Source organism: Nuphar pumila, chromosome 13 (assembly GCF_984573655.1).
Source record: "Nuphar pumila chromosome 13, dmNupPumi1.hap1.1, whole genome shotgun sequence".
Classification (NCBI taxonomy): Eukaryota; Viridiplantae; Streptophyta; class Magnoliopsida; order Nymphaeales; family Nymphaeaceae; genus Nuphar; species Nuphar pumila.
This window is the reverse complement of record NC_143261.1, coordinates 98,082,692-98,154,780: the sequence shown is the minus strand read 5'-3', so window position 1 is coordinate 98,154,780 and position 72,089 is coordinate 98,082,692. Positions and strand designations below refer to the sequence as shown.

Here is a 72,089-nt window from a genome sequence, read left to right as displayed (position 1 = left end):
AGTTCTCATAAGTTCATAGTTGTAACATAGCTTATGAATGAGGCCCAAGAGGTTTGGCTTAGTGAGAGGGTGCCTTAGCTGCTTGGGGGGTGGTTAGGATTTCATTCTCATAGATGCCAACTCTTGTATTATTAAGGGTATCAAGCCCTTTGCTTATGCCAAAGCAAGGCGACTCCCTTGGGGGTAAGGGGTGTTTCACCAATGGGTTTACACTGTTGGGACAACTATCGTAAGTATAGCAGGCATAGCCAGCACAACTAGGTTCCTGATCCGGAGAGTGGTTTCTTCATTCTTCATTGAAAAAAAAACATAGCTTATAGATGAACTTATTTAGGATGGTACATAGGGCCCGAGTTCCTTGCCAGCTAGGTGCTTGACCTCATGATCATGCCTCGGATTAACCAATGGCTCACTTGAGTCCCATCTTGGTTGTGTTGTTGGTCTTGACTTCCGAGTCAGCATGCACCTTGATCGAGCTGAGCTAGTCTCACAAACCCTTGCAATCTTAGATAACTGGCATCACCTTCAGGGTTAGTTGGAATTTAGAATTCCAACTAGAATATAATACCAGCCCCCTCCCCCCCTTTTCCAAGGCTGACCCTGAAAAATCCAACTACTGCTTCAGGTTTGTTAGGTTGGGGGCAGCCTGATGATGATGGAAGAGGCCTGCTGAATAATATTCATCATGGTACCATCAAAGAGAAAGATATCTTTCAAGATTCGACACAAAGGCGCACACCTGTTTCTTCTTACCAGATGTCAAAGATAATTCATGAAATAATATTTGAATAATACATATAATCTTTTTTGAATAACTGAATAATACATATAATCATCACACTAAAATATTTACTTCCTTTATGCTTATGTTTGGGGTTTTCCTCTGGTGGTCATGAAGACACAGATGGAAGAACGTTGTAGTAGCTGCATATCGTTGGACTAATTTCTCTCGCTTTATACACCTCTCAAGATGAGTGGTGTGAATTGAAAATGAATATTTGGTTGTCACGTTGTTGAAAGTATCAACCTACACGCATGCCATTTGAATTCAATATAAATTTCATGTTGAGAGATAGAGTATTCAGAATATAGAAAAGGAGAAAGTGATGCCAATGTTATCTGTTTTCGTGGTTCTGTACAGTTTTTTTATGAAAAAAATATTAAGTTTTTTGTCCGAGTGGGCGTGGTCAGTGTGGTGGAGGTTTAACTGAGGGAGCTCTTGAGATGGGGACTAAAGAGTTGACTTGACTTGCTCAATATTGTATGCACTCTGACGATTCCCAAGGGGGCTTTTAAAAAATTTGCTTGACGTGTGGGCGGCCCATTTTGTCCAGTTTTTTCTGTTCAATTGGAAATGACACCAGCAACCTGCAACTTCTGAAAATTTGGCATCAACCGACCACTTTCACAAGTTTTTCAAACATGACTTCTTCTAACATTAATAGTAAATTTAAACTACTCGTTTGTGCAGTTGCAGTAGAAGATGTCATCCAGGCATACATGAATTTTCTTTTCGTCATGCTTAGATGAGTGGAGTGTAGTGATATGGCTTGATGTTCTCGTAGTCAGTGATCATCTTTTCCCTACATTTTCACACCGCTGTGTGTGTATGAGAGGTAAGCAGTTATATTTCATTTACTATTTGAACGATATATATATATATATATATATATATATATATATATATATATATATATATATATGGCAGTGTTAAATGAATAGTTTTATTGGTTTTTCAGTGTTTTGAAATTTTGATCGTACAGATGTGTTCAACATTATCGGTTTACTAAAATTCGACATTTGAATCATGCACTTTGGATGAAAAAATGATATGAGCATAAAAAAATTATGAAAATTGTAGGTCATTGATTTTTAAAACCTTATAAAAACTTATTCATGCATTGGAATCAAACTTTTCAAGATCTGATTCCTATAAAAACAAGCATATAGATCACATCTGTACACTCAAAAATTTGAAAAAACCTCAAAATCTAATAGCACGTTTCATTTAGCATCATGCTCATTTACAATATATATATATATATATATATATATATAAGTTTTGAACTCCTTATTACTAACGGTGTTCCTGCAGGCTGATGTACGGTGGTATACGGCTCCCCAGTACACCCCACCCACGCAGCGCTCTGGGACCCGGAACACGCACTGTAGCTACAGTGCGTGTTCGGAGGTGCACACGCAACACCCTCTCGTGTATGGTTGTATAACTGGTAGGGGTCTGCCTAAACCCAGCTCTCTGTCAAACAAAAAAAAAGTTTTTTTTGCGCTCCTTATTGCACGTAAGAGTTGACATGACCTGCGACCAGCCCTAGTACTGCTTCCATGAGGTTGTGACTCGAGTAACAGCTCTTTCTTAACAAACAATCCATGACAAGTTGAGGGTATCTTGGTCTCATCTCATACATCATGAATAGTGTTATTTTTTTCACAATTGAAGGCCAGATCACGTTCCCAGTCTTAGGTGCATGAGGCAGACATCATGCTTAGTACACTCTTGACGCATTATAAAATCACAAATACCATAAGTATTGCAATAAAAAATGATGCAATAATTTGTCAACGGTTGGATTATATATATATATATATATATATATATATATATATATATATATATATATATATATATATATATATATATATATATATATATATATATATATATATATATATATATTAAAGAAAACCGACCCTCTCTCTCTTGCGTGACGTTTGCGGCTTCTTCTTCACCACCCCACGTCCATTATAGAGCCGGCAACTCTCAATCAGAAGTAAACGCCATGTCCTCTTCTTCAACCTCTTACACTGCTCATCAAAACTACCCCCAACTAAACCCCATAGAGAGAGAGAGAGAGGCATAAATTAGACTTTGCTTGATGTTGAAGAGTTCGAGGGGGGGAACTCTAGATCGACCCTTTTTGCCATGATTCCCAGTGCGCCCACAGGCTTTCACATGTATGGAGTGGTGGAGGATGAAGAGATGTGCTCTTCTCCAGGCCAACATCCCCTAGATGACATGTCCCTCCTCTCTTCCTCTCCTCATTCCCCTCCTCCTCACACCCTCCCTCCTCAGCCCCAATCTCACTCCTCCCTCCTCTATAACTTTTCCAACTTAAAGGACAAAGTCAGCCAACTCCAGTCATTCATCACCCTCATTCTCTCTCAAAACACCCAACACCCACATATTGAAGCAGCCTCTGTTGCAGTATCAGGCATGGCCACCCTCATTCAGGAAGTGATAACTACAGCCTCCTCCATGATGTTATCATGTCAGCAGATGGCCTTGAGTTCGTCCACTTCAAATAGTCTCCTCAATCACCACCACCACCAGCAGAAGCGGCAAGAGTCACAGCATCAGAATATTAGGGTTTCTGGTGAAACCCAAGGTGGTTCCACTCATCATGCTGGAAATGGGTATGCCCACAAAACCAATGCTTATAACAATGGTAATAGTAACATCACTGACAACTATTGCATAAATATTGCTACTAACAATACAAGTAATGCTAGTCATAATAAAGACTTTAGACTTGATGATGATGGTGTAATTCTAGATGCTGCCTATAGTAAAGAAGAAAATGGAGATTCTTCTTATTATGATATTGTTGAGATGGATGCTGCTGATTTATTAGCAGAATACACACACTACTGTCATATATGTGGCAAGGGGTTCAAGAGGGACGCAAATTTGAGGATGCATATGAGGGCACATGGGGATGAGTACAAGACTAATGCTGCTCTATCAAAATCTTCAATGAATGGCAGCCCTTCTTCTGGTTATAACAAGGACTATGCCTCAATAATGAATATGTTGCCTAGGAAATACTCATGCCCTCATGAAGGATGTAGATGGAACAAGAAGCATGCCAAATTTACGCCGCTGAAATCGATGATCTGCGTCAAGAATCACTACAAGAGAAGCCATTGCCCAAAGATGTATGTGTGCAACAGATGCAATCGGAAGAAATTCTCTGTGCTTTCGGATTTGAAGACTCATGAGAAGCACTGTGGGGATATGAGATGGCAGTGTTCATGTGGGACTACCTTCTCTAGGAAGGATAAGCTTCTGGGTCATGTTGCTTTGTTTGTTGGCCATACTCCTGCAATGAATTGTGCCAACAAGATTGAAAGACCTGAGCACCAACCCATCAAGGTTCAAGCGGATGAAAGATGAATGATATTCAATTAATGATAAGAATTTCTGTTGATCAACTAAGAAGGAAACACTTTGAGTTGTACTGCATCTTTGTGTTTCTAACTTGTAATAATGAACACTATCTTGTATTACTGTCTACCATTAACTGTTACCAATCTAAACTTATATGACATGCAAAAGGAAATTTCCTCCTGCATTCTCTTGATCACCTGAGGAAACACTTGTCTCACGTGAAAAAGGAAATTCCATCCTGCGTTCACTTGTGGTGTGATGACAACAGCCCCTTGAGAGACCCATTGAGATGTGATGACTCTCTCTCTCTCTCTCTCTCTCTCTCTCTCTCTCTCTCTCTCTCTCTCTCTCTCTCTTATTTACAGAATACAGAATACCTGTTGCGTCTGTCCGATATCAACCGACAACCATGAATATGTACAACGTTATAGATGAAGAAATCTGGTGAAATTTTGGTCGTAAAGGCAGTTGATGAATTGCAGGGAAATGTTCAGTTTCTTTTATCTGCAAAGATCGACCCGGTGCAAATGAGGCAGTTTTTGCCTGTTCTTTCAACTTTCACAAAGTTTTTTTCAAAAAATTAGTCCTAGATCTTCTGCAATTTTCCAAGTTCTCATGGTCACTCATTAGATTCTTGTAGATCCTAGGTACGTGAGCTTCTTCACGTGGTATGTTTTCCCGTTATGGTACTCGTTGAAGCTCTTTCATATTTTCCTTATATCCAGCCACCAAGAATAAGCAATGGTACACCCGCTCGGATCGCCTCAAGTGGCAGCGGACTTGGGAGAAGGTGCTAACCCCTTTGTCTCAGATTCGACTCTCATAGGATATGCGGATGCCTTTAATTGGTAGGCTGCGGAAGAGATTGGGTGTCATTAGCCCTAAGGATTTGGCATAGTGAGAGGGGGGCCTTGTCTGCTATCTCTGTAACAAATATCGTGAGATTTATAAAAAATCTCGCTATAATATCGTGAGAAATTGCCTGAAAGTTTGAAATGGCAATTTCTCACGAGATTTTCAAACCGAGTGTTTTATCCGATATTTATCTTTGAAACCCCTGAGATTTTTATTTTTCAATCAGCTTTATTTATATATATTTTATTTTTTATTTACTTTTTATTGCCAAGATTTTGTCAAAAAAACTATGAGATTTATGGCTGCTATATGAGTCGTCAGAGTTTCTTTTTCACAGGCATCAGCCTCTTGCACACATAAATAAAGTGACCTGGTTCTCCATGAGGGTTGCTCATCATAAAAAAAAAAGCACACAGTTAACTTTTTGTGGCGTTTGTTTGCCATAGAAAAGGGTAAAGAGCCAAAAACAAACGGTTTTTGTTCAGGCCCCCATTGGAAAGACACAAACAAGGGGCTGCTTTCTGCAATTAGTTTTTTTCAGGGGAAGGTGGGGGTCTAGAATGTTACCGTCATATCGTACATGAGGTTTTATTCAATCACTACCGCACATCTCAAGCTTGGGTGGGTCCCACTCACACATTTTACTGTTCTCCAGCGTGATGAACGGTGGGGATTGAATATAATCGATTATATTAAAATATGACCATAACTGCTCTCGAAGGGTCGGAGACTTGTTCACCGAATAAGGACGCTCGCGTGTGCTGCTACACAAAATGCACCCTGAATATGGTCAAGAATTTTGACAATAGTGAACCTTCTTCGTAAAGAGTGTGATTGATGAAATCGGATCTGAGATCCTGCTTTGTCATGTGACCCATACCAAATCCATGGATTTTGCAGACGACGTAAGGTCTAATTAGATCTTCAGTGTTTGTTTGTTTTTTTGAGAGATCAAAAAATGCCCCCAGGTTAATAATGTTTAGTTTGAGCGTTTTATCCAAGGTGTGGTTTAGTAGTGATAAAGGTAAAGTCTCGTGCTCACCTGACTCGTGTGAAAAACAGGAAAATTAACAAAAATGTTGAGCACTTTTGGGGGGAAAGAAACTTTACACGTAGCCATATATGCTCGTCTGGCTTTTTTTTAGAATAAACAGAGTTGCTCTAACAAAAGAATGGAGGGTGAGGGTCACTAGCTAGGACTTTTCTCGTCGCTATTGCCCTATTTATCACCGTTGTAGGTCTACAACTACAATAAAAAATAGCCATCAATTTTTGACCTTAGTTGAATAATAACGACGATATTTATAAGTCGACATTAATGTACGATCCAACACCCGCGAAGAATCTCGTCAGAATTGGGTACACCAATAGCAGTGACCAACCCTATAACGGTGACCTACCCTATAATGGTGAAACATCCTATAACGATGACATTTTTGTGTCATTGATTATAGCGTGTAACGGAGATAATTAACTCATCGTTATAGTCTATAATGACGAGAAGTAAGTCGCTGGTATAGTCTATTAAAGCGACATTTAAGTCACCATTCTAGGTTCTAACAACGACATAAGGTTAAGGCCTATAACGGCGACACATGAATGTCACTGTTATAGGTTTCAAATATGTAAAAATAAAATTTTTATATTAGTTTCAAATTTTTTTTTTACATTACATTAAACAGGATTATATAATTCAAATATACATTTCAAACATTCTCAAACATAATATACATTTCTTCAACCTCCTCAAACATTCTTCCTCTTCAACCCCCTCAAACATACATTCAAATATAAACATACATCTTCTTCAACCCCCTCCCCTACATTCTCTTTAAACCTGCGATAAACACACTTCAAAAAATAAATATACATCCTCTCTAACCCCATTCGCTATATCTTTTTCAAACCTGCAACAAACACACTTTAAAAAATAAACGTGCATCATCTCTAAACCTGCAACAAACACACTTCAATAATGAGTACAATTTGATAATTCAAAAAAATTTATAAAAAGAAATAATTATGACAATATTAATGATGATGATAGCAGTATAAGAATTCAGTCTGATAACTTACAAATATTTTAATCACATTATGATTGAAGGCTCGATAATGCTTTTGTATTTTTCTGTACTTTTATGAGAATATAAAAAAATATAAAGATAACATTAACAAAATATCTTTTCACAATCAAGAGAATATCAACTTCAATTCAATAAATAAATATTTATATATAATCAGTTTTACACTAACTACAATATCTTATTATGATAAAAATTAATACAGATCAAACAGAAAAAGAAAATATAAACAAGCATGTGTCCTTTGAATATAACATGACATAAAAAACTATGACATATTCATCCAACAAATAGACATTTGGCGGTCTTATCTACAAAAAAATAAGAGAGATCTAGGATGGGGGTTTTGTCTCAAAGAATCTATGAAGGTCTGCATATGCTCTCTGAGCTTCTTAATTTCTTCTCTCTCTCGTTCCAGTTGCTGAAGGAGTCACTCATGTTTTTCTCTCTCGCTCTCATTCTTCTCTCTCTTGATCCCATTGAAATTAGTTCATCCTTTGTTCTTTTCTTAATTGTTGGAGCTTTGGCTGCATCACCTCCAACTGAGAAGATAGATCTGAAACACGGGTTTTGCCTTAAGATGAAATGACAAATGCACCAATCCCTCTAACATGTCCATATCACTCTCTGAGGACTTTGGCAAAGACGTTTGACTGTGATATCAATGGGCCTCCTTGTGAAGAACATGTTTCAGCACTTTCAATCTCCATATAGTGCAACTTGTTCTACATGATATTAATATTTGGTTATCAGTAACTAATGCTAATATACAAAATAGAATAAATGAATGTGGCTTTTGCTTCGTTGCTATAAAGTGTGAGTTACTTATAAATGTGTCTTCTACATCGCTGCAAATAAATATTGTGCGATCTGAATGGGTGTATGTCTTTTTGTAGAACACACTCGTCGATTCATGCCTTTCTATTTCAGTCTGTAAATAAAAAATTTAAAATTTATTAAACATATTTATCACTATACTACTATATAAAAAAAATAAACTTAGAGAATAAGAAACTTACCCTCGTATGAAACCTCTAGATGTACGAAGACGACACTGATATGTTGGACTGTCTGTTTTGCTCTATTCACGAAATTTTTCTTCGACGTCCATTGTTAACCAAAGTAAGATCAATTAGTTCTCAAAAATTTAAAAATTTGAACATTTATTTACTTATGAATATATATATCCAATATTTATCGTCCAATAGTATCTGGTGAAAAGTTGTAAATCCTTTTTCACACTTTAGAGTTGACTCTCTCATAAGGATGTTTTGTTGCTTCGTCATGGTTTTCAAACCGCTTGTAAAAACTTTCTCGCACCTTTGAGTATGATATCTGGAGCTACTTATTCATGGTAGTAAGTGGTTCAGTTAGATCCTTGTCTAAATCAAACTCAGCTTGTACCAAATTATCAAAATATAATTAGTAACACTTTTTTTATAGATTAATTTGTTTATCAAACTATAGTTAGATAATATACTTACATAAAGTGCTTCATGCAACACCATATTCTCGTCCTCTAGGATCTTTATCCATGACTTGTCAGTGATATTGGTCTACTCTCTGATGATGCATGAAAGCTTTCTAGAAAATACTAAGGCGCCCTTGCCCACAACTCCTTGCTAGAAAATAGGAAGGATAAGATATGTCAGGCTTAATAGTTACTGAAGTCTTTCATTGCTTGATTTGCTTCTGGTGGGTTATACATTTGTTCTTCCCACATTTGCACTAAGAAGATTCTGTAATTGCTAATTTGTTGTACGAAACAAATATTAATAAGAATGATAATAATAAAATTTTAATTATACTAAAGAAATACTGAATTAATATTTACCTGAGGTTGTCGTAGATGGCTCTAGAGCTATAGAGGCCCGTGGTGTGGGGGGGTCTCTTCTTCCTCTCTTGAAGTATCACCCACTTGTGTTCTGAAGTCAGTCTCATCTAAGTATTCACCTTGACTGACGGGTGGTGAACCGATTTACGAGAAGAAAGAATATACATGTCCTTATCGTGAACGACTATATTTCGACATCTGTTGATTTCATGCAAACAATATTAGATCAGACTACAATATACATAATTGAATTATATAAGAATATTCACTATTATATAAGAACAATATTAATTCAAATGAACGGCAATAACAAGATCATGGAGTTAAGATAACATACAATTATGAAATATAAACAATGGTCATATACATTTTTGAACTCATTTTCAAGAAGAAAAAAGAACACAAGGCACTTACATTACACTTTTTTTGTAACCCTAGATGATTTGTCAACTCTTCAATAGATAGATGTTCAACTGTACTTATATCAATTTTTGGGTCTAGCCATAAGTCCAACCAATTAGGACTTTTTGGCAACATTTGTACAATAAGAATTTAAAAATAAAATTAAAACAATTACAAATAGATTATTATGATTGACATGCCTATCTTGGTGGAAATTATGTTTGGATATGGCCCTATAAAATTTAAATTCACCAAGATATGAAAATTCATATGAAAAATGATGTTAATGCATAATCACATGGCCCAATTAAGTGAATTTATTAAATAGGTCTTCAATCAAGATTTGAAAATTCATCACTAGATTCTTAAGATGTCATCAATTTATATCAACAATATCAAGGAAAGTAGAGGCCATACCACCACAACAACTCAAACATAAATTAGCAATATCAAAGAACATATTGCTAAAGGGTGCCTACCTACCATATCACTAACATGGTGAACACTCAATGTTCTACATGATTATCTTCCAAAATGTTTCGTCAGTTGTTTTTATGACTCAAAGTGCTCATTGAGGATCATTTCTATAAGCAAATCTAGATTTTACCCATCTTTTTTTTTTCTATACCAAAAAGAAAAACAACTCAATCACAAGAAATTTCCTTGTGTTTTAGTAATACCAACTCTGCATTTTATGCAAAATCACATGCATATAGACATTATCTTGCAGCAATTTTAGTGACATTGGCACTACATTTCAATGATACACATACATATATGAACTCATCACATAGAGAAAATAACATAATATTTTACTTTTCAAGTAATCATGCTATTTTTTATACAATTTAGCATATTTTCTCTTTTCTCTATCTCTTTCACACATATACACACACATATTTACGACCACAAGCATCCACGTAAATAAATGATATTTTCTTGTCAACTAAATTGAAATTTTAACATTTTTTTAATCAAGTAAAACCAGATATTGTGACAAAACTCTTTTAAGCACCCGTAAAATGCGAGAACATGTACATACAATGAGAACATGATAAATGAAATTGAAATGCATATTTTTATCACATTCTTGCACTCATTTATCACATATTTTTAATTAGGTATTACTTTGTAAAAGTTGATGTGTCTTTGATTTATTTAATAGTTGCGCAACATTGCCATTTTACTAGTTTGATTATTCATAGTGCTTTTTTTTAAGCAATATATAAATTTTGCAGATAACGATAAAGTTTGTGGGGTAACAAGAAACAATGACAATGAAACTTTATACCTGCGCAACATATGCAAAACATGGACAAGTGCTGATGTTGGTTGTCTTCTTCTCTACATTTGTTTTTGAGACTTTACTGTCTGATTCATCTCTGTTGGGACACGTGTATGTGTCAAGCTCTAAGTCACACAGACTCGGCTAAAAGGTCGATGCACCCGCATCGATACACCCCAACACGAGTGCAGCTTCAGACACGGGACAAACACGATCAACTAAGTGTCAGACTGGGTCAATGCACCAGGGCTGAGCCTGTCCATATTTAAGACTTGGTCAACTTTGACTGAGTCTATTTTTGTCCATTTATCAAATTTAATTTAGACTTGGGTCGGGTCCAGATCCAGACCCGACTCGGATCCAAGATGGTATCGGGGTCGGATCTTATTATTGTTATATATATATATATAGAGAGAGAGAGAGAGATGTGTTCCTGTGTCCAAAAATTTTGAAATTGCTCCGCACCTGTATCCGTACCCACAGCTATACCCGCACCCATGTGACATAGGTCAAGCTATTTGTTTTCTTTTTAATTTTGTTCCACCTGCAGATGAGACACACTGCATTTTCTTCTGAACACATGATTTGCACTATTTGAAACTCTTTCTTTTTCTGCAGCTAATGAAAAAACCCAAGTCCTATGACATTGAGAACCTTGTGGATGCTCATTTGATTGGTGAGCTTGATAATAAGGGAAAAAACAAAGGCTATTCATTTTTGGAGTTCATCACTCATATGGATGAAGTGTCTGCATATACTAAATTACAGAAAAGAGGTTTTTTTTTTTTGAACTGATTCTCCTACCGAAGTTTCTTTTACAAAATCTGTTGTTCAGCCAAAAAAAGGGGCATTTTTATCTTATATGAGAACATGTACATACAATGAGAGAGAGACCAAAAAGAAACTGGCCGAAAAATGGGTCATTGTCGGCTCTTCTTCAACCCGGAGACAAATAAAGAGAGAGCAAAAGAGGGTACCTTCGTGGCTCATGGAAGTTCGCCAGTGCCGGAGGAAGCCGAAAGGTGCTAGAGTTAGGGAAAGAAGATGAGTGACGAGGAAGAGGGACGATGAGAAAGAGGCCCAAGGATGAGAGATCATAGAGAGAGAGGAGGGAGGTCGAGGATTCGACAGCGTCACTCGAGCCTAAGCAGAAGGAGGCTTCAAGAGAGAGAGAGAGAGAGAGAGAGAGAGAAATTTTAAAACCCTAATTATAGACTCTATAATGGCAACATTTATATTGCATTTATAGAGTACCTATAACAGTGACATATGTTGTTGTAGAGTTTACAAGTATACCATATAGCGGCAACATAAGCATGTCGTTGACCCTACGTATATCATTAATGGTGATATACAAGATTGTTGTTACAGAGTAAAACCCTATAATGATAACATTTATATATCACCATTATTGATTTTTAACAATAAGATTATCATCATTAAATATTGTCGTTAAAGTATTTTAACAACAATATTTGATGGCCAGATAATGTCGCCATTAAAGACATATCTTTAACGGTGATATATAAAGTTGTCGTTATAGATATGCCTTTAACGATGACATGTGTTCAGGGGCAAGGCATTCACGATGCTATCTATCTTGATGTTATTGATAAGCAATAACATTGAGATTCATGACCATAGTAGAGTAATAATAGTGTAAAATTTATGTCGTTGCTAGTACCTAGCAAGTAGCGGGCACAAAAAACATGTCTTTATTGCTTGATCAATAGTGATGACTTTTGTTGTCACTATTCACCGCTATTAACCCTCATCCTTGTAGTGTGTTGATGCCAAATGTGCTGCCAAATGAAGAGCTCGTCAGGTGATATTCCACATAACCAATTCATTCGCTATATTGAATCCCCATGGATGTCAACAGATCGGATTCGAGTTGAATTCAAATGAAAAAGAAAAGATAAAACCAAATTGTATCCAACCTAATTGGGTCCAAGTTCATATTCATAGTAAGATGAAAAAGGATAAAACTGAATCTAGATATGACTAGTCTAAAACTCGATATTTACACTTAATCAGATTCGGGTTGTAATCCGTTTCAGAATTGTATTTTAACACAAAATTAATAACGAACTCAAATCTGATTTCTAATCAGATCCGAATTTGGATACAAAATCGGACTAATCGGATTCAAATTTGGGTTAGATATCAAGTTGCATCCAACCATTGACATTCCTATAAATATCCCTCCTAACAGAGACGTGGGTTGGTCCTAGTCCCACATTTACCAACATGGTTCCTAAGTGAGATGTGAAAGCCACATTCGGTCCAATTTATCATAATTTGGTTGCATGCTACATTCAAGAAGGATAAATCACTTTCCTCAAAAAAATCTATTGATTTTCTTCTAATTGGTTTGATCGTAGGTTAAATCATGTATCTCCTTCACTTATAGTGATTTATCATTCACTGAATGTGTGAAAAACTGATTTAATCTAACAATGAAATCACTTTTGTTTTTTTTTTCTTTGGCTTAATTCACCAAAAACATGATATGGCCTTGATACATTACTCGTAACAATTAGATTTTTGTTAGGGGTTAATGTGGGCTTAAAAACGTAAAACAATGACTTGGGAGATGTGAGCTTGCTTCTGGACAAAAACTACTCACACCACACCTTATTGCAACCAAATATCAAGAAAGATCCCCTCAGTGAATTGCTAGAGACTTGTAAAAGCACATTAATATTGTGAATGCTTACCTCAATAAGGTTGTAAAAAAGATGAATAAATGATCCAACCAAAAGTGTCAACCCATAGAGTATCAAGCGAGAGATTTGGTACTCCTCAAGCTATATCCATAACGGATGATGGCTTTTCACGGCAAAAACAAGAGACTCATTCAAAAATATGATGAGCTCTTCCCCATATCAAGAAGGTGGAAAACACCATATTATCTCATTCATGAATTATTAGATAGATTAATTAAATAAAAAATAAAAGACATTGAGTGTTGTGAGGATTGAATATAACCAATGATCAATTATATACAATATGACCTGATATGTTCTTGCTCAAATATTAAAAAAAAAGATAGTACATGAATAATATGGTTTTGTAATACCTGTGAATTTTTTTGGTAATTATTAAGTGAATAAAGATGGATTTTATGTCTCAATTATGGATTTAATTTTAATTTTAATTTTATTTGAATTGAAATTTAATATGAATGTTAATTTGAATTTGAATTTTATTTGAAATTGAATTTGGATTTAATTAAATGTGAATTTGAATTAGGAATCAAATTTGGATTTGGATTTAATTAAATATGAATTTGGATTTGAATTGAATTTATAATTGAATATGGGTTTAACTTAAATAGAATTGGATTTAATTTGGATTTGGATTCAATGTAGGATTTTAAATTCAGAACTAATTAGAAATTCAATTTAGAATCTAAATGAGATTTTGAAACTTAGTAATTAATTTAAATAAAATAAGCAAGTAGGAATCCCAAGAGGTGGGACCCCTCTTGTGGGCTCTCCTACTTGGCTAAGGAATCTTTCCTACTTCCTAAATTTTAATTTGCATACGATCCTACATTAACTAAAGTCAAGAGGATCTAAATAGTTTTCTAAATTAGAATGTTGGCTAAATAAGTAAGATACTTAGGATATTTTATTTAAATATAGCATAAGTTGGGATGGCCCCCTACATGGGCCCCTCCTATATGATACGGAGTCCACATTAGGTGGACTCAACCCATTCAATAAGAACGGGGTGGGATGTCTCCACCTGTCTTTCATTAAAGGAAGTTAACCAATATATATATATATATATATATATATATATAGAGAGAGAGAGAGAGAGAGAGAGAGAGAGAGAAAGAGACTTACCTTGACAGAGTCACCAACTTTGGTAAGTTGGTGTACTTCTCATGTTTAAGTAGTTTCCACATGAGATTTGGAATCTCATATGGAGAGGCTATATAAGGGGTCCCCTTCATACACCCCCCGCTATTTGCATTATTTCTTTCTTTACTCTACTCTCTCTCTCTCTCTCCCCAAATCTCTTTTTTTTTCTTCCTCCCTATCTCACACTCTCTTGAAGGTCTGGTCTAGGGTTGGTTGTGATTTCATTGAAGGTACACAAGTTGGAAGAGGGTGTGCAATAAGGAGAAGATGTTCTCTATGGTAGCGGTTTTCGGTTTCGGTGTTTGGTACTCATTTTGCAACTTTTGAGGTAGGTACATTCTAACTATGAGTATATGTATGATGCTAAGGAGCATGAGAATGTTGTGATTCAATGTTGAGATGCATAGTGATGGATATAATAGTCATAATTAAGGTAGAGATTGTTATTATAGAGTCCATGGAGCTATTCAATCTCTAAAACTGATTTTGGGAAAATCGTTTTGAAGTGTAGCCTAAATTGGTTAGTGTTCTTTTGTAAAATCGGTTTACATGAGTTATGTTCTATGTATGTCTTAGAATTATTAATGAGCATCATGTATTTAATTAGGTCACATTAGATCTGATTTTAATGGATGCATGACTATTTTAAAAATCCATAATTTGATTTAATTATGTGAAACTGATTTTTTTTTTAGAAAATTAGGTTTTATTATGTAATTATAATGGATCTTGCATGTGTTTTGTTTTATGAAATTGATTTTCATGATTATAGCTTGATAGGTTGTGTACATGCATGTGTATGCCATGTTTATATTGCATCTAAATCACAAAATACATATTTATGGTATTTTCGTTATAAAAAATATGAACTTTAATGTGTTAGTTAAAAATGCATTCTATCTTGTGATTTATATTCAGACCAGTTTGAAAGAATTTACATATTCTCCAAAACAATGAATCCAAAAATTCTTAAATTTTAGGGAGATATTCTAGACACATAGATGAAGTTAAAAAAAAATTGGGTCTGTTTGAATCTGGATTATAAAAATACGACCTTTGCAAGTCAGAACATAATTTTTGTCTTGACAGAAATTCTACAATGACTGCACGTGTTTGTTAATTTTATTTCTCCCAATCTGTTTTATGTTTATAATCAATATTTTTATCAGTATTAGTTTATATTGAGTAAGACATAATAAAAATTTGGTGCACAGATTTAATATGATTTGTAAATTAAAAATCACAAAAGTTGATTCCAAAACTTGAAATTTCTAAAAACAGAAACAGGCTGTATTGCATGAATTTTAATTCCCGGATGGTATGGAGTTTAGACATGATTTTTTTTTTAAGATTTTGTCAGACATGCCCATCTAACAACATGTTTTTTCACTTTACATGAGACGACCACATTTCAAAACTAAAGAAAGGTGCCCTTTCTTATAAGGTTGAAGCTGAGTATACTTTGTAATAGGGATGCCAACAGAATCAAATAGACTTATTTGGATTTAGAGTAAGATGAAAAAAATGAAAACCAAATCCAGATCTGACTTGCTTAAAACCCGATATTTACACTTGATTGGGTTTGGGTTTTAGTCGGATTCATGTTGGGTTTCAATGAAAAACTCAATATCAAACTCGAATTTAATTTTTAGTTGGATTCAAATTTGACTATTTATTCGGATTAAGGTTACATCAAACACATTAACATCTCTACCTACTAGTGAGCAGAGAGGGCCTCAATGGTCTTGCACTCTTACCAAACATATGACTGACAATGTTTAGCTAATAACAAAGAGTTTTCACTTGACTTAGCCAAGAAATACCATTGGTGTCCCCAACATTTTTAATTTTTTTTAAGTTTCAATACATCAATGGTCCAAAATCCACAACCGAAAGACTAAAAGACCCACCCATCAACAAAAATTATAGAATTTAATACATTATAAATTTTTGTTGGTTGATGGTTCTTTGGTAAGACTAAATCAAACAGGTATGTTCAATGAATAGAAAACCAGTTTCAGGAAATGATTTATTTTTTCTTGATTCAGAATAAGATTTGACCAAGGTTTTCAGATTTAGTTAGCTAATGTATCTGTGCATCTACTATAAAAAATTTAAATTTAAATTCATTATATTATGATCGTAGAAAAATTTATACTTACTGATAAATTTTGTTCTTGTAGTTCTAAATTTGAACTCTTGTTGGTATTTATGTCATGGTTTCAAAAGTGAAGCAGTTAGACATATATTTGTTTCAGAACTGAACCAGATGGACACAATACTTGTTTGAGTACAGTGTATGATCCTAATGATATTGTATGTGTGTGTATTCAATTGTAATCATATGTTGTAATTTACAATTATAAGGCTAAATGAGCTATATAATATGTTTACATGCTTATATGTTAACATGATGATACAAATTACAACATGAGCTCATGATATGTAATTTTATGTTATAATATGCATCCCAATGGTATATGTTAACATTATGTGCTATTAGACATGATATGCATGCTTGCACGGGTGTATGCTTATGAATGATCATTTGGTCTAGCAACTGATTAGTGACAAGAGAGCACGAATTGATAGTTGCATATGCGAATGAATGTTGCGCTTGAGACATAAAAAAAATACATGCATGCAAACATTGATGAGTGAAATTGAGGTTTAAATAACCTATGAAGTGTTATGTGAATAAGTGAATTATGCTTGGCATGTAATTTCCAATACCGATATGAGTATGTTATATGTTAAATTTGTGTATGTAATTATGAAAATCTGATGTATTCACTTGTGTGGTCATTAATGCATGTTAGACAGGGTTCCACATTGACCTATGATCTTAATAAAGATAGTCTATGTTAGGGGATTCTCTGGGTATACATCACAAGGGTAAATGTTACTAAAAATTCTAGTTTACCTTGGAGAGGGTAGGTGGTACCCCATCCTGTGTGACCAATATTATGTTTGGTGAGAGTATTGCTTCACAGCGGTTCACCTGGTTTTCAATACAAAGGTGATAGGGGACTCAGACTATTGATTTTTATCCTACGTGGTAGATCCATGTCTTTCGCAAAAGTATTGAGATTAATCCTGTTTGCTACCACTAGTTGGGTTTCTCTCGGTCATTATATAGCCCCCAATGGATCCGCTTCAGTAAGTAACTCAAAAATTTAAAAATACATGGCATAATAAATACTTGAGTGGTCTCCTCTGATTGTGATGACTATGCATGTGTACTCGCAGGAGTGATAAAAAGAGAAACAAATACCTTATACTTGAATACATTTATTCTATACAAAATTGTGCAACCACATGCCCTAATAATTTAGATGCATATTCATGAAATTGTTCTTGTTCTTTGACATATTGCATAAAAACATTCATTATAAATGTCCAGTTTAAATTTCTTTCATGATTGCATGCAAGATATATGTTCTTAATAATATTTGATACCATGTATACTTAGTTTTATATATGTATGCATAATTACTGTGTTCTCCACTAAGACTTGTGAAGTCTGACCCCTATATTTTATACAGATAAGGAGTGAATGAGTTGGAGCGGTTGCGGGATGCTGTGAGGTGCCATGTGAACCAACTATTTGAATACTAGAGACTTTGTTTCAGATTAAGTGATTAAATTCAAGATCGATCATATAAATATTTATTTATTTATTTGACAAATACTTTAAATGGATAAATGATGATGAAATTTGAATACCCATTACTCGCTTAAGATTTTACCTAAAATAAAATTGATGCTTTAGTTGTTTATTAAAGATTTTTTTTATGTAATGTAGTAAAATTGATTTGTCTTTGGTGGTTTTGAATTGAACCTGATACTAGAATCTAAGACATGCTCGTGCTTGAGCTCAGACGAGTTATGTAGTAATTGGTACGGTTGGAGCATAGCCATTGATAAAGTCCTTTACATCATTACATATTGAAATCAGTGTTGTGAGAGGCGTACACCTCAGTACCTGAGGCGTACGCCTCAGAGGCGAAGCACAAGCTCAACGCCTCGCTTCGCCTCATCGCATTTACAACCTTGCTTGAGAGTCTCACGTTGTGAGAGGCGTACGCCTCAGAGGCGAAGCGCAGGCTCAACGCCTCGCTTCGCCTCATCGCATTTAACAACCTTGATTGAAATCAATATTAAAAAAAATAACGTATTTTGGGTTAAAATTTTAGGGTGTTACAGGTTATGCCAAAATATGGTGTTCAACTAGTTAATCATATACACTTCATTAGGGTTGAACGACAAGCCAAGCAGCTTGTAGCCTGGCCCAAAAGGTTTGGGCTTCAGCCTAGTTTTTAGAAGAAGGCTAAACTTAACAAAATCTTGAGTTGGGTCAGGCTAGCCTACGAGCATATATGTATATATATACCAATTGATTTTACCAACAAGGACTTCACGTGGTTGGTAGGAGCTGTCAGTGCATCTCCTTGTGGTGAGATGTTGTAGGTTCAAACTCCAGTGGTATATTGAATAATAACTATTGGGGTCTCTCTAACCCCAACTTGCCTTTTAATACATACATAATATATACATACATGAAAATGTGTAGGTGTATGATCACTTTCGAACATGACTAGAATGAACTCGCACTGAGCGTCCATCATGCTCATCACATGTTTGCGTCAAATAATACCTTTTGCAGTGATAAGTCCTTGCCGAGACTTTTAGCAGCAACAAAAGTCACTGCTAAAGGTCAAAAGACTTGTCACCACTAAAAGTCTTCTTATGGAAATAGTGTCGCTGAGCGTCCATCGAACACATGATGAATGCTCAACACAAGTTCATTTTGTTCATGTTCAGAAGTGGTTATGCACCTATGCAATATATATGGGAAACTGGAATATGTTTACCAACCAAATATGTTTGCTGGTATGAATTGAGATTTTCATAAGTTTTTTTGCAAATCTAACCTTGCAGATGCATTCGGCGTGGTCCATTTGCTAGGAATCAACTATTGGATCATCATAATCGAATCAAAATATACAATTTTTTATGCTTGAATTTTATGAAAATTCTAAGCCATTGATTTTCAACCATACATCGTAATTGGATGATCCAAGAATATGTTTCTATAAAACCAAATGTCTAGATCACATATGTACGGTGAAATTTCTGAGAAAAATAAAAATAACCGATAAAAATCTTGGTTCATACCAATAAGCATATTTGGTTGGTAAACATATTCTAGTGACTATATATATATATATATAGTCACTAGAATATGAGAACTAGAAATGAGAACTAATGTGTGAATTTTTTGTTCTTTTCTCTTGAATCTAGCCATACTGACGTGATCTAGATGCTTAGTTTTATAAAAACTTGCTGCTGATTTTGATGCATAAATGAGATTTTTTTTAGACTTTAAAATTAATGACTCAATATCTCTATAAATATTCAAGCATTCAAAAATCACATTTTCATCTAAATTACATGATCCAATGCTTGATTTCTAGCAAATTTACCATGCCAAGCACATCCACATGGTTGGATTTGCAAAAAAAGTGTTGAAAATGGCCATATTTCTAGTTCTCATATTTCAGTGACTCTCTCTCTCTCTCTCTCTATATATATATATATATATATGAGAAACTAAAACATGTAAACGGGCATGAACTGAGATTTTAATAGGTTTTTTTGTGAATCTAACCCTGCAGATGCATTCAACGTGGTTCATTCGTTTGGAATCGACTATTGGATTATTATAATTGGATCCAAAAATGTAATTTTTTATGCTCGCATATTTATGAAAATTTTGAGCCATTAATTTTCAAGCCTTAAAAGATACTTCTTATACATTGTGATCAGATGATCCAAGAGTCTGTTTCTATAAAACCATGCATCTAGATCACATACCTATGATAAAATTTTAGAAAAAATAAAAAAAACTATGAAAATCTTGGTGCATACCAGTTTACATATTTTAGCTACCCACGTATGTATATATATATATATATATGAGAGAGAGAGAGAGAGAAAGTCACGAGAATATGACAACTAATGTTTGAACCATGATTTTCATGGATTTTTTGTTCTTTTCTCTTGAATCTAACCATATGGATGTGATCTGCATGCTTGGTTTTATAAGAACCTGCTCACAATTTTGATGCATAAATGAGATTTTTTTCAAGGCTTTAAAATCAATGGCTCATAATTATCATAAATATTCAAGCATTCAAAAATCACATTTTTCATAAAAAATAGACAATCCAACAATTGATTCCTAGCAAATTCACTATGTCAAGCCCACATAGTTGAATTTACAAAAAAAATGTTGTAAATGCCCATATTTCTAGTTCTCATATTCTAGCAATTATATATATAGTCACCAGAATATGATAACTAGAATATAACTAAAAATATGGCCATTTTCAACATTTTTTTGCAAATCCATCCATGTGGATATGCTTGGCATGGTGAATTTGCTAGGAACCAACAACCATTGGATCATTTATTTTCAAAGAAAAATGTGATTTTTGAATGCTTGAATATCTATGAAGATTATGAGCCGTGATTTTAAAGTCTTAAAAAATCTGGTTTATGCATCAAAATCTGATGATTCAATAGCGGGTTCTTATGAAATTAAGCATGCAGATGACATCAGTGGTTAGATTCAAGAGAAAAGAACAAAAAATCCATGAAAATTGCGTTTCACACATTAGTTCTCATATTCTAGTGACTCTCTCTCTCTCTATATCAGGTATGCTATTTAAAAAGTGAATAAATATATATCGGATTTGTTTGTTTGGTAGGTGCTGTTAGTGCACGTCACCATGTGTTGGGGGCGTTGCAAGTTCAAAAACAGATGGGATCCAAGAAGTATTCATTTTTAAATAACATATTTGAAATAGGATGAGGGAGGTTGTGGAGGAGAGTCTAATATCAAAAAAATATATGGGATCCAAGATGCAATGGTATTAGTTAGGTGGTGGAAGCAAGGTCCGAACAAGCCCACAAAGAAATCGACTAACCGAATCTTATTATATTAAAAAAAAGACTAACCGATCGATCCTTATCGTCCGAGTCGTTTTCTTCTGGTTCACAAACGACAGACCCGGGTACGAAATGGGAAAGGTGGGCGCGAGGATCCCCTTGTACCAACCAGATTGACCGAAATCCTTGCTCGTTTCCTTCGCTTCACTCTCAGAGCGTTTAGAGTCGTTGATTCCGATCGAGGTATGAACCTCTCTCCATTTTTTGGCCGAGCCCTTCATTGGTGCGTTTCTTCTCGTTTTCTTATTTCGGCTGTTTGTTCTTGTTTCAATGGGTTTCGCGACTTTTCCTCGTTGATTTTTTGGATGAGGATCATGAAATCCTAGAGGGGAAGACAACCCCACTTCTTGTTTTCTCAATATTCGTCTAACGGTTGCACGGTTTTCTCGTTTTGTGCATAACTCTTTGGGTCAGTTCTTGAGATATTTCAAGCTCTTGAAGGAATTCACGAATTGGGTGGTTACGAGTTTCGTGAAATTTTGATGGAGGGTGTGGAGGAGGCATTGAGTCTCTGTTGGTTTTCTAGCGTTTCGTGGATTGAGCGTGTTCGATTGTTTCAAAAAGATTGGAATCTTGTCTCTTGTAGGAACGATCGCTAGTTGTACGCTTCCTTTGATCTTCTGAATTAATGAAACAAAAATGTGGTGCACCGTGCACGTTAACTGTTTGTTGATTTACCTCTAAGCTGTTGGAATTGTATTCTGGAAATATTTGACACTTGTGACTTCTTGTTTATTGTGGATGTGTGAAAATTAGGATAGAATACCAACCTTTTTGTATGTTTTTTCCCCCTCTCAGATGATATGAGCACCATATCACATGTTTGAGAAAAAAACGTTTTATACAACATTTTGTGCATGTAAGATGCTTGGATGTGTTCATCTCTCTCTTAATTCTTGATTTTGTATGCTATTGGGTTGGTTGGAAGTTTTTGATAGTTTTGGACGATTTGATTAACTTGGTGTTATAAAGATATTTTGCTTATTTAGTAATGCTTTTATTGTTTTTTTATGAGGCTTTTGTCTCACTTGCCTAAGCCTCACCTCAATTCTGTTCATATCATTGTTTCGTGGTTTTCTGATACTTGAAATTCTTCTCTGAAACGTGCTTAAGAAATAAGCACTAAATACATTAAATTTGTGTTGCATGGTAAACAAGGAGAAAAGTTAGGATCACTATCAGGGCATTGAGGGGTATAGTGGAGAAAGGTATCCATGGATTGGAAATCTATGCGAGATGGGTTCTACTGGTTTCCTGTTCTCTTGATTCATCCTTGACTTGTGCTTCTGTGCATCAAGTTGGGCTGAACGTTTTATAACCTTCGTTAAGGCTGATGGAATTTGTGGATCCCACGCGCCAACGCAAATGCTGGATGTGTGCAGCTTCCTGTGTAGGGGTCCACCAGATCCCCCTCTAGAACGGTGGCATCCAAACGCCCCCTCCCCCTACCTGATTGCATTATCTCTCTTCTCTCCCACACTCCGCTCTCTCCACCTCTCTACTCCTCTCCACCGGTAGTGCATCACAAGATCTCCAACACAAATCCACCGGCGGTGCGTTCTCTCTTTGTTGTTGAGTTGTTGTTCAATGAACCCTAACTCGATTTTAGGGTTTGTTAAATCCGGTTTTTTTTATATGCTTTTAGATTTTAAGGGTTTTGTATTTTAATCTCTATTTTTTGCAATTTATTGAGTGAATGATACTAAATTTGATTTTTTTATATGCTTTAGATTTTAGGGATTTTGAATTTTAATTCCTATTTTTGCAATTTATTGAGTGAATGATGCTAAATTCATTTTTTTTCCAAATATGTTTTAGATTTTAGGGATTCTATATTTTAATCAATATTTTTGCAATTTATTGAGTGAATGATGCTAAGTCCAATTTTTTTCTGGATATGCTTTAGATTTTAAGGGTTTTGTATTTTAATCCCTATTTTTTGCAATTTATTGAGTGAATGATGCTAAATTCGAAAACTTTTTTTTTTTTTGATATGATTTAGATTTTAGGGATTTTATATTTTAATCCTTATTTTTGCAATTTATTGAGTGAATGATGTTAATTTTTTTTTATATATGCTTTAGATTTTTGGAGTTTTGTAATTTAATCCCTATTTTTTGCAATTTATTGAGTGAATGATGCTAAATTTGATTTTTTTTATATGCTTTAGATTTTAAGGTTTTTGTATTTTAGTCCCTATTTTTGCAATTTATTGGGTGAATGATGCTAAATCTGATTTTTTTTTTCAGATATGCTTTAGATTTTCAGATTGTGTGGTAAATCCAAATTTCTTTTTTTAATACTTAGAATATAAATTTCTTTTTTTTTTTAAATTAAAATACACAGATTTTAAACATTTGTTCCAAGTTGTCCACGATGATAAATCAAATGCGAGACACATGCACAATAGTGTTCTAACATAGTTGATGCAAACACTAGACTCAGACACCATGTAACTGCCCTAGATAGGGTCAGAACAAAACTGGACAAAATATAGTGTCTTTGTCCAGCACTGTCTTTGAATTAAATGTCCCCTTAGTGAACGGGATTGACCGGGTCGTTGAGGGGGCCAGGCCTGGTCAATCCCAACCCATTTACCAACCGGGTCGAGCCTAGGTCTAATACAAAATCCATGGCTCTCCCATTAGGGCCATGGGCCTAATTCGGACCGGATCGGGTTTGGTTGCAAGTCATCGTATATTCACAACATTTCTCATTCGTTTTCTTGAATTCACAGGTTCTTTTAACAAAAATTTAAAAAATGCAAAAGAATAAATGGAACCAAGATTGATCCATTTTTCGAATAACATACTTGAACCTATATATATTAGATTTGGCGCCTTTGAAGGCACTAAACTATATGGAACTATTGAGCTGAAAATCATACGTTTTAGTTTTTTTTGTAAATTAAATCTTATGGATGTGATCTACAATGTTTGTTTAGTGGGAAATGAGTTTTGAATCATATGATTGACACATGAGCAGGTTTTTTAAAGGCTTAAAAAATGAACGGTCTACAATGCATTAAAATTTCATGACTCAAAAAATCATAGTTTTGGATTGAAATAACACAATCCAAGGCTTGATCCTTAGCAAACAAACCTATGTCACATGGGTGCGGGTGCGACACGGGTGCGGCACAATTTCAAAAATTTTGGACACGGGGACTCGGCTATATATATATATATAACAAATTAACAATAATAAGTCGGCTATAGCCCATTAGGGGACACTGCTAAGATCATGCGTCTTGATGTTGATAACATTCCAAGTGAGTACCAAATATCTTGTTGTATACGTTAACAGTTGCACAGACTGTGCAATGCATTGCACAGTCTGGTTATATATATATTTTTTTAAAAATATATATAAAAAATAAATTTTTTGCCCTAAAAATGGACATTTTTGGACTCAGTCAACGTTGACCGAGTCCAAAACAAGGACGGACTCGGCCTCGACTCATTGACCGAGTCCGACTCGGGGTTGACCAAGTCTGGGCCGTGTCCGTGTCCGCACCCGTGTCGGGGCGTGTCGACTCGGGTGCGGCGCCTCCCTAGTCGAGTCTGTGTGACATAGAAACAAACCTTTTTAAACACATCTATGCGGTCAGATTGAGTTGATAAAGCTTGAACTTATGATTTTTAGCTCAACACACACACATACACACACACACACACACACACACACACACACACACATATATATATATATATATATATATATATATATATAGAGAGAGAGAGAGAGAGAGAGAGAGAGAGAGAGAGAGAGAGAGAGAGAGCTAACCGGGTTTTTAAAGTTTTTTTTTCATGTTTTCCTTAAATCTGACCATATAGATATTTTCGACATGGTTAATTTACTATGGAATGATGCTTGGATCATGTTTTTTGGATAAAAAATATGATTTTTAAGCCTTGAATATTTATGAAGATCTTAGACCGTCGATTTTTAATCCTTATAAAAACCTACCTGCGTATCGAAATGAAATGATCCAAGAGTTGATTCTTATAAAATCAAGCATGTAGAACACATATGTATGGTCAGATTTAAGGAAAACATGGAAAAAACCTTCACTCGGTTAGTTGACGGTTAGCAGCTACCACCTTCTCTCTCTCTCCCTCTCTCTCTCTCTCTATATCTCTCTCTCTCTCTCTCTCTCTCTCTCTCTCTCTCTCTCTCTATATATATATATATATATATATATATATATATATATATATATATATGAGAAGAGGTTAGTTCTGGTGGGAAATTTTCAAAGAAAGAGGAAGGGAAAGAGGCCGGGCCTAAGGAAGGTCAACGATCGATGCTTCATAATCGATCTTGACAATACCGCTGTGGTTGAATCACTGTCCGGTGCTATATATATATATATATATATATATATATATATATATATATATATATATATATATATATATATATATATATATATATATATATATAAAGACCTTGTCTAGCCCGTTAGCCCGACCCGGCCTGCGATTTTGTTGGGTTGGGTTTAAGCCCGGTTCAGGTCAGGCCTTCTTCCGAAAATTAGGCCCAGGCCTGACCTATTTGGGCCGGGCCACTGGCCACCCGTGGGCCTCCTGGGCTGTTGCCCAGCCCTGCATATAATGATGATGTCTCTTCATTTATGTTGATCATGTGCTATTTGACTGATTTTATTGGTTTATGGTGAACTCTTATATGAATCACTTATAACTTTTCATTTTTTTATTTCTTGGGATTGAATCCTGGAAAATACTTGCTTCCCATCTTGCAATCTTGGTTCTTCTTTCCCTCCTAGCAACATTGTATGGACATTTGTCCATGCTCATATCCTTTTGTCATTGAGTTAGTCTTTACGATTTGTGGGAACACTGGGAAGCATGCAATTCTTTTTGTACAACCATTTGTTTATCCCGCTTCGACTAGCTTTTATTTATCCTAACCTCTTTATACTCCAAAAAGGAGTTTTTTGATGTCTTTTGTGGGCCTTCATGGGTCTTCCATAGCTTCCAAGCTTGATTTGCAAGAAGGGATTTTTCCAATGAGGAAAACTTGAACGCATCAATCTTTTACAATAATTGTTTCTATCCTGTGTTGAGCCTAATATCATGTCTTTTTCTCTTTCCACATGTTCTGGATGAAGTTATGTTGTTTGTGGTTTCTGGGAGCTGATGAGTGCATGACCACTTTCAGTTATACCCTTGATTTTGATAACAGTTCCCTCTCACAGTGCAAGGTCCTTCAGTTGGCTGCTTTTTGTCTTTCTACTGGGTAACAATCTTTAAGGCCAAGTTGACTCTTGTATATGTGATACCTACCCATGAAGAGCTCTCCTCCATGAGTGTTTCCTTCGTTGAACTCTGAAAGAAATGGAATTTGATTTAGCTCAATGCCTTTTACTTTGTAATCTCTAATAAGTAAAACAAGCACAGTTGACAATTCAAGTTCATCTGCAAAAGTTGTTTACCAAGTACTTTTCTCTAATGTTGATCTGACCCAGCTTCAGTTGATGAGCAGCTTGCAGCTGGCTTTTTTGGGTTCAACTTTTAACCTTGGGCCATTTCCCCCTTTCCCCATCTTTCTGTATTCATTTGGGCTTTGAGTCCATGACATTCTATAACTTCTATTTGACCAGACTTTGCTTTCATTCTTTTACATCTTTTGAACATTTGTTCTTTTTCTTCCAATGTATTCAGAGGTTTCTATAAGTTTTCTCATCGGGACAAAATCTTCATGTGTTTTCACCTGTTTATCATTTATTGGTGAAGTTTACATTCTACAAGTCAGAACTGTTCCCCTGCTATGTCACAGGGACTCTTCAACTAGGTGCCGCACCCGCACCCGATGCGGTCAACCTGACTCTGGGTGCAGTCAATGCACCCAGGGTCATTTATGTCCAACTTTTGGACTTTATATATATATATATATATATATATATATATATATATATATATATATATATATATATATATATTTTTGCCGCACCCCCGCACCCAAGTTTTTTGAAAATGCCGCACACCCTCACCCGCACCCATGTGACATAGTTCCCCTGGTATTTATTGGCACAATCTGCTGAAGGTGTTTTGGTTGTGAGGCTAGAAAATTGACCAACAGCTTTTTTTGTTTTTCGGATCAAAGAGCAAATTTTTTAACCCTGCTGTTTAAAACTTAAACCATTTTCATCATGCCTTGTGGATGGAACAGTGATCTTGGTTCATGTGCTCTTTCTTGGCCATTGGATGAGCTCTTATGTGTTCTAGCAGATCACATAAATCAGAGCAACGTGGCTTGGTTTTGCAAAACCCAGTGGCTGTTGATGTGCATTACATCAATACATGTTCAGTATCTAAAGTGGTTATGTGATGGCATTTATATATGTCGATCTGAGAAATCAGGTATTCAGGTGTCTGGTTGAAAGGGTATTTGTTGCTTGATTTAGTGTTTTTTTTTGCCTTACAGCCCTGGAAACTGATGGGGCTGTCCTGCACCTGCCACTGGAGAATCTGAAAGGATGCAATAGTAGCACTTTACCTGATCTCAGAGCTTCTGACCCTGAGATGATGCAAACTAGTAACACTGTTAATGCAAGTGATATTTTGCACCAAACCGGTTTGCCTACAACAACAACAACAACAACAAACTTAGTCATACCCTATGAAAATGAACCAATATGAGAATTTCGTTGGGGCGTTCCCTACTGAGCGACGCGCTGTACTCTCTAGGCCCGGAGGCAGTGATAAATGGGCAAGGGTTGCTAGGGCGTCGCCCAGAAGCGACGCGTCACACCGGCGCCCGGGTGTGGTGTCAAATAGGCAAGGGTTCCCTCACTTTGTTGGACGGGTGGGGGTAAAGAAGTTAGTCCAAGACCATAAAATTAGGTTAGCCACTTGGAACATAGGGTCTTTAACTGGTAAGTTGGTAGAGTTAGTAGATGTTATGTGTAGGAGAAATATTGATATTTTATGTCTACAAGAGACCAAATGGATAGGTGAGAAAGCAAAAGTGATAGAACCTTGGGGATATAAGATTTGGTATACAGGAATAAATAGGAATAGGAATGGAGTAGGAATTGTTATGAGTCGTCAGTTTATAGATAATGTAGTTGAGGTCCGTAGGAAGGATGATAGAATTTTACTTATTAAATTAGTATTAGGTACGGATATTATTAATATTATTAGTGTTTATGCACCTCAAGTAGGTTTAGATGATTCCATTAAGCATCAATTTTGGGAAGATTTAGATAGAGTAGTACAAGGGATATCTTATGGAGAAAAGCTTTTCATCGGCGGTGACCTTAATGGACATGTAGGCATTAGTAGGGATGGATTTGAGAGTATCCATGGAGGCTATGGTATAGGAGAAAGAAATGAAAGTGGAGAAAAAATTTTAGATTTTTGTTTGTCCTATGATATGATCTTAGCAAACACTTGGTTTAGGAAGAGGGAGTCTCACCTAGTAACATTTGAAAAGTGGGGTTAATACGAGTCAGATAGATTTTTTCCTACTTAGAAAGAGAGATAGGGGTTGTTGCATCGATTGTAAGGTTATACCGGGAGAAAGTGTAGCTACACAACATAGAGTCTTAATTTTAGATCTTAGAATTAGACAATGCCGCAAAAGGGATAGACATAGGATAAATCCTAGAATTGAGTGGTGGGCAATGAAAGGAGCTAAACAAGGAATGTTTGTAGAGCAGGTAGTTAAGGAAGCTGATTGGGGTCTCGAGGAGGATTCAGAATCAATGTGGAATAATATAGCGGGTGACATGAGAAAAGTGGCTAAGGAGGTATTGAGTGAGTCTAAAGGCGATGCACCACTAGGTAAGGATACATCATGGTGGAACAAGGATGTCAAATTAGCTATTAAGGTTAAAAGAGAGTGTTATAGAAATCTAAGTAAGAGTCGTGATAATGAGAATATGAATAAGTATATGATAGCAAAGAAGGAAGCTAAAAAAGTAGTTCGAAACGCGAGGGCTAAGGTATATAAGGAGGTTTATGACAAGTTGGATACCAAAGAAGGCGAGAAGGATATTTATAGGCTTGCAAAGATGAGAGATAGGAAATCGAGGGATTTGGGTATGGTTAGATGTATCAAAGATGAAACGCAAAGGGTTTTAGTCAAAGATGAGGAGATTAAGGAGAGATGAAAAGATTATTTTAATAAGCTATTTAATGATAGTCATGCTCAAGATCTTGGAGACTTCTCCATTCCTTTTCATGAGATAAATCATGACTTCATGCGCAAGATTCAAAAGAAAGAAATTGCAGAGGCTTTGAAGAAAATGAAATCAAGAAGGGCAGTTGGCTCAGATGGTATACCTATCGAGGCTTGGAAATGCTTGGGAGAGAAAGGTTTAGACTGGTTGACAAATCTTTTTAACTTGATTTGGCGAACAAATAAGATGCCTAATGAGTGGAGAAAGAGTACTTTGGTGCCTTTATATAAGAATAAGGGTGATATACAAGATTGCATAAACTATCGTGGTATAAAACTCATGAGTCATACTATGAAACTTTGGGAGAGGGTGATTGAGTCTAGGTTGAGGAAGGTTGTCATGATATCGGAGAATCAATTTGGTTTTATGCCTGAAAGATCAACTATGGAAGCTATACATCTTCTTAGACAACTTATTGAAAGATATAAATAGAGGAACAAAGATTTGCATATGGTTTTTATTGATTTAGAGAAGGCATACGATAGAGTACCTAGGGACGTTCTCTGGTGGACAATGATGAAGAAATGTGTTTCTCTCAAGTACATTAGTATAATTAAAGATATGTATGAAGGAGTAGTAACCAATGTCCGCACTTGTGGAGGGGTGACAACCAATTTTTCGATAACGGTTGGGTTACATCAAGGATCTGCTTTAAGCCCTTTCCTATTTGCGATAGTGATGGATGAGCTTACGAGATCAATTCAAGAAAATGTACCGTGGTGTATGTTGTTTGCTGATGATATTGTTTTGATTGATGAGTCTAGAGCTGGGGTTAATGCTAAGTTAGAATTATGGAGACAGACATTGGAAGCTAGAGGTTTTAAGTTGAGTAAGAGTAAGACTGAATATATGGAATGTCGGTTTAGTAAGCAACGAAGTAGTGATGGGAGTGTAGTGAAACTTGGTGAGCAAGAAATACCGGTGAATGATTATTTCAAATATTTGGGACCCATCATTCAAAAGTATGGAGAAATTGATGGAGATGTAAATCATAGGATAAAGGTTGGGTGGATGAAATGGAAAAGTGCAACTGGAGTGTTGTGCGATCGTAGAATGCCATTGCGGTTGAAGGGAAAGTTTTATAGGACGACTATTAGACCCGCTTTACTATATGGTATGGAATGTTGGGCTGCCAAGAGACATCATATTCAAAAAATGAGTGTAGCTGAGATGTGGATGCTTAGATGGATGTGTGGAAATTCAATAAAAGATAAGATTCGGAACGAGGAGATACGTAAGAAGGTAGGTATTGCACCCATTGAAAATAAGATGCGAGAGAATCATTTACGGTGGTTTGGACATATTTGGCGAAGGTCTAATGATGCTCCAGTTAGAAGGTTGGAGAAATGGGAAAATATATTAGTTAAAAGAGGGTAGGCCTAGGAAGACTTGGATGGAGATGATAGGAAAGGATATGAATGCTTTGAACCTCACCGAGGACATGACATTGGATAAAAATGATTAGAGGAAAAGGATTCATGTGGAAGACCCAAAATGAATTTCTTTTGTGGTTCATATCGCTGACCTCAATTGTTTTGGGATGAAGGCGTAGTTGTTGTTGTTGTTTGTTGTATCATATGGTACTTGCATCTGCCAGGAGTGATGCACATGTGCATTACACCGTGGTTGATAGTACACACACTCACACAAGTTATCATTATCTTGTAGCAAAGAACATCAAAATTGTCAGTAAGCATGCTTTTCTGGCTACCAACACTGTTAAGTCACCAATATGATAACGAAGATCCTTTTTGGCCATTCTTGACGATCTAGTTAAATAGCTCTTTGGATCGTTGATCTAGAGTCTGACCCGTTCAAATCATTCGTTTTGATTGTGTCAGAGTTTTTATAACTTATAGTAATATAGCGATGAAATTATGTATTCAGAGCTAAATGTTGAGAAAAGAAAACAATCAATCTTCGCCGAAGGTTGGGATTTTCACGGTAGTCAGATTGCTGTTCATCTGTTTCTATTATTGATATAATTGTTCTCATTTGCCATTAATGGATGCCTGATGGACTTTTGGTATATTGTGACCAGATTTGTCAATCGTGATGCCTTTTCCACGGGCACGTAATGGTATTCTAGCAACAGGACTACTAATATTTGCTGCAGCAGGCTTGGCGTTTCCATTTCTGATGGGGTGGGAACCACAGCATTTTTTCTGAGCTCTCTTTTTTGATTTTCAGCTATAATTCAGTCTAAACGGAATGCTTTCTTATCTCATTTTCTCATGCTTAATGAAGGACATTAAAGAAGAAACCTCTGATCAACTCTTCAAAACCATTGCCACCACAAGCTACTTTCCGTGGACCATACGTGAACACTGGATCGCGTGATATCGGTCTGGACCCGAAGCGGTGAAGATGGAACAACTTCAAAGCTTGTAATCTTGAAGACCAGTGCGTATGAACAAAGTACCGCCGGTGGTTGATTTCTTCATCCGAACCTTGGCATCTGGTGATTACTGCCAGTGCTGGAAGTGCATGTGAACTTCACCTGTCCGGGTGAATTATCAGTTATTATTTCCAATACTGTTTTCATTGTCTGTTCAAGAAAACCTAAGAATCTTGCTATTCTCCACATTCTTGTTCAGTATAAGAACCATGTAGATATTTATGTAAACCAAAACTTGCATGAGGTTGGTTTTCTCTGGCAAACTTACTTGCAACCTTCCTTGCCTATCTCAATATGTCAAGAGGACATGAAGAAGAGTTCATAACAATTGTTGTCATTATCATTGGGAATTGGCCGACTTCAGCAGAAAATTGATATGAAACAGACCTGAACCTGCTAATTTTCAAATAAATCTGAAAATAGTTAAAAATAGTTTTGAATATTTTTTTGGCGTGTCTTTTCGAGGTTAAAACTTGGCTGATTCAAAATGATTCAGGCCTGAATTGGAATCGCTCGATTCCCTGAATCGATTCAGGGTCCAAGACGATACTGAAAACATTAGTTCATAATATGGTGCATCAGATTAAACTGCTTGATCTCGACACGCTCCATGCTCTCTCACAATCTTCGCAATGATCTATGGTTAGCACCTCATATGTGTTTCACACATCAAGAGCTTCATACTATATATACACCATCACTCATCATTTTGTGTTTGAACGTAGAATCTGATTTTGAATGCACATTTTTCGAATCTTCATTTTATGTAAAAAATATTCAATTTTGAGTTTTTTTGGCATTTGAATCCATTAGATACCCATATTTGGGGCTAATATATATATTTTTATATATTTTAATAATTGGACCCAATAATACCCATTAAAAGCATTTGTATATAAAAAAATATGAACTTTTTTTCTCAAATTACCTGAATTTTAAACATTTTCTGATATTTAGATCCAATCTGATATCTATATTCGAGACTAAAATCCAAACTTAACATGTTTAAACACTGAAATAGTAGGGCAAATTGGGTCGTACGATTCGAAGCTTGGGTCCAATGATCCGACTCTATAGAAGTTAGAAAGGAAGAGAAGAAACGCGCGGGTTGGTGTTGTTGGTGGTTGATTCTGCGGGAATGGAACCCTCATCCCCCGAAGTTACGAACAAGAGATCGCCAATCCCCCAAAACAAGAGCAACCAAGGTGAACCTCTCTCTCGTACCTCTTGCTTATCCTTTGTCTTCTGGTACAAGGGGAAGCTTTTGTTTCAGTAGACCCTATTTGTTTTGACGACTTCCTTTTGCTGCTACGACTGATGATTGTGATGATTGGATATGAACAATGGGGCGTATTCCTGAAGTGGGTGTTGGGATATGTGATTGTTGGGGTTGGATTTTGGCGATTTGTGTGGTACTGGCGGTTCATGATGTGGGGTTTTGTTTGGTATTTCCTGGAGTTTGGGATTTTGAATGAATGTATTTGTAGGTAATGTCTATTGAACTTTAGCCTTGAGTGTATTTTGGAATTTGAAAGAATGTGTATTTGGATAATAGCTCTTTATGACATTGCCATTGTTGGTTATTGCAATAAAGGTGTTTGTGGAATCTTAATGATTGTGATTTTTCAAGTGTCTGGCAGAATCTCACAGAACAACAAGAAGTTGGAAATTGGGTATGAACCATGATGGACTTGTCAGAAAATTATTGGTTCTTGACGGGCTGACTTTGGTAATTTCCAATGTACTTCTCGAATTGTTAAACTCACTCTTTGTTACTAATTCTAGATTACTAATGGCAACCATGGTAGGCTTGTTCAAGAGTTTGAAAACAATAGCATACATACATCTAGTCAGAAATTATTGTCAATTGTTTGGAAATACACAGATGCATGGAATTATTGGTAATTGTTTGGAAATGCAAGTGTACTGAACAGAGCAAGGAGTGGGAAATGGACATTCACATGGTTCATGGGTTTAATTCCCTGGTTCTAGTGTGGATATGAAAACCTACATTAGCTCATGCATAAAGTATGGTCTTGCTGTTTGACAGCACACTTATTCTTCCCAGTATGTTGTGGAATTCATTGTACTTGATTTTGATAGAAAATGGAGGGAAGTTGTTGTAATTTAGTTTATGATGCAGGAGTCAAAAACTAAGAATCTTGTACAACTGTTTAAGACTAATGAATTAGCGGTTCTCTTTCCCCGTGAAGTTGAATATATGTTATGTATTTCATATACGTGAGTTCTATTAGTCGGTCTTCTCATTTATGTTCTTGAAGAACCAATATTGGGCTTTGCTATTCCTTTGCATGGTTATCAACCAATTGCTTAAGAAGCATTGGAGTGAAATACAAGAGGGGCTGCACCCCTTTATATACACAGCTGAAAGAGGACTCAATAGAGCTGTTGGGCACAGTCCAACAGCTCTATTAAGAGCTGTTGGACTGTGTCAGTCCAACAGCTCTATTGCTAGTCAAGTCTGGACAGGACTTGACTAGCAACAGTCATTCTAGTTCAAACTGAACTAGATGACATAAAGACAAAATAAAAATAAAGAAAAAAAAAATACAGAAAAGAAAGAAATTAAAAAATGTATTTATATATATATATATAATAATATAATATTATTATATATACATATATGTACAGTTTTACATTTTAACACTCCCCCTCAAACTTACGGTACAATGAGCGAAAGTTTGTCTAAGAGAAAGTGAAATCGGGGAGCAGCGAGAGGCTTTGTAAAGAGGTCTGCTAACTGATATTCTGAAGTGACATATGGCAGATCAATTATCCCGTGTAGATATTCCTCTCTGACGTAGTGACAATCCATTTCGATGTGTTTGGTGCGTTCGTGGAATGTTCTGTTACTGGCAATGTAGATCGCACTTTTGTTGTCACAACACATTTGTGAAGCCTTTGTTGCTTCAACTCCCATGTCAGCAAGCAGTCGTCGGAGCCAAACTACTTCCATGGTCGTGGTTGCCATGGCTCTGTATTCAGCTTCGGTGGATGAGAGAGATACCTTCTGCTGCTTTTTACACCTCCACGAGATTAATGATTCCCCTAAAAAGACACAAAAGCCAGTGGTTGAGTGTCTGTTATTGGGATCACCTCCCCAATCAGCATCAGTATATGCAATTAAATCAAGAGAAGAGGAGGAAGATAAGAAAAGTCCTCGTGAAAGAGAGGACTTGATGTATCTGATAATACGCATGACTGCTCCCATATGAACAGAAGTAGGAGCATGTTGAAATTGACTTGCTGTATGAACAGCATGTGCTATATCTGGTCTGGTAATGGATAGATAGGAAAGTGCCCCGACAAGCTGTCTGTAAGGAGTAGGGTCTGCGAGAAGTTCTCCATCATCAATCTTCATTTTAACATTAACAACTTCTGGAGTGTCAACTTTCTTATCATCAGTAATACCAGACCTGAAAATAATATCAAAAGCAAATTTAGTCTGAGATAATAAATATCCTCTAGGAGAATAAGCAACTTCAATGCCTAAAAAATATCTCAACAAGCCCAAATCAGTCATTTCAAAATGAGATTTAAGAAGTGTTTTGATTGTTTCAACTCCCTGTTTATCGCTTCCGGTGATGATCATATCATCCACATAGAGAAGAAGCACAATGATCCCTGCATCAGAATTCTTAATAAACAAAGCAGTGTCAGTTAAACAGAATTGAAAACCAATATCAATCATAACACGACTAAACCTATCATACCAAGCTTTTGGTGCTTGTTTAAGTCCATAAAGAGCTTTTTCTAAGCGAAGGACTTTACCCTTAGGAATACTTAGACCAGGAGGGGGTTCCATATATACTTCTTCAACTAGCTTTCCATTTAAAAAAGCATTTTTGACATCCATTTGAAAAATAGACCATTTTTTGATAGAAGCTAAGGCAATTAAGGTTCGGACAGTAGTCATACGAGCCACCGGAGCAAAGGTTTCTTCATAATCAATCCCATATTCTTGGGCATAACCTTTGGCTACTAAACGGGCTTTATATCTTTCAAGAGTACCATCACTCTTGGTTTTAATTTTATAAACCCATCGACATCCTATAGTTTTCTTCCCTGGAGGAAGATCTTGAATATTCCATGTAGAAGCCTTTTCAAGTGCATCTAATTCAACTTTCATGGCTTCTATCCATTTGATATCATTTTTTGCTTGAAAATATGTGGATGGTTCTTCATATGAGTGAATTAATGCAATAACTGCCCTATATGTGGGTGAGAAAGACTCGTATGATACAAACTTTTCTGGAGGCCTCGAGATTCGGGATGATTGTCTAGTTGGAATGTTAGAATATTTCTCAAGTGCACATGGAGTATTAGACTCTTGTCGCCTGGAATATTGAATACTAGTATCTCTATGAACTTCTTCATTTTCAACATTAAGATCAATAATTCTTGGATCATCATCAAAGTTACAATCAAGGTCATATTCATCAGATGTTGATGTTAGATCTAGCAAAAAGGAGTACTCAGTGACGTCTTTTAATTTTCTAAAATCAAAGAAGCTCTCATTTTCAAGAAAGGAAACATTTCTAGACACATATAGTTTATTATTTTTGAAGTCAAAACATCTATAACCTTTTTGGTTTTCAGCATATCCTAAAAAAGCACAGGGAATCGCACGAGGGGAAAGTTTATCATTTTTGTCAGTAAATATGAAACATTTGCACCCAAATATTCTTAATCTAGAGTAGTCTGGAGAAATGTTCATAAGTTTTTCAATGGGAGTGATATTTTGTAACGAAGAAGATGGCATCCTATTAATGAGATAGGTGGCAGTTAAGGCAGCTTCTGCCCAAAAGTCTTTAGGGACTTGATTTGCTATTAATAAAGTTCTAGTGGTTTCTATAATATGGCGATGTTTTCGTTCTGCCAGTCCATTTTGTTGAGGTGTATAAGGACAAGATCTTTGATGTGTGATGCCATGCAATTTAAGATAATTTTGAAAATCTGTGGATAAAAACTCTCCCCCTGAATCTGTGCGAAAAATAGTAATATCATTTTGAAATTTGTTTTTAACCATATTATGAAAAGTTTGAAAGTATGAAAATACTTCAGACTTATGTTTGAGAAAGTACATCCACTTATGTCGGGAGAAATCATCGACAAAAATAACATAGTAAACAAATCCTCCTTTAGAAATTACTGGTGCAGGACCCCAAACATCCGAGTGTATTAATTCAAGTGGTCTTGAAGAGAAAAAGGTTCTGTTCTGAAATGGTAATCTTTTCATTTTGCCGAGAATACAATCTTTACAATCAAATGATTCAGAGTTACAAAATTTCCCTAGATTTGGAAAATGTTGGATTTTGGCTATATGTGGGTGACCAAGTCTCTTATGCCACAGTTCCAACTCTATTTTTTGAATATTATAACAAAAAGCTTTCTTCGGCATTTCCAAAAAATCCATGTAATAGAGTCCTCCTTCTCTATGGCCTTCCCCAATCAGCTTGCCTGACTGGCGATCCTGTACCCAACAACCATGAGAAGAAAAAGAAATATTACACCCATAATCAGAAATTTGAGATACAGATAAAAGATTTAAATTTAATTTGGGAACATGTCTAATTTCTGGAATAAAAAATTTTTTTGTTTTATAAATTTTTTCAAAATCTCCTATTCCTTCTATTTCAAGAGAAGTCCCATCAGCAGTAAAGACCTTTGACACACTTGTTTTATTTTTAACACATTTGGATAGACTTTGATTATTTGGGGTCATATGAAAAGATGCACCAGAGTCAAGAAGCCAAGAAATTTTACCTAAATCAGAAAAAGATGAGGCTGCTGCGCCGGTTGAAGCTTCAGATGAGGAAGAGGCACCTTTGATGAGAGGCTGAAGGATCTCCATTAGTTGGGCCAGGGAAACTGGTGCATCCTGATCTTTAAGCTCCGATCCAGCAATTGCAGCTCTTTTTTCTCTCAGCTCCTTAAGTTTGGGACATTGTGGCCTGTAGTGTCCCGGTTCATGACAGTGATGACAAATAACTTTCTTCTTATCATAGTCACCATTTTGTCGGTTAAAGTGAGGAGGCCTATATGATCGAACATGATTCCCTGGTCTAGACACGGCTAAAACGGAATCATCTTCAATTTTTGAAGAACCTTTTCGGAGACGATTTTCTTCCATTGTTAACTCTTCAATAGTTTCAACAATAGAAGGAATTTTTCCCCGGTGAAGTAGGGCCGATTTAGTGGTTTCAAATTCCGGCCTTAATCCAGTGATAAACTGGTAAAAATGTTCAACATCGAGTTGTTTCTGACGAAGCTCGATGTCTTCGGCACAATGCCACTTTGGTTCTAAAAGGGAAAGTTCTTCCCAAAGTTCGGACAACCCATTGTAATATTCACGAATAGTTTTGTCTCCTTGTGTCATCATTCGAACTTTTTCTTGGAGGTTGCACACGTGTGCAATATCTTTAAGGGAATACATATTCTTAAGGTATTCCCATGCCTTATCGGCATGATCAAATTTGGCAAGACTTGAGCATTTTTTAATGTCAACGCTATTGATAAGCCATGACATTATCTTCGCATGAGATATTCTCCATTCTTTCCATTTCTTCTCGTATGAGGCAATAGCCTTGATTTTCTCTTCTTCCGATAGAGGGACGTCTTTATCTCCCTCCTTTTTAGTAAGAGATAGCTTAGGTTCCGAATCGGAACCATCCACAATCCCCCATAAGCCTTTTCCCCATATATGGTGCTTCATGATTGAAGCCCATGTTACATAGTTCGTATCGCTTAGTTTCATAGGCATGATGGTGACTTTATCATTGTCATCCATCGATTACAAGGAGAGAAAGAATAGGGATAGAAGAGAAACAAGAAGGAAAATGAGAAAGAAAGAAAAAAAAACAATACAACAAGATGTGAAATCTTTTCCAATGAAGTGATAAAACACTTCTCTTCAAGTGGCGAACACTTTTGCAAATGGGCACGGAAACCGAGGCAGCTTTTCCTCAAGATTTAGTACTTCCGCGGCTCTGATACCATGAAATGAAATGGGGATCTTCGAAACACGAGCTTTGATTAACAAGAGCAAGTGTCAAGAATGACACTAAAGCATAACCCTTAAAAAGGGTATAACTGGAAACAAAATAAAAATAAAAATGTATTCTTTATTGATATGAAAAACCAATTGCTTAAGAAGCATTGGAGTGAAATACAAGAGGGGCTGCACCCCTTTATATACACAGCTGAAAGAGGACTCAATAGAGCTGTTGGGCACAGTCCAACAGCTCTATTAAGAGCTGTTGGACTGTGTCAGTCCAACAGCTCTATTGCTAGTCAAGTCTGGACAGGACTTGACTAGCAACAGTCATTCTAGTTCAAACTGAACTAGATGACATAAAGACAAAAAATAAAAATAAAGAAAAAAAAAATACAGAAAAGAAAGAAATTAAAAAATGTATTTATATATATATAATAATATAATATTATTATATATACATATATGTACAGTTTTACATTTTAACAATCATATATCTTTTGTTCATAATGAATTTTGTGCTTTAGTTACTTGGAAAACTTTGAGACAGTGGATACTCAGCACAGTAGATTTTTCTGTGAGATCTTTTTGTTCAAGTGAATCATTTCTTAAACTATTTGAATCATTAAATTACTTTCTTTATTTTATATGTATTTCTCTTTTCTTTGCTGTTGACATGCGATGCATGTGGTGACCTGCATCATCTTATGAGAAAGATCTACTTTGTACTGATACGAGCATGTTTATTAGATGAGAAGGAGAAGCCCACGAGTGTCAGGTTTCTTGTGTCAAATGCAGCAGTTGGATCTGTCATTGGCAAAGGTGGTTCAACAATCACCAAGTTGCAGTCACAATCTGGAACTCGTATTCAGTTGTTCCGTAACAATGAATATTTTCCAGGAACAACAGAGAATCATTATGGTAACTGGAAGTGTTAGTGAGATACTTAGTGCAATGGAACTTATACTTTCAAAACTGCAGAGTGAGGTACCATTGTAATACAAGCTTTTTTTTCTTATTGCTGGCATGGTTGCACAGCAATTGTGAATTCAATATTAAATTTGTACATTTTTCTTGATAAATTTATGTTATTCAGTTACATGCCGAAGATGATGATGATATGGATTCTGCATTAAAGTTGCGACTTGTAGTTCCAAATAGTGCATGTGGTGGCATAATTGGCAAGAGAGGCGCTACAATAAAGTAAAATATTTTTTTTGTTGTCATTTGTCATGAATGGAAGATCTTTTCTTTGCGTGGAGCTCTACTTTTCTGTTTGTAAGAAAATTCAACAACTTCAACCCTGTGGTAGCTATAACCCTAGTCAATGAGGGTTGACTAGGGTTAAAAAGTGGTTTATGTGTCATCCAAACAGCTCTCAATTGTTTAATTAAGAACCTAATAAAAGTTCTCCCTAGCTAAAAATCCCATTATTAGGTTAACCAAAAACCTACATCAATCATTGTGTCATCGAAAGGCTCCCTAGTAATTCATTAGGTCGTTCTGATTTTTGAGTTCTAAATGAACAGGTCATTCATAGAAGACTCTCAAGCTGGAATTAAGATTTCCCCACAAGATTAGCTTTGCTGGTGTGAGTGATAAATTTGTCACAGTAATAGGATCTCTGGAGGAGAAGATGTGGGCATTATTCTCGAATCTTGATTGTAAATAAACTTGCAGAAGATCCTCATTACTTGCAACATGAAAATTCTTCTCTGTCATACACATGTTTGGGTTCTTTTAGTTTGTAGCACTTTGAACTACAATGTTTCACTCATAAATGTTGGCTGAATAAAGTCCTAAAGTCATGGTTCTTTATCCTTGTTCATTGTGTCAACTTGCCAACATGGTTCAAATGTGCAGTAACTCATGACTTGACTTGTTTGGGTCATGCCAACCTTTTACTTTACATGAAAAAGTGTACACGCACACACACTATATCTGTCTTGTGATAATATAACTGAGAATTTTTTATAGGGAAAAATTAAAAGCTACTTTTTTTTAAAATATCTTGGCAACATTTTAAAAATGCTAAAGATATTGTTACTATGTCACTATATTAGTGTGATTGTGTTTTTGCTTTGTTTTTTTTTTATTATGATTGTATATTGTAATTTTTTGGTTTTTGAAGGCCTTTAAAATGTGATAGATACAAGCAAGTGGTGATATATATATATATATATATATATATATATATATATATATATATATATATATATATATATATATATATATATATATATCCTAGTGACTTCAGGGTTTGACTTGTGACCCAGCCAGGTCAACTCACTAGGTTGATCGACCAGGGCTTTTAAGCAACACTTTCCAATGATAAAGTTTTGGTGCTAAGTTGCCACTGTTCCTGGATGGTTGCAAAAGAAAATGGGAGCTGCTGCTTCCTTGGAGGACATTCACCAAATTGGATGCCATAAACTTGACTTTGGTTGTGGATGACCTTCTCTCTAGTTGGTAGCAGCTGCTTGTAATTGTATTGCTTTCGAGTTTCAATAGAATCAAAATGGACTAGTTGAGCCTTCAGTGGGTGCCTCATTTGAAGCCCAAGGCATTTTTTTGTCCCTTCTATCTCAGAAAAACTTTAATTTCTTTTGCACCAAAAATTAAAAGGAAGGGATATTTGATATTGAAATTTGACCTTCTTTTAGTACTTCGGAATCAGACCTGTCTTTGGACTTCAGAAAGCTTTACAATTATGATACTTGAAGGAGAAACAGAAAGTATCAGCAATTTCTATTTCTCACAAAAAGTATCGTGAGAAATGACACAAATTTTCATAATATCATGAAAATCATCAAAATGTTACATTTTAAAACTTTTCAATGGGTTTCTCTTCCTTTCTCAGTTATATTGTTATTTTTCTGACATTTTCCTGAGAAAAACTTCCTTTCTTGTATTGTACTGAAAAATTATCTTTCTTGATATTATAATGGTACAAATATTGATGACCATGCTTATGGCTGGATAGAAAGTGCAATACATTCAGCTTCTGTACTGAGTTTATTGTTTTTGAAATTTCTGTACCAGATCTACTATTCTTTTTCTATTAAAGGGTCACAATCTTTCAGCATAGATGTTGAATCAGTATCCCTTAGTTGCTGAATCTTGGTTTATGAGATTATATGTATTTAGAACATCTGGTGATCTCCTGTCTTTGATATTTCCTTTTATTCAAGAGAATCAATAGCCTTGTTGATTTATGACACTTAAGTTACAGAAGAACTAAACAAATTTTCCATCCCTGTACCAAGAAGGAATATCGGTGTATGATGACAAATTGCTAATTTTTTTACAGTGGTTGCTGATAGTGTTGTGCTATGTAGTGTATTGTAATATTTTTTTATAAGATACAGTGTATTGTATTCAGCATGGGGGGTTCTGATCCATTCTGACTCCTTTTTTCTCTTAGGTGCTAACTTCTCTGGAGTTCATGGACTTCCAGTTAACTATATTCATCCTTCCATTGTTCCAGCTTCCTACAATGTGATCGACTATGGATCTAATGGCACTGGGAAAATTTACACTATAAGGTATACTTCTTGCTTTTCCAGTTTAGTTACCTTAATGGTTCTGTTTAACCAGTCAAATCTAGCTGTCAAACTCTGCATGTATTTCAACTTCTTTCAGTGGTAAAGCATATGTTTCTGTTGTTAAGTGAATTGGTGCATTTGTTCTTTCAGTTTTTAAATTCTTATGATATGCATCTTCATTAGGGTTTATTGACGCCATCCATCGGACAGAGGCCAGCTAATATGTCTCATGAAGCACAGAATGGTCCAGCTGCTAATCCAGTTACAGTTGGAATTGCTGATGAGCATATTGGCTTAGTGGTTGGTCGAGGTGGGAGGACTGTAACAGAGATCATACAGGTTGGCCTTCTGTAACAATTTTCTTTCTGTAAATGTGGCATTTAGTTTCTGCTTATCAATGATCCTCACCCAGCAGGCTAGTGGAGCAAGAATAAAGATTTCAGACCGAGGTTATTTTATATCTGGTACATTTAAGAGGTGGGAGACAATGTATGAATTGCTTCACATGGACATGGCTGAAGGAGTGTCTAACACAGCCTCTGTTTTTGGCATGAAAGTGACAATCTCAGGTACAGAGGAAGCCATACTCACAGCACAGGCTATGATTAACCAGAGGATTGTTTCTTATTCTGAAAGATAACTAACATGTTACACTGTATGGCTTTGATATCTCTGCACTGACTATCATAGTTTTGCCCTCTCTCTCTCTCTCATGGTAAGAGTGTTCTTTTGTTATTTACTCTCTTCTTTTTCAAATACTTACCTTTTTTACAGAACCGATGAGATTGAGGGGTTATGAAGATCTTTATGTAGTTGTCCAGTAACAGATAAAGTCATGGTAAATATTCTGCCCATCATCTCAAAGATTCTGCTTTATACTCTTCATACAGGGTGCCTCTTTAAAACTGACAAGAAAGTTTTCAGATTATTGTTTGAGATACTCAGAAGCTTGCATAGGCCAGGAAGTGTTGTAACTGCTTTGTTAGCTAATATAGGATGTCTTGTATTGTTTTCTACATGTACTGTTTATACGAGCGTGAAAATGCGTGCACTTATTTGAATCACATTGGATTTCTCAAAAACTGAATCTCATCAGATGTACCACCAAAGGCCCAATTTCTAAGGATTTCAGAAGCTGGCAACTGCCATTTCATACAACTCTCTCTCTCTCTCTCTCTCTCTCTCTCTCTCTCCACACACATAAGTAAAGCATACTTCTCAAAAAAAAAAGTACAGGCATACGCACACATGCACAAGGGAATCTATTGTTGGTATAATACCACCAGATCACTAAATTTTAATAGCAGATGCTTGCAATTCTGGGTTTTTCTCTGCTACATCTCTTATCTTTTCTTTGATTTCTGGAATTGTGGTGCTTGGATACAGCCATTTGTACGTATACATGGGATAAGTTGGATATTTGCATTGATTCCCCTATTTATCTCATTTACCTGGATAAATAAGTGCATGATGGCCTATCAAATTTAAGTAAATTCATGGCACTAACAGAAACTATGCGCGTTCAACTGGTGGATAGATGAAGGTTCTTGTACTTGCCAAGAATGGGGTTCCAACACATTAGGCACAAGTACTAGGTGATCCCACAAAACTCTGACAGTGTCGCATGGTAATAGCACAAGCAATGCCTTCTACGATGATTGTCCGATTAATCACCTGGCTCATGGAGTCGGATTTTTCTGAACCCTTGAGATCCCCCCTGCCCACCCAGGAGTACACCCGGTTTCAACATTGTGTCAAGGGATGCCCCTGTGGGTTTCTAACCATTGTCGTCCCATGTCATGTGGCATGCAATCTTTATGTTTGATAAGACATTGGTATGAAGTCGTATATCTCCTTTATGGAAGTCTCAACCAATTATGTGCATGCATAAACAAGGCAGAAGCATTGGCGTGCTTCACATACCTCTTGTCCTGAACGGGGTAGTTACATTCCTCTCTTTCTCTCTCTCTCTCTCTTGATATTGCTGTAAGGTTAGACGCTTATATGGCACCTTTGAACTCACCTCTATTATTGCACTATAGGGTTACAGTAGTGATGTACTGTATGATAGTTTTATCCGAACCATGCAAGTATATATATATATATGAGCTGCCTGTTTTTTCTGAAAATTTAGTGTCCACTAAAAGGAAGAAGGATCGTGTTCTGTCATATGATGTTGAATATATGAAAAATGAGCCTACTGTCTTTGCAAAATGGTGTGTTTCTGGAGATACCTAGCAATTTGACAAAATCCCCTGCATATCAAAAATTTTGATTTCTTATTTTTTTAAGATATTTTTACCCCTTTGCAAATATAGTAAGAGGTTCGCAACTCTTCTTTGTGAATGTTCCCAAAATGTGCAAACTTCCATATAAAAAACGTCCTAGGAAAGAGGACGTGTATGACCTTCACAACTCCATGGTTTCAAATGTCCTACTTGTGTCATTTTTTTAAGGACATTCACAAATATGTGAGGACGTTCGACCTTCATTGGTGCTTTTGAAGTGCCGCTAAAATCAATTGAAAAAATGATGGGTGTGTCCTTATAGGGGCTTTTAGAGGACGCTTTTGAAGCATCACTAAGGATTTCAGCGAAACTAACACCTTTAGCAATACTTTAAAAGTGCTGATAAAGTGTTCTTTTTGCGTTATAACACTTTTGTGCTTTTTTTTGCGCATTTTTGTGCATGTGCATTCTGTTTAGGTAGCTATGGATTAAGTAGTTGACACTTTTTTGCAAATGTGAAAGTATTTAATTAAAGGGGGTTCACACATTTTGGGGACCTTTGTGAATGCCCTGACATTCACACAAGAATATCTTCATACATTTGTGAAGGCCATTTGCAAATGTCCTTCAGCCCGTAGGAATGGGCATTGGGCTGGGCCAACCTGTCCCAAACCCAACTATTTATGTAAATTATAAATAATTAACAAGTTTTCATGTACCCAATTAATTATCTTTCTAGTTTTCATAAAATTAATTCAACTAATTAGGTAAATAATAATAGTTAGCAAGTTATTATATAATCAATTAATTTTAAAAAAATTATATTATTAAATATAATAAATAGCTCAAGCTTGTCGGGCCGACCTGGACCGTGCCGGGTTTCGACTTGGGCCACCTGGCCAGTTGCCCATCCCTACCTGCCTGTGCCATATTTTTATAGTGGTTTGCACATTTTGGGGACATTCACAAGAGTTACGAAGGTTGTATTGTATTTGTGGAGGGACAAAAATGCCCTAAAAAATAGAGAAGCAAAATTTTGGATATGTAAAAGATTTCATCAAACAAAACAATCATTTTCTGTTGAATATACTTTGATCCTTGCCATCCAATCCAATGCTTCCTGGATGGCTAGGATCATATCTATGAACAGGTGAGAATGTGGATGGCCAGGATGCATTCTGTTAAACGGCTATGATTGACATCAATTCACTGATGGGATCTTTTTTACAAGAAAACGCCCCCAACCTCAAACATTTGCCCGAAATATATCAATAAAAGTAGGGGTGGCAATCGGGTCGGGTTTGCGGGTTGACGGGTCATGTCGGTGGGTCAGCATACCTCAACACGAACCTGACCCGTTTATTAAACGGGTCGGCTGTGGCAAACACGAACCCGGCCCATTTATTTAACGGGTAACCCGACACGACACAGTTAACCCGTTTAATAAACGGGTTGGGATCAGGTAAACAGGTTGACCCGCCTGCCTAACCCATTTATTAAACGGGTCAGCCGGGTTGGCATACCCCTAACACGAACCCTACCTGTTTAATAAACGGGTTAGGTAGGTCGACCAGTTTACGACATGAACTCGTTTAAGCCAAACCCGAACCCGCCTAAGAAGCGGGTTGGCGGGGGGGGTGTCAGATTTTGCCACCCCTAAATAAAAGAATAAAAGAAAGCAAGCGAGGTGAAAGCAAAGCAAAGTGAAGCCTTTTGGGGCCTACTAAAGACGGGATTGCTTAGACTGCAATCAATCTTGGCATGAGAATCTAGGCAAGACAAACATCGTGAGAAGCAACCTATTCACATAAATACTCTACATTACCATTTCTTATGGCAAAGAATATTTTTCCAAAAAGCAAAAGCAAGAAGTCAATCTAAGACCCTTTTCCTTGTCACTACTGCTCAATAAGACGGGGAATGGGCATAACACCGGAGTAGGCATTGAGATTGCAGGACCATTTGCAGACAGCAAGGCCCATGGCAGCCACTGATCCGCATCAGCGGCGCCAAGCCGCGAAGTGCATTGTAGTCACTGTCTCAGCCATTATGGTGATGGTAGCGCTAATAGTACTGATCATTTGGCTGGTGCTCCAACCCTCCATGGAATCATTCACCCTGGAGAATGTGCATTTATCAAACTTCAGCTTGTCAAGACAGAAGATAAACGCCACATTTGTTCTTGACATAAAGGCCAGGAACCCCAACAAAAGAATCTCTGTCATCTATAACTCGATCGACGTATCAGTGCAGTATGGTAATCAGACAATTGCTTTTGGGAGCATCTCTGGGTTCGTCCAGCCTCACCATAACACTACAAATCTGCATGCAATTGCAGTAGCTGATGCAATGCCACTTCAACCCAAGGCATACAGTGATATGAGACAACAGAAGAGCAAGAAGCATGAACTCAATGATGTTGAAGTTAGGCTGATGTCTGAAATTCATTTTAAGGTTAAACGATGGAAGTCAAAGACATATGCTTTGAGAGTATCATGTTGGATCAATGCACTACCACTAGGCTCTCCTTCAAGGGGCATTGACAGTACCGACTGTGATGTCAAGATTTGATTTAGTGGATAAATCTTTGTTGAATATTTTGTTCATGGTGTTCTTGAAGTTGTTCCTTTGTTAGGATAGTGAAAGGAGTGCTGCTGGTAAACTTAGGGGTGTCATTTTATTTATTGTGTTCTTTGTGACAAAGTTTTTGTTTCTTGTCATCATAATTGGTTGTTGTACTTGTGAATTTGAATGATATTTGACACAAAAGTTCTGGTCCTCACACTAGCTTTGGTTGGAACTTAAGAAGACATACTTGTTTGGATCGCATTACTTTTTTTTTTTGAATATATATTTGTCCACGGGAAACCCCGATTCAGGTGGGTGGGTCCGGGAGAGATCGATGCTTGGCCGTATAGCCTACCCTCAAGTGGTTAAAACCCCTCTGCTGCCCCCTTTACCCACGAGGGAGCTTGCTGCTTTGGACATTACACTCTTGTACTTGCACCGTGTGAAAAACAAAGAAATGTTTTGTTTCAATCATGAAGTCAGTCTAGACTGGTCCTACTGTCTTCCTGAACTAAGGCATACTGTTTAAACTGCTCCAACAAGCTTATAATTCATATTGGTGATATGATGATAGGCATTAGAGCAATATTGGCTTTAACACACCCAGACAGTTTTTTTCTGAGCTAGTGTACTTACCTTTTATTGAGCTAAGCTTGCAGTGTGCCAATATCTTTTGCCTGAAAAAGCATTAAGTTTGGTAGTCCTTAAATAGTGTATTAGCAAATTCCTAACCAATAATTATTGCCAAACATTCTTTTCCAAGGAATTCTATGTATCATTTTGTAACATGTCCCATCAAATCACCTGCAAAATCCTCAAGTTTACCTTCATTTTGGCAATGTGGAATAAAGGAAATGAAGTAAAACCATTTTCTTTTTTGGGGCCAGGCCAAGAAAGAAAGAAAAAACCATCATCTAGGAAGTACACTCAGCTTTGACCTTGCGGCAAAAGACAACCCCATGGGTCTCGAACCAAGGTCATCCTGTGTTAGGCGATAAACCGTGGTCATCTCTAACCAAGAAGGTGGACACATAAAATGGAACATGGCAAAACATAAAGGAGAGACAAATAAGGTGCACTTTGAGTTTGTGCATCTAATTTTAAATTTACTCTGATATGAAATATCTTCTGCAATTGAAATGGAATTCAAGGCCATTTGATGGTAATTCTGTTAGAGATTAGTTTCATTCTTAACTTTTCTTATGATAAAATTTACTGGCCTTTGTTCATATTTATCTTTATCTCATAATTAGGTTTTAAATAGTTCATGAATTTTGACTTTAGTGAAATGTGCACGTTTCATGTAATTTTAAGACAGAAACAAAAAGAAATACAAAATAAAAAGTGATGCCGTTCAAAAAGCAACGATGGAATCAAATTTTTTTAGTCGTTCCAACTCTTTCACTTTTGTTCCCATTACCAAGTTGAAAATACAGTGCCCAAGAGTCTCGAGGCTAGAAGGCACGAGCAGCTTAGAGGCTTAGAACGCTCATGAAACTGGAATAATATTCAGAGATGATGCTATACCTAAGTTTAGGAATAACATATTTTAGTGAACCTTGGCATATATATATATATATATATATATATATATATATATATATATATATATATATATATATATATATATATATATATATATATATATATGATAACTGAAATATGTAAACCAGCAAAATATATAAACTGGTATATATGTACTGAGATTTTTATAGTTTTTTTTTTAATTTCACGGATGCCATATAGATGCTTGGTTTTATAGAAACCGACTCTTGGATCATCCAATTAAGATGCATAGGAAGAATATTTTAAGGCTTGAAAATCAATGGTTCAAATTTTTTGTAAATATTCAAGCATAAAAAATTACATTTCTTGATCCGATTATGTTGATCCAATAGTCGATTCGAAGTAAATGGACCACACCGAATGCATATGCAAGGTTAGATTTGCAAAAAAGCTATGAAAATCTCAGTTCATACTAGTTTACATATTTTGTTGGTTTATATATATATATATATATATATATATATATATATATATATATATATATATATATATATATATATATATATATGTGTGTGTGTGTGTGTGTGTGTGTGAGAGAGAGAGAGAGAGAGAGAGAGAGAGAAAGAGAGAGAGAGTATCATCTAACAACAAAAGTGTCGGATGATGCTCGGATGCATGGTTGCATGCCGCGCATAAAAAAAAGGTTTTTAGCGCAGTAAGTGATGGCCGCTAAAGACTTCTTTCAGCAAAAAAAAAATGTGTTGTTGATCAATGGTGCTCTTTTGTCCGACATAACAGTAGATGATTTGCTAGTCCATTGTTACTCTCATCTCTCTATTGTGTATCTATGTATATATGGAGAGAGAGAGAGAGAGAGAGAGAGAGAGAGAGAGAGAGAGAGAGAGAGAGAGAGAGCTGCTAACAACTTTTCTAGTTACTGAGCTTTAGAAGGAGTTTTCATGTTTTGCTTAAAGCTGATTGTACAGATTCTCTTTACATGCTTGATTTTATAGGAATCAACTCTTGGATAATTTGATTCCGAGATGCAGGTCGCTTTTTAAAAGGCTTAAAAAATTGACATTTTAAGATTTTTTTTTTAATATTTAAGTCTTAAAAGATCATGTTTTTTTTTTTCAAAAAAAAAATGATTTAAGTGTCGTTTTCTAGTAAATCAATTGTGCCAAACACATATGTACGGTCAGATTTAAGTAAGGGTGTGTTTGGTTCATGCAAATGAAAGAATAAATTTCACTTGCACAACTAACCAAACATATGATTTGGAATCTCATTTACACAAATAACCAAACATGTGATTTGCAATCTCATGCAAATAAGAACCAAATTTGATTTAAAATCACACTTGAAGTGACTCTCATATGATTTCAAATCACATGGTGGAATATGTGATTTGAAGTCACATTTGATTCCATATTATGTGATTCTAAATGACATGATATGCAAAACATACCCTAATACATGAGAAAATCCTTCCAAAGCCTGGTTAGCAAGGTGGTTAGCAGTTACCACACACACACACACACACACACACACACACACATATATATATATATATATATATATATATATATATATATATATATATATATATATATATATATATATATATATATATGAACAATGCGCTGGTTTTGCCCCATCCTTTTCCCTCAAAATTGCATTTTTTTTTTTATATTTTTGCTCATATCTAACACTATAAATATGATCTAAAGGTTTTGTTTAGTGGGAACCGGCTTTTGGATCACCGGAATCTGACCTGTATACAGGTTTTTCTTGTAATCCAAAATCAATGGCTATGAAGGTACCAGTTTTTCTCAGCTCATAAAAACATGTTTTTTCATCGAAAAAAAGCTGATCTTAGAATCGATTCCCACTAAATCGAACATGCTAAACACATCTAACGGTTCAGGTCTATCATAAAACACTTCAAAACTATGGGACAGAACAGGACAGAGTGAGAAATGGGGCCTAATATGTTCAGCTATATATATATATATATATATATATATATATATATATATATATATATATATATATATATATACAGAGAGAGAGAGAGAGAGAGAGAGAGAGAGAGAACCCATGGAGAACAGGGGAGTGGAGATGAGGCCATACAGCACTGCCGTGCTAAGCATTTTTTGTCATGCAGGAGAATCCCCCAAAGAGAGGGGGCTAATAACATAAAAGTCTCATTTTTATATTTCTGATTTGACTTCAGTCTTAAACAAAAAAAAACACCCTCATTCAAGTATAATTTGCATGTTACTTCCCTACCAACACTAAGATGTAATTGGTTGATGATTTCATGCATGCCGCAATGACTTACTATTTAAACCTTCAACCACAAGTTTTGTTTTTTTAAGCTAATTAAAACCCCTTCGTCATCGACCTTATATTGAAAACTCTTAAAATCCCTCCTGCCCACCAGAGAATAGACCTAATTTTGACTTTACGGCAAAGGATGCCTTTCGTGGGTTTTGAACTCGCCCCATCAGCTTGAACTTTTTTTTGAATAACTAAAAAAAAACCTCATCATCGACCTCACATTAGCTGGCTGGCCTTCGGTTGGTATAACCCTTGAGAACCCTCTGCCTACGAAGAAGTATACCCAGCTTCGACCTCGTGGCAATGAACCCCAGTGGGTTTTGAACATGTGACGTCCTGTCAACTTGGTGGCATTCACAAGTTGCCCCTCACAGATGAGTGCAATCCTTGTGGGAGCTCAGCTTGGTGATGTTGACAGGTCACCCCTATCAAATTTCACTATAATAATTTTTTTTTTTATGATGAGAAAACCTCGTGGAAGCAAGGAAAACTCAGTCCTGATTCAATTCTGTACAATATATGACTGAACTTTTTTTTTTCCTTTTTAGTAACAGGAGATGATAAAATGTAGAGTTCCAATTAGCAGAATGTTAGCCGTTACACAGCATCATGGCACAATCACAAGAGCCCCTCCCTGGCCCAATGAGTGATGGCCACCTCAGCAAAATAAAATGGACTTGTTTGATGTTGTATAATAAGTGTGTCGGTATATTCGATGATGCGGGAAATCGTGAAAGCAAAAAAGGAGATGGTGGATCTAGCATATGCCTTAGAAGATCCTCTTCTATGTAACTTTTGGTACACAAAAAGAGATCAGCCTTCCCCCCTAGTCTTCTTTGCCTTTAATTACAACCCCCCACATACTCACTATACCTCTTCTATATCACAACCTATAACAACCACCACACCTTACCGGACTCCGCCTCTTATGCTCATCACCTTGGAGCTGAGCCAGCACCATGTGGCCACAAAGCTCACCGGACTTGCCAGGTTCGGGGCATGGCTGGACTGGCTTCGGGCAGCTCCACTTAGTTCTACACGATCCTCATCGTCGTCATCTTTACGGGGTAATGTCTTATAACGCATCGATTGAGAGGCTTCGATGAATCCGGTGATCGAAAGGTCCGTGGAACTGCTTTACTATAAGGTTGGCGGATCATTCCGTAGGGCAACTTAGAACCTTTGGCATACTTGTTTCTTTAGTGTTATATATGTCCTAGGAGCCACTGCTGTGTGTCGCTTGGGTCTCTTGTTTTGCTAATGACAGACTATTCATGTTATATTATGGCAAATAATTGTGAACCCAATTGGAGTTAGTGACTCTTTCATTTACTAGTAAGGATTAGATGCTCTCTCTCTCTCTCTCTCTCTCTCTCTGCCATCTAATAATCACTGCCAACATCTTTTGTTGGGGTTGAACCAAGAGAGAGAGGCATGAATGGCTGCTTAATTTGATGCAGATGATGTTATAAATCGGGTCTGAATTGGATTTCTTTTGCCATTTTCTTAGTGGGGAATTGAATGAATAATGGGGCTGAATAGGGTGGTTTCTAATATCTGACATATGAGTTTTAAATGAATAGCTCATTGAACTGGTTGGTTATTGGTTATGGCTTTTTATTAATCCGTAATCATTTCCACTGGTTTGTGCCAACAAGCTTTTTGAGTGCCATGTGAATGTTAAATCATGTTAGCTTCATGCACTCTGTCACTCCATGATAGCATATATGTGAGCTACTTTTATTGTTCATTGGAAGGCATCAGTTGTAACATGTTTCTCTAAAAATTGGATCCCCTCATATCCATATGGATACAGGTCAGACTTGGTCCAGATAAATTTAAACTGAACTTAGGTCCAGGTAAGGATCTCATTTGCACATTTGGTCGGACCAGCTGGTTGTAACGGATTCAGATTTGGATCTGAATCCAATAGCATGGGCTCCAAACCAGACCCAATTTAGCCAGACTTGAACTAGAACCCTAAATTCTCATGATGTGATGGAACACTAGGAGTTGGGCCGCAAGTAGCTTGAGCTAGAGGTGGGCACTGGGCTGGGCAGCCCGCGGGCCAGCCCGGCCCAGTCAGCCATGGGCCGGGCCTGGGCCAGTATAATTGGCCTTGGCTCAGCCCGAACCAGGCCTCTGGCCTGGCCCAGCCCGAAGCGGGCTGACACGGGCTGGGCTGCAGGCTGACACGGTCCAGCCCGTTATTATATATATAACATATTATATATAACATAATATATTTTATATATATATAATATTGTATATTATATAATATGCCTGGCCTGGCCAGATTAGACCCATGGGCTAACTGGCGGGCCGTGGGCCAGGGTTTTCCCAACGGGCCGGCCCGTCATTGATATGGGCCAGACCGTTGACTAGGTCAGCCCAGCCCAGCCCGATGCCCACCCCTAGTTTGAGCAATACAAGATAAACCATGCATGGTATTAGGTTTAGTTATAACCCATCTTACCAGATTGGGCTTGAAGATATTGGTTCAATAGTCCCCAACTAGCTTGGAACAAATAGCCCTTGTGAACGGTTGACCAACTGTTTAGCTGGGAAGGTGGTAGGCTATGTGTGTGTGAGTGATTGGTTCCTCCTAACAGTAGAAGGGTGTGGACAGGTTTAATTTTTCAAAATTCTCTTTACTCTTTTAGAATCACATATGTGATGTACATGGTCTTTTTCATAAGAATAGGCTTTTGGATCATCTGATTATATGTAAGCATGTCCTTGTAATTGGGGCCTCAAAAATCCATGACTCAACATTTTATAAAGACTCATAAAATCATATTCTTTATTGAAACTCTGATCCAAAAGTCCATTCCTTGCAAATTCATTTTATGCTAAACACATCTTTGGTGTTAAATTTTCTAAAATGTGGCTATATATATATAGTAATGGGTAGGTGCTAAATGAGTTTTTCAGGATTTTTTTAGTTTTATTTTTAAACTTGGACCGTACAAATGTCATCTATATACTTGATTTTATAGGGATAAACTCTTAAAGTGTTTGATTCCAACACATGGGTGGGTTTTTATAAGATTCGAAAAATCAACGATCTAAAATCTTTGTAAAATTTTGAGTCTCCAAATATCATTTTTTTTATTGAAAGCACATGAACCAGATGTGGATTTCTTGTAAATCAACCATGCCCAACACATTTATGGGGTTGAAACTACAAAAAAAATACCAAAAGGGCAGAAAAACCCATTTAGCACGTATCAATTTTGCACCTACCCATTTCTCTCTCTATATATAACTCTCATTGGCTTTCTCGTGGATCTCTCTCTCTCTCTCTGCTTCGCATAGTTTGTGTGATCTTGGGTGCCTAGTGTTCTTTCGTAAGAATATTGATAAAGGTGGACATAAAATCCAAACAGTGGTCAATGCATGGTCATAAATCTCATTCTTCGAAAAATATCGGTGAGAAAAAATTTCATGATTTAAAAGAAACTAATTTTCTTGGAAGAATATCTTTATAAAAATGCAAAATGTAATATTGTGTATTTTCATACTTAGTTGAATTCATAAACTTTTAAAATTTTGGCTGTGTTGTAGATATACTGGGCATGGGCCAAGTCTCATTGAGAAGACCTAAACGAGCCAAACAAGACATGATAAAAACTTTTATTTTTGACCTTTAAATTCAAGCAAAAATCGAGCAAAATTCAGGTTAAATTTAGGTGAATTTTAGAGGCAAAATTCAAGTAATATACTATTAGATGCGCCTCAAAATTATGAGTTCAACAATATTTAATTTTTTTGAATTCGGGTTATGGTTGGCTCGAAAATTGTATTTTTTTTTAAAAATGCCTACTTTAATGGGATTGGGTCTGGACTGAATCAGATCGGATCTGATCCATATGATCTACGCTAATATGGATCTGGACTCAATCCAAGACTCATATTAATTAGGATATGATCCAGCTTAGGATCCATATAGATTTTGGATATAGATTTAAATATTAGATCCGAATCTAGATCCAAAATTTAGATCCAATAAAATTAAAGTTTTAAAATCATAATAAAGGGTTAATTTGAAGATATTTAATGTTAAAAAGACTCCCAAAGGCATAAGTCATCCTTTGATTTTTTTGGTATTTATTAATTATTAATTACTTATTTTAATATAAAAATAAATAAATTTCAAAATTTATTGGATGAGAGTAGCTAGGGTTTCTAGAGAAAGTGCCACCCTCTAGAAGAGTCCATAGTTGCCATGAGATGAGAAAAAAAAGGTAAGTATTAAGAAAAAGGAAAGAAGTTTGAAAAGTCAAACTAAAATCTAGAGATATAAGGAAAGAGAGTTGGAGATAGACTCTCATATGGGAAGTGGTGTAAGTTTTATGAAATAGATTTTTAAAGATATATTTTTAGTAAAATATTTTGTGAAAGCCAGACACCAAATACTAAAAACCGACTCACACTAGGGTGAGATCTTGGTCGAACTCAGAGAATGGGATGAAAAACTTTGTATTCTACAGAAATGCAATATTTATTGCCTTAAAAAAAAAAACTAACTAATTACAATGAGTTACCCTCTTGCAGAGAACTAAAAAATAATAAACAGGCCTTATTACAAACCCAATTAAAAATAAATTGCTCTAAAGCTAAAAGAGATGAAAAAGTGAGGGTCTTCTTGTTGCTTGTGGTCTATTCCCTTGATCTGCACTGCTCTACTTGAACCCTAGGGCTACTAGCATTTGATCTGTAGGCTCCTATACTCTTTGCTCACTTGATAAGGGCTCTCTTGAGGGACCTTTTAGGGACATCTGCATGTATAACCGCTTTCCTGCAAAACAAAAACACAAAACACACAAACAAACAAAGAAAACTATGCCAAAATCTAATGTTAGTTAAAAAAAAAATCAAGAAAACAAGACTCTAACAACCTAATCTAATAGACTTAAAACAAACTAACTAACATGTAACAATTAAACTAACTAAGCAACAAACTAAATAACAACTTGATAACAAACTAACTTGAAACAAGAAAGAAACTAACTAATTCAAAACAAATAGACATGTAACAAACTATAATTAATTAATCTTGAACATTAAAACCGTGAATCTAAATTAACTACATCAACACTTAATGAAGGCAAACCAAATATGAAATAAAATAAACAAATTGCTAATTCTAATTCAAGAAAACATGAACTAAAAAGAAACGTCTAATTAAGGTTTATGAAATAATTTAATCTAATCTACTTAATTATACTAAAAGCAATTGCTTAACCTAATGCCGAATTCTAGATGAATACTTAATAAAACAAGAGAAACCGCAACTTGAATGATGGCTAACTAATTGTAACATACAATTATACTAAAATAAAAAGGTTTAAATAAAAATAAGGATGCACACGACTGGCCGAATGCGGTCTGTAGACCAGATTTGAACACAAACGTTGAATGGCCTACTCGACTGGCAGCAAGTCAGGTTTCACAAAAAAATAGTTTTTTCTTTACTCCACGGTTGGGACCCGATCCTAATTACATCAGCTCACATTGATCTGCAATGTCCATCTGACACAATATGATCTGATCTGGTCAATTGACAACTGATCAGATCACTAAACCGATAAAAAACTACTCAAACTGATCGACCCACACCGATTTGCATCAATCAATGGCGCAGACCTTATTTCGTGAATATGACCAGATATGTCAATGATGATAGGTCTGGTACAAAAATATATCCATGACCCATAGTGCACCATGCATCCTCTAACAAAATAACAGAAACGAAATAACGAAACAAAGAATCAATATGAACACAAGTAATTCTATGCTATGTTAAACACATTTTTTTCCTTTTCTTTTTGCAATGGATAAAAGCAAACAATCTAAACTAAATGCAACAAATACATGAAGATTAAACTGTACTATATGCAATGATGGAATATTACACATGTATTCTACAAAATAAATAAAAACTAATCTAAATAATAAATAATGGAGAGATAATGGAGAAGAAGCAAACCTCGCAGTTTACCTCCGATGGAGGGGTTGAGAAGAAGAAAGTAGTCTTTCTTCAGGCTGTACGTGCCTTCGACGATGGGGATAAGAAGAAGCCGATGATAGCAAAGGTTAGAAGCAAGATGAAACGAAGACGAAATGAAGAACCGAGGGAGATATCAGCCAAGAGTGAAACAAAAGAAGAAGAGAGGAGAGGAAGGAAGGCAAAGGGGGTGTGAACTCCAAGAGGAAAGACGCCCCTCTATGCTGAAACAAGGGTTTTTATATTAAAAAACTAGGTCACACGGTTTTATGAAAAACTCCCATAAATTTTCTGAAATTCCAAATGGACACTCCTTTAAAAATGTGTTTAAAAAAACACTTCTAAACAAAATAAAATATTAGTTGAAAACTCCTAAATTAATTAAACTACAAACTAAACATTTAAAACTAATCAAAACTTTGTAAAAACATAGGGAAGGTTTTGAATGTGCGATTTTCATCTTTATTTTGATTGTAAAGCAGTTTCTTGAAAACATTGACAAGAATGAATTTTTAATTCATTTTTTGACGAATCATGCATAAAAATATGTCTATAAAATGCAAAAATTATGCATGATCAAATTCTCTCATGCTTATTGTTTGCTAGTCCTCGAGCAAACCGACCCTAAATAACAAAAAAGCAAAAGCAAACTAAGCAAAGCAAAAACCTAACTCACTTTCATAGGAATCATAATTGCATTTAGCATATGCAACAAGCCCTTTAAACCCCTGGGTTACCCCAATGAACGAGGAAGGTCTCATGAGAGTTTACAGTGATGCTACCCATAAATATCTCTGTCATGTATACATATAATTCAAATTCAAGAAGCATTAGGCATCTAAGGAGTTTATTTTCATAAATATTTTATGCCACTGTCAAAACATAATTAGAGCCTTTTACATGCCACCACAGGGTAAAACTTTTTCTTTTACTTTTCTAAGAAAAACCATAATCATTTATGCTTTATTCTCGAAAAATCAAATACACACATGTCATTATTTATTTATCCTCACTTATATGTTTTCTGCAGAGGTTTCTTAAGAATTATTTCTAAGCAGTAAACTTTATCTTTATGCTCTAATATTAAGAAAAACCTTATTTCTATTTCCAAATTTTTTATGATACAAATTTTTGGGTTGTATTTAGGCTGTTCATATGAGGCAAAAATTTGTTGAAGGTGAGTGGTACGAGAATATGTACATTATCAAGGATTTTAGCATTCTTTATTTTTCGCATACTTCATTACAAACTCTAGATGTGACCTTGTGATGGATTCATACAGAATATGTGAAGATTAATATCTCTTAGTAAATTAAAAACACATGAATTTCTTTCCATTAAAGAAAAAACCACAAGTATTTTCAAGTAGCATGTGCTTTGGCTGTTTTTTTTGTGTAGAGGACAAACAATTTTTAGAAAAATATCGAAATCATGAGTCCAACCTTTGCTGTATCCTTATAAGTCCGATTAGAAATATAATTTACTGATTCGAGATCTGGAATTAGCAATAGAAATGAGGCTATTTAAATATTGTTGTGCTATGAAAAAAATAACCATATCATATTTGATGTAATGATCTTGTTGGTGATATTTCCTTTCTTTGAGATACTATTTTACTATTGCAGGTTCTCTTTCATGTTTTCTTATCCTAGTTTGTTTCATGTTTTCCTATTCTTAAACCAAGTACTTTGAGTTTTTGCTTTCAGTGGCTTCAAGTTGTCAACCATCTTTGTCTTCTACCTTTTGTTACTTAAAAGAGGCAAAATAAGTCATTTTATTAGGAGTCAATATCTCTTTGAACACATGGATGGGCCAGTCCTGATCACACCAGAGTACATACTTCATGAGGAGAAGGATGAGAAATGGATTCTCATATCATCCATTCATATGAGAAATCTAGAGTATGTTACATGAATGAAGAGGGAACAAATTCTTGTTGCATATCTAACATCTTTCCTCTCTTAAGAGGTTCTCATTGAAATTACAAATGACTGCACAACAATAGAATTATAGGGTGAGTTTATTGGGACCTATTCCCAAATTTCAGAGTCTAGAGCTATCTATTTGAAGAGAGAATTTCAGAACCTTAAGGCTTCCCATGATTAGACATGAGGTCTTTGATAAAGATAAGGTGCGACTGACATATGACGTGCTTGCAACTGGGGCTGCACCTGGATGAAGTCTGTAAACTATTTTTTTGAGGCAAGGGACGGGCAATGAATCCAAGGAGGTAGCGGTATTAAATCTGAGGAAACATGCAAAATGGTAGATAGATTTTAAGGTGGCTAACCACATCACATGTGACAGTAATTTCTCTAACTTGATCTCATATCATGGTAATGCCATTATCGAAGATGGAGCCCTCCATGTTGTTACATGCATTGAGAAAATTTCAGTTCCTATGTCTAATTCCAATTCTCTTCCTTTGTCCAATGTCTTTTGTGCTTCTAATATCAAGAAAAACCTTATTTCTATTTCCAAATTTTTGATGATACAAATTTTTGGGTTGTATTTAGGCTCTTTATATGAGGCAAAAATTTGTTGAAGGTGAGTGGTACGAGAATATGTACATTGTCAGCCATTGCCCATTGACCTTGAAATTGTTACTCGTTCGTGAGTCCAAGATATCAATAGCACCATGCGAAAAAACATCCTGGACAATAAACGGGCCATCCCATCTAGACTTCAACTTCCCTGGAAATAGCTGGAGTCGCGAATTGAAAAACCAAACCTTCTGACCAAGCTTGAATTGTTTCATCAAAATATGCTTATCATGAAAATGTTTAGTTCAAGCCTTGTAGATTTTGGCATTCTCATATGCATCATGACACAACTCCTCGAGCTCACTCAATTGGAGCTTCCGCTCTGTGCCAGACTGAGCCATATCAAAATTAAACTTCTTAATCACCCAATATGTTATATGTTCCAATTTAACAGGGGACATGACATGGCTTCCCAAGGACTAATCAAGGAGACATGCCCATAATTCATCGTCTAGGCATTAGGACCAGTTCTTTCGGTCGGGCCGAACTATCTTTTCAAGAATCCGTTTGATCTCATTGTTGGAGACCTTGACCTAGCCACTCATTTGTGGATGGTATAGCATAGTAATCCGATGATGTACAAAATACTTCCTGATTAAGGAAGCAACATTCACATTCTTGAAGTGCTTACCTCCATCACTAATCATGGCTCTTGGGACACCGAACCTACTAAAAATGTTATGTTTGATAAATCTAAGCACCTCTTTGTGATCATTGGTTTGGTTGGGCACGACCTCGACCCACTTGGACACATAGTTGACCGCCACCAAAATATAAACATAACTGAACGATGGCGAGAAGGGACCCATAAAATCGATGCCCCAAACATAAAAAATCTCAACTATAAGAATGGAGAGTAGGGGCATCATATCACGCTTGGAAATACTCCTTGTCTGCTGACAACATAAGCATTTCCTACAAAACTCATGAGAATCTCAATGCAGTGTCGGCCACCAGAATCTAGACTAGAGGACCTTCGTAGCGGTCTTTCGACTAGAAAAGTGGTTTCCATAGGCCAAAGAAAAACAAAAATCTAAAATACACTTGAACTCCTCTTTGAGAATGCACCTTCAAATCATCTAATTAGGACATAATCTGAACAATTCTAGATCCTCCCAGAAATAATGTTTCACCTGTGCCATAAAATGATCTCTCTCATTCTTATTCCAATGCACAGGGAACTTTCTAGTTACCAAATAGTTGATGATATCCGTGAACCAAAGCAGATGCTTCACATGAAGGAGCTATTCATCTGGGAATGAATCATCAATCTGTCCTTGATTAGTGGATGTCTCTACAGTAAGTAGTGTGAAATCAACGTATGGGTCAATTTATGATCCGAGATCCAATCGGATCTATGTGCGCGGAAGCTAGAAAAGCATGAGTGTCGAGTCTGAATCAAACTCAGTCATGGGTCAATTTGAGGTAGCAGACCTTTGTTTTGACAGAAATGACAAACACGGAAAATATGCGTGACAGACACGTGTTTCCAATGAAGGTAAAATCATAGAAATCAGACATGGATTATCTGAACTACGGATGAATCTCTGGACCTGTGGGATTGGTCTTTCGACAGTCTGATGGGAAACTGGTCAGACGTCTTTGAGAGGGTTTTCGGACCCTTTGATGCAAAAGTTTCAGAAAACTTCAAACTAGAAGTTTGTAGCTTAGTCTGTTTATTTTCCAAAGTACTAGAAATTGTGAATTTTGATTCAGTAACTCGATTTCTACGTCTATTTGAAGTTGGTGTATTTTATGTTCTAATTGTATCGAATTGCAGAATACATGCAACTAACAAAGGTAATTTTCGAGCAATCAACAAATCAATTCAGGAAAACTTATTAACAAGAATAATCTTAAGCAGAATGTCTATTTTTCTGAAACTCAATCGGATCACCAAAATACACAAGATTGAATAAAATATGTCATGAAGATCAAACACTAGTTATAAATAAAACACAATTCCAGATTCAAATAAACATGATTATAGCAGAGATTGTCAAAAGATTTCAACTAGCAAAGAAATAGATTCAGAGAAATTGACGAACATCAAAGTTCAAGACCCAGATGTTAGCTTTCCAAGAAGCTAATATTTAGCATCTTTAGTTTAGCCATCTGGGAGAACATGGCAGAACAACAATGTCTGTCAGACAGTCTACTGTTAAGACAGAACTTGGGTCATAACCTAACATCAAAAACCTGCCAGAAATTTTAGCCACTCCCAGACATAGATTCCAGTCAAATAATCAACATAAAAGTTTAAGCTTGACATCTTTTCTTTCCAACGAGCTAAAGCATGCACGAAACAGATTAGTAATTTGGGAGCTACAGTCTAAACTCTGCGACTGTGTCAGACAGTCCAGAATGACAAAAAATGAGGAAAACACTCTAACACAATTTTCTTAGGTCTGAATTTTATTAGAGTGTTTAAAAGTTTAAGCTGTAGAAGAAAATACTTCTAATGATATTTTCACCAATTTTAATCTACCGTTCCTCCAATCCCATCACCGGTTAAAACTGGTTTAATCCAAACATGCAAAAATAAACATTCACTCGAGAGCTCAAGAAGCAACTACTCAAATCCAAATTTCTTTGATAGATAAGCAAACTTCAAACAAGATTTCGTCACAGGCATAAACACTATGATTTCAGCAGGAAAAAAAATGACATAATCATATAATAACAGAAAAGTAATTAAGATGTAGAAAATGTATCTGATTGCAACCAACACAACGAGACCAACTACAACAATTACAAGATGATTCATGGAACGTTGAGCAACAACAATCAACTTCTCCATTACTAACAAATTAAGCCCTCTCTAACATACTGCAACACCAGCAATGGTTTCCTCCTTGTTCAGACAACACTCACAGTAGAACACAATGGCTTCCCTTGTTCACGTTCTCTTCCTCCAAAGAAAATTTTCCAAAAAACTTCGTTCAAGAAAAAAAGAAAACTTTCAGAGACAGAGTGATGCTACACGACACATGAAAAGGAAATGGCAGTCGTGGTCCACTGCTTAAGGTTGTGGCGACATTATCGGTTGGGAAGACTCATCATTGTTTAGACAGATAATGTAGCAAACAACTACTTCTCAACCCATAAGTGGCTGAATGTTAAACAAGCATGCTCACAGGACTTCTTAGCATAGTTTGAAATGGAAATTGTGCACCGATCGGGCAGCTCAAACCAAATGATAATGCATTCATGATTAACACAAAAATCATGCATTTATGTGTCTTTTATTGTTTTATATCCTATGTTAATGATGTTTCAAGAATCAATGAGCTATGATTCAAATGTCGTGAAATTTGGAGTTAAATCGAGAAAATTATCATCGTTTTATGGTGTTGGAATGAATTTCAAGGTGAATCAGATCTCAATCCAGTCCAAATCACATTAATTGGATCATGGATTCAATTTAAATGTGATCAGCAAACTCAAAACCTAAATTCAATTCAAAAAATTTCATGAAACTCCTTTTGAAAATGGCACCACCTTGCTTTTCTAATTTGTAGTTCAATTAGGTAGTATTTTGAATATTGATAGAATATTAGAATTTAATTGGTAAATTATAAATTCAGCCTATAAATATCTCACATGGGGGGGGGGGGGGGGGTGAAAGGGGTCTTCACCCCATTTCACGCATAGTTCTTCTTCTCTAATCTCCGATCTTCTTCTTTCATGCAAATCCTCTAGACTCTTCTCTTCTCCTTCCTCCTCTCGTTCCTTTCTACTTCCTCTTCTATTTTCACCATGGATCTAATCATGGAGATCCACTCTGAAGGCTATGTTGCGTGTTTCAAGAAGCGTTGATCGCTCTTTCTCTTAACCAAAGATAATGGAGTCGCCGGATTGCAAATTCAGTGAGTTTGATCTCTTCTCTACCCCCAAATCATGCATTTGCATGTTTCTCTTTTGATTTTTCATTCTTGATTTTTTGTTTTTTTGATTTGTTGCAATTTAATTCTATAATTTTCATTTTTCTTCTTGTTCTTGAACTGATCTTTAATTTGAAAATCCAAAAAAATACCTTGATTGACATTTTTGGGATTGATGCATGTTCAATCTCCAAATCGTCAATTGATTTGCAATTGTGTTTTGCTCTTTTGTTCTTTCTTATTTTTTATTTCATTTTAGCAATTAGAATTCTGGTGTAATTTTCAGTTCATGCTTTGAATTTGTTCTTCTTTCATTTGAATTCCTAATTCAAAAAGGTAGAAAAAAGAAGATCTAATTGGCATTTTTGGAATTGGCGTAAATCTCAAGATAACCCAATTCTGTTACAACTTGCAGTAATCCAGCAGCACTGAGCGAAGCTCCTTCAAAGTTGTGATGGGGAAACAACCCCTCACTCCAACAGACTTGTGTCAGGCTAAACAGGGCAAGTTCCCTACAACAGTTAGAATTGTACATGACAGACAAAGGCTATGGGTGAGGCACACGACTGTCTGGCCAAAGCTATCAAAAGAATGAAGAAGGCAGCTGACCGAAATAGAAGGCCCATGGAGTTTAAGGAAGAAGACTTGGTGATACTTAAGTTGAGCCCTCAGATTTGAAAGAAAATAAGCAGCAAGTTGGTTCACCATGACTTAGTTGCAAGATATGATGGACCCTTCAAAGTGCTTAAGAAAATAGGCACAATGGCTTGTAGGTTGGAGTAAACTTCAAGGATCAAGTCGCACCTAGTTTTTCATGTAAACATCTTGAAGCTTTATCATGATGATAGTGAGGATTAATTCTTATCTAGCTGGCTCGACTGGGACATCGAGCTCGGTGGGTGGAGGAGGCTTGTAAGACCTTAGCCAAGCAATAGCCAAAGACTGTAAGGCTAAGGCAAATAAATGGGCCACTGCGACATGGGCACTCAGACAAGCAATCGAAGGATGAAGAAGTCCAGTGCGAGGAAGGTTCATGCATACAAGTCGATCGACAAAGGCGGGTCAGGCCGACAAAGGTGGAAGGCATTGCGGGCAACGACACCAAGCCACCTTCAAACATGCCCAACATGTGGACGATGAGAAACTGTTGGTTCATCGGCCATGCCTCCGGAGGAGTCGAAGGGCGGGAACTATTAGACCCTTTTTGCAGGAGAAGAGCAGACAAGGTGACGTGTGAAGGCCCTCGCCCTTGAAGTGCGTAGTTTTGGGCGGAACCATCGGGTTGTGAGCTAAGTGGGCGTTGAGGGTGGCACCCATGACTTGTATATGGGTTAATAATTAATATGATCCATATGATTCAAGTTAATATGGATTTGTACTCAAACCAAGGCCCATATTAATTAGGATATGATTCAGCTTAGGATCCATATGAATTTTGGATATGGATTTGGATCTTGGATTTAGATTTAGATCTAATAAAATAAGAGTTTTAAAATCAGAATAAAGGGTTAATTTGAAGATATTTAATGTTAAAAAGACTCCCAGAGGGATAAGTCACCCTTTGAAATTTTTTGAGTATTTATTAATTAATAAATAATTAATAATTAATTATTTTAATATTAAAATAAATAAATTCCAAAATTTATTGGATGAGAGCAATTAGGGTTTCTAGAGGGGGCGCTACCCTCTAGAAGAGTCCATAGTTGCCATGAGACGAGAAAAAAAAGAAGGTAAGTATTAAGAAAAGGGAAAGAAGTTTGAAAAGTCAAACTAAAATCTAGAGAGATAAGAAACGGGAGTTGAAGATAGACTCTCATGTAGGAAGCTCTATCTACAACCCCTATTAGAAAACCCTAGAAGGGGGTTGGGGCACTCTCTAGAGGCCCCATTATAAAAATGTTAAAAAAAAAGAAAGGAAGAAAGAAAAGAAAGAGAGAAATAGAGAGAGGAGGAGAAAAAAAGAAAAAGAAAAAGAAGAAGGAAGATATCTACCTTTTCTTCTCTAGCCATCTAACATTTTTTCTAACCTTTTCGAAGTTCAAACAAGGTACGAGTTCTTACCCCCAACTCATCCCCGTTGAAAAGTGATTTTTTTTAAATGATTACAAAAACAAACTCAAAGACCCCGGGCCTTACAAACACAACACCTTTCAACGCCACAATGGATCTTACACTAACCATCAACCCAACCAAATATTTTTATTCATTAATAATTAGAGTCTGAGAACAATAAGCAAATGAATATCAATAAAGCAAAATAGAGTTACTCTGTCCCAAAATAAAATATCAAAGCAGTCACACAATCATCATAGCTCTCTATAGCAACTGGTCTCATCACTGGGCTTCAGAGGCTGTGAAAGACATAAAGTATACGGTATCAGAATCATAGATCCTGCGTATGAATTTCTCTAATAATTTAAATAAGCAAGAAGAACATAAATCAATCATGCAATATTTTGAGAGGATTACAACTACAACAAATTTCAGTATTCAAGTCACCATTCATGCATTAGCAGACATTTATCATGTCACAACACTATATCACAATTAAAAGAATAGGTAAAGATGCATAGTCTAATACAAAACATGAATATGCATGAGTAACTTATTATATTTTATCCGAGTTTTCTTTTGTATGCATGTCCCTATTATATGCACACAATTTTAATTTTACTTTCCATTAAAACCCGCAAATACTAAAAAATGGTCACAATAATTCTCGAAGTTCAAGTTAGGTTTTCAATTGTAGCTTAACACACACTTGTATTTTATTACTGGGTTCCACACTTGACCCTCAACCGATATTAGGAATCAACATCATCTATTAGAATATTAAAATTCAACGTTTAATGTTGGGACACTAGGAAAATTAGTATCCACCAATGTTACTTTCTTGGTATACCAATAACAACAACTGTGTCTACACACCACCCCTAGGCAAAGTGACAGAATCTCCCTAAAACCATGGCTAAGAAGTGAACCATTTAGTTGAGTTCAGGGGCACAATCGCACATAGAGTTTTAGTATCCTTACGATTGCCCAAAACCGCCATCCAGGTTTTTCACATTGTAGAAGGGACATACAGAAATAAACATTAATTATACAGTTTTGTTTATTTTATCTTTTTATCAAAAGACGAGTTATTTACCAATCATTCATTTTGCAAATTAACATGCAAAACCCAATCACAATATTCGTTTTGCAAATCAATATGCAAAACACAATAACAAATATCATTTTGTAAATCAACATTCAAAATACAACTCGAGACCTCTGTCCGTTACAATATTTAATAGTGTAATTAGTTTAGAAAACCAATAACTTTTTATGGATTTTGCAATGCATTCAACAAAAATTTAGAGCAACACCTGCTTGTGCCCCACCTGGCCTACAGTGGTTCACTTTTAACCACTAATGCACCTTATGTAAAAACTACAATGAACATGTGATTACATAATTATCCAAATATGTCCATTAATGCACATTCATTCAAACATAATAAGAATGTACATGTATATCAAATTTTCATGTGCATATGATCACATGCTTGCAAAATACATTTTTATTTTTATGACTCATCTCATGCATAATATGCAAACATGTAATGTAGAATTTAAGATTCACATTTTCATTATATGTATATATATATATATATATATAAACAACATATTAAATTTCATAGGCATGTGTAATCAACAACTCTTTCTACTAGTTCAAGCAAGCTCGGGGTACAACACATACTCATCGAGTCCAAGCTATGCTGCCCACACACGGGACATCACTGGTAGTCACATGTAAATATTCCAATGCTCATATGCAAACATGCATAACAGTCTAGACATAAACATGCATAGTCTAGACATGGACAAATAGACCTATTTGAATATTGCGCATGTATAAATCTAAACATTCAACATGTAAAATCTGCACTTTTAATATATATAAATCTGGACATAAGCATGAACATTTTATATATGTAAGCCTGGACATTACCAAGCATAAATATGAGCATTAAATCTAAATATACATACAAACATGCAATCTAAACATATATATGTAATCTAAACATACATGAAATATGGACATATATAAACAGGTAAATTTGGATATAACTTGTAAATCTAAACATGCATGTAATCTGGACATAAATGAAATCTGAACATATATAATCAGGTAAATCTGGATATAACCTGTAAGTCTAAACATGCATGTAATCTGAACATATATAATAAGGTAAATCTAGACATAACCTGTTAGTCTAAACATGCATGTAATATGAACATACATAAAATCTGGACATATATAAATAGGTAAATCTGGACATAACATGTATGTTTATTATTGTTTTGAAAATTGCCAGTTTTATTTTGTTTGAACCTGCCTAGTTTTCCCTTTTTTGAATCTGCCCAGCCAACAGTAGGCTGGGCTTTAACAGCATGCAACACTGCCCAGTTTCTGTACAATTTTACATACATATATATATATATATATATATTATTCTGCCCAGACTGCACTAATTTTTTTTTTAAATCTGCTCAGCCAACCAACGTTCGGCTGGGCTTGACAAACTTTGAATCTACCCAGCCGAACGCAGATCAGCTAGGTCTGAACAACAATGAATCTGCCTAACTGACCTGTGCTCGGTTGGGCTTTAATAGGTTCTGAGCTTGCCCATCATCTCTTGAATCTGCTCAGCCGATGCAATCGACTGAGCATTAACAGTTTCTAAATTGTCCAATATATATATATATATATATATATATATATATATATATAGGCCTTTACGTATATGTATATATATGCATACATACACGTATATGTAGTGTCATAAACAAAAAATCAATATAAAGTGCATGTGTGCACATGATTATCTTGAGATCGACAAAAATAAATAATCTGTATACTTTTCTTTCAAATATCATAAGTAACGATTGCAATGATCATATATAAAACATACTCTCGCCATAAAATAAAAGTTTAAATCTGAGGTACACCTAAACAGCTGTGCATACATCAATTTTTCATACTTTGAACATGGGAAACCAAATCAAACTTGATGGAACCCTTCAAAAATCTCACCCGAATCCGATGTAAGCTCTTTTTTTCCATTTGAATCAAAAGAAAGAACTCATAGCTTGTTTGAACTCCGAAAAGGTTGGAGAAAACATCGAATGATCAGAGAAGAAAAGGTAGATCTCCTCCTTATTCTTCTTCTTTTCTTTTTCCTTCTCCTCCTCTCTCTTTCTCTCTTTCCCTCTTTCTCTCTTTATTTTCTTTCTTTCTTACTTTCTTTCTTTTTTGAAATTTTTATAATGGGGGCCTCTAGAGAGTGCCCCCCCCCGCCCCTTCTAGGGTTTTCTAATAGGGGTTGGAGATAGAGCTTCCCATATGAGAGTCTATCTCCAACTCCCTTTCCTTATCTCTCTAGATTTTAGTTTGACTTTCCAAACTTCTTTCCTTTTTCTTAATACTTACCTTCTTTTTTTTCTCATCTCACGACAACTATGGACTCTTCTAGAGGGTGGCGCCCCCTCTAGAAACCCTAGCTTCTCTCATCCAATAAATTTTAGAATTTATTTATTTTAATATTAAAATAATTAATTATTAATTAATAAATACCAAAAAAAATTTAGAGGGTTCTGAGAGTCTTTTTAACATTAAATATCTTCAAATTAACCATTTATTCTGATTTTAAAACTTTAATTTTATTGGATTTGATTCCAGATCTAAGATCAAAGATTCAAATCCATATCCAAAATCTATATGGATCCTAAGTTGGATTAGATCCTAATTAATATGGGTCTTGGACTAAGTACAGATCTATATTAACTTGGATCATATGGATAAGATATGGTCTGATCCAATCCAGACACGGTCCCATCGAAGCAAGCCTTTTTTTAAAAAGGAGATTTTCAGGCCAACCGTAACCCGAATTCAGAAAAATCAAATACCGTTCAACTCAAAATTTTCAGGCATTTCTAACGGTATATTACTTGAATTTCGCCTTCAAAATTCGTCTGAATTTAACCTAAATTTTGCTTGATTTTACTTGAATTTAAAAGTCAAAAATAAAAGTTTTTATCATGTCTTGTTTGGCTTGTTTAGGTCTTGTCAATGAGACCTGGGTTAGGCCCAGGCTCAAATATCATAACCTAAGATCGAGTGTTCTACCGATATATATACTACACTTAGCCCAAATTTCAATAGTTTATAAATTCAACTAAGTGTGAAAATACGCGATATTACAAAAAATGCATATGTAACTAAAAACTATGTTGAAAGTGATTATATCATGTTAATATTCTCAAAAAATTATATCATTTTAAAAAATAAGTAATCTTTTAAAAACATTGCATTATTTTGATTTAATATTGGTCTCTAAAAATATAACAACAAAATCATGATATTTATGATTATAATCTTGTTATACGAACCACGAACAAAATAAAACAAACCAAAGAAAAAGAGGAGAAGAGGCCACTAAATTTACGTGATTTAGCCTTAGGTTTATGCATATGGGTGAAGGAGTGAAAATCTACTAACAAATGCCATGAACACAATGACAATGCAAGAACTCGCCCAAAATTGAAATTGTATACAACATTGAGGCATTTGCAACCAAATTGGATTTTCCAAAGTTCTCAGGTTGTGTAAATTCATATAGCCTCACCGGGTGGATCAATTCCTAAACTGCATTTGGAAGCTGAATTGTTGTGGGTTTAGGGATGGCAGTGGACCGGGGTCAAATAGGGCCCCATCCCGTCTTGCCCCGTTTGGACTAGGGATGGAGGTTAAAATCAAAACCTGTGCGGGGATGGACTTATGATTTCCCTTGCCCCCCCCCCCCCCCCCCCCCCCCCCGATCTCTGCCTTGCCCCGTCCCCAATCCTTCTTTAGGGATGGCAATGGACCGAGAGAAAATGTGGCTCCGCCCCACCTCGCCCCGTTTGGACCGGGGATGGAGGACATGAAATGGGGATCTTGGATTCTCTCTACATATATCCCCAGCTAATGGACCGGGCTGATTGGGCTGTTGACAGGGTTGGCCCAATAAGCCCATGGGCCTAAACGGGCCGGGCTGAATATATACACATATGGCGCAGGCCTTGCCCTTGGAAGGCTGCTCAGCCCAGTGCCCACCTCTAGATAGCTACTAGCAAGATTTTTTTTTAGTAGTTCTAGATTTTACCTTAGCCGTTTATTCCAAATCCATTCGATCTAGACCAACATAAAGCCACACACGATGATTTTGGATGGTTGGGGAAGTGCGCTTCAGGTTTTCACATGCACCAGAGAATATCCTTCTTCGCCCATTCAGCTTTTGAAGAATCATGGCAATCTAGTTTCATATTGTGATCACATAACCTACAAAGTAGAGCAGAACTGAAAAAAGCAAAAAAGTGATCTAGATTTAAGAGCAAATCTTCTCCAACCTAAGGAGAAGGAGATGAAAAACCAAGTCCATAAGGGTCCAATTGAATCTATTTGTATTTTGAATTTCTATTTGATATTTTGGTCCTTGTATTTGGATCACTATATCTGATACACATTTTAAAGATAGTTTTTATTTTTGAAGGTTATCTTAGAAGGTAGTTTGTTTTGATTAAATTAGGAAAATCTTCTAATTAAGTGAAGTGATCTAATTGTTAATTCATAGTTGATATGAGAAATCCTAGTTAATTCTTTTGTTTAATTTTCAGTTATTTCGTTTTCCTATTATTTATGTTACCCCCACAAACTTCATTGAAAATTTCATACATGGTGTTAAAAAAAATTTGTCTGATTTGAGGTCAAGAATTCAAGACATCCACAATCGATCTCACGTATCTTTTCTATCATGTCAAAGATACGTGAGATCTGCATAACAGTGCTTGAATCAAGTATCCATATTCACATGACAAAACGAAAATAAATTTCTGGTAGGAAGTATATCATCAAAGTTATCAAAGTTTTGGCATGTTCATTTGAATGCACGCCAATCAGAGTATAAAAACGTCTCCTCTCTGTGTCATCTCAACATATTTGATTGAAAAACAAGCCAATTGCAAATAACAAAACTCAACAGAAGCTTAAGATGCAACATCACAGCAGAGGGAAAACAACAAATGTGCTTTGTAACAAGGCATCTGATAAAGCAGCAAAACTACTAATTTGTTGAAGTAAAAGATCTCAATTCCCTGGTAGGGATGGCAGTGGACCGGGGCGGGGGCAAGGGACAAGGTCTCCACCCTCATCCTGTCTCAAAATCTAGCCTTTCATCCCTGCCTTCATCCCCACAGGTTTTGATTTTAACCTCCATCCCTGCCTTCAT

The 72,089-nt window shown here is 36.0% G+C and overlaps 2 protein-coding genes and 2 pseudogenes across 3 annotated transcripts; all 4 read left to right on the top strand.

Moving 5' to 3' along the window:
* Window positions 1-3,104: 3,104 nt before the first annotated feature.
* LOC149819383 (protein SENSITIVE TO PROTON RHIZOTOXICITY 2 pseudogene) lies at window positions 3,105-4,315 on the top strand (annotated as a pseudogene).
* Window positions 4,316-21,589: 17,274 nt separating this feature from the next.
* Window positions 21,590-32,399, top strand: LOC149819382 (uncharacterized). 2 transcript variants are annotated; one of them, XM_089984560.1, is made up of 3 exons: window positions 21,590-21,712; window positions 31,780-31,882; window positions 31,986-32,399. In XM_089984560.1, the coding sequence occupies exons 2-3, from the start codon at window positions 31,794-31,796 to the stop codon at window positions 32,101-32,103; spliced, it is 207 nt and encodes a 68-aa protein (XP_089840686.1). In that variant the 5' UTR covers window positions 21,590-21,712; window positions 31,780-31,793; the 3' UTR covers window positions 32,104-32,399. The 2 variants fall into 2 exon arrangements, with proteins under 2 accessions (XP_089840686.1, XP_089840685.1); XM_089984559.1 differs by lacking the exon at window positions 21,590-21,712 and adding an exon at window positions 21,941-22,111.
* Window positions 32,400-39,858: 7,459 nt separating this feature from the next.
* Window positions 39,859-42,824, top strand: LOC149819381 (protein BTR1-like; annotated as a pseudogene).
* Window positions 42,825-46,904: 4,080 nt separating this feature from the next.
* LOC149819380 (uncharacterized protein At1g08160-like) lies at window positions 46,905-47,495 on the top strand. The gene has a single exon (XM_089986395.1). It carries the CDS (start codon window positions 46,905-46,907, stop codon window positions 47,493-47,495), a length of 591 nt encoding a protein of 196 aa, XP_089842521.1.
* Window positions 47,496-72,089: the final 24,594 nt, after the last annotated feature.

Coding starts and splice junctions, on each gene's coding strand:
- LOC149819382 (XM_089984559.1), top strand. CDS start 22,012: ATGGAGGGTGTGGAGGAGGCATTGAGTCTCTGTTGGTTTTCTAGCGTT. Junction 22,112..31,779: donor AGATTGGAATCTTGTCTCTT/GTAGGAACGATC, acceptor TATTGTGACCAG/ATTTGTCAATCGTGATGCCT. Junction 31,883..31,985: donor GCGTTTCCATTTCTGATGGG/GTGGGAACCACA, acceptor TGCTTAATGAAG/GACATTAAAGAAGAAACCTC.
- LOC149819380 (XM_089986395.1), top strand. CDS start 46,905: ATGGCAGCCACTGATCCGCATCAGCGGCGCCAAGCCGCGAAGTGCATT.